The sequence below is a fragment of the Benincasa hispida genome, chromosome 2, assembly GCF_027475165.1.
Source record: "Benincasa hispida cultivar pf3 chromosome 2, pf3_genome.v1.1, whole genome shotgun sequence".
Classification (NCBI taxonomy): Eukaryota; Viridiplantae; Streptophyta; class Magnoliopsida; order Cucurbitales; family Cucurbitaceae; genus Benincasa; species Benincasa hispida.
Window position 1 is genome coordinate 54,714,969 of NC_143479.1, and position 71,848 is coordinate 54,786,816.

The following is a 71,848-nucleotide window of genomic DNA, read 5'->3' on the forward strand; positions in this document are numbered from 1 at the left end:
CCGCATATTGATGACCCACACGATTTGGGTGAAGGCACCTCTGCCCAACCCCAAAACGATGCTGGTGAGACATCGTAGGTATAACCTTCCATCCCCTTCTTGGCTGCAGAGTTAGCTGAAATGCGGTCCCTCTTCTCCTAACAACAACAACTTTTCGCTTAACAACAAGCCTTCTTCAAGCCTTCTTCACCAGAGGTTTGATGTGGTAATGGAGCAAATCGATGATATACAGTGTAGTGCTACTACGTCAAGGGAAACGTTGATCAATACTCAGCGCAATATTTATAAAGTCCATTGCCACCAAAGATAGATTGCGGAGCGCAACCATGAGTACTTTAATTTTCTCAAGCTTATCTTCATGGTCCCATGATGCCTCCGCATCTCAGGCAGCAATTGAATTTTGAAGAAGCTCCTACAGTACCCCCTCAAAATCCTCCTCCAGACCCTCCTGCTCCTCAACGATAATCTTTACATTTTTTTTTGCTGCCATTCTATATTTTTATTCAATTCATTATTTTTCTAAGTTAATGATATTCTTTGATTCTTTGTATAGGAAACAATTCTTGTATTGCGTTAATTTTTAATTATTTGTATACTTTGTTAATATTCAATACAAATGAGTAAATATTCTCTTCTTTTTGCCTGTGCCTTTTTCTTTATCATCCTTTGTCAATATTTGCGATGTTCTGATCTTTTACTTTTGCGTTATTCATTGTGCTACCATGATGTAATATGTGTTTATACTTAGAAACATTTCCCATACTTTGTAAATTCTAACCAACACTTAGTTAATTCTTAGTTAGTAGTACTTTACCTTTCATCTTTCAAAGTTCTACTCAAACCTTCTTTTTGAAATTTTTATTCTAAGTGTTTGTCTAGTCTATCCAAACAACGCAATGAGGACCTTGCTTATCTTTAAATTTGGGGGTGGGGAAGGTCTGAGCAGATAAGATCAAGAATATGCGATCTTCAAGAAAATGCGTTCATATTTCATTTCCAAAAAAAGAAAAAAGAAAATTATGCCAAACTCCAATGTCAGCGCAAGGGAAAACTTCAAAAATGTCCCAACCTGATAAGAGTTTAGTTGTGAAAGAAGTCTGCTCGTAGTTGGATCACCCGTAGAAGCAAGCCAAAACGAAGGTGAGTTTCCAAGAACAACGCAATATGAGAAAAAAAACAAAAGATTGTAAGAGACAACTCCTCTAAATATCATGCGTTAAAGTTGAAATTGGCACACAACCGTAGTTGGATGTTCGCATGACACTCGTGGGAACAAACCAAAACGAAGAGTGTAACCATGATCAACAGTCTCTAATAAATAACACAAAGTTTGACCACCGCATATATCAAGTTGTTTTGACAAAAAAGAGATAAACATTCTATTTTAAAAACTAGAAAAGCACCTTTGAGCATAATTTTGTTATATAGAAGAATAAAGTAGGGCTTTGTTAAGAATTAGCAAGGATAGAAGGAAATTGCGTTGTTAAGAAATGTGTCTAAGTGTAACATTCAGAGTAGCCAATCGATGCAAAAATATAGGAAAGGAATTTAGCTTTATTGCCTTAGTAGAAGATATGCTTGAGGACAAGCATATATCTAAACTTGGGGGTGTGATAACTTGAAGAAATACAAGTTATTTATGCTACCTTATTTAGATATTGCGGCCAAAAGAGAAGGAATATGCATCGATTGTATGAAAAGTAGCTCATAAATACAATAATTATGAATTATCGCAATTACACCCACAAGATGGTAGAAGAGGATATTTGTACTCTGTTTTGCAGGAAACCAAGTCACCGCTTGCGATCAAGGCTTAACGAGAAACTGAACAACGCATTTCTGTCACGTTGCGCCCATCAATCAACAATGAAGAGACGATTAACGCAGTGATGGCGCAATGTGACAGTCGATCCAGAGCTGAATTTCAACCGCATGCGGTAATAAAAACAACACCGCATGCGAGCAACTGATCGAAAGATACAGATGAGCAACGCAAGCGTGGAGGATTGTGACACGTATACAACTAACCGTTGTGCAGATTTGACGGTCTGATTGCATAACAAAAGGAATATTTATTCCTCCATCTTCGAAATTTCCATAACAAGAAGTGGGGTCCACAAACCAAAAGTCAAAGCTTTTCACCTATAAATACCCCTATAGAATTCAGAGAAGATATACTTGATACGGGTATAATTGATACGAGGGCTAATTAATGTTGGATTATTGAGAGAAAGGCTGAGCTGAGTACTGATTGGAAGAAATCCGGGAAGAGAAGAGACAAGGCCGAGAGGTGAGTCTATTTCATCGACCCCGTCGTGAAGCTCTGTACTTAGATCCCTGCTACCAGTTGAGCAAGCCTGAGAGGGAAGCTCATCCATCCGTTCACTTCATCCACACTGGCAAGCAAATCTCCATCCAGATAGGCGCTAAGACATTGGCGCTTATTTGTATTTGTTTCTAACTCTATTTCATTAAGTGTATTTCATCTTCTCAATCTCTTCATTTGCAAATCATGTATCAGATGCTAAATAGTTTTATTGAATGTCTCGATCACTTTCATTACCACTTTTCTGTCTACTTCCGTTCCTTCATTAATCGTTTTCTCCATGAAATTTTCTTAATACCTTGGTAATTAATATAGATTAAACGAGTAACTTAATCAGTGCTAAAGAGATAAATGCGTTTAGCTAAGGCATGCTAGACGACATCTTCACCTGTGAGAGCAGAAGTGAAGATGTGATTCTAATATATCGAGAGAAGGTTAGAAGAATGCATTAATTAAAGTGAGTAGTACTTCCAGAGATGGAAGCAACCTTGCATTCATTATGTTCATTCCTGTTTCACCACAGAGATGTAGGAACGTGGCCGATCATCGAGAGGTGTACGCCAAGGAAAAAGTGGAACAGTACTTATATCTTTAACGCAATTAAGGAACTTGCACTGTTTATATTAGTTATCTTTTTTGTTTCTGCTTCGTACATAAGACTTGTCACCGCATTACACGATCTTTGCATAATCTTCACAGCCACCCTTGACCTCAGTATCTTGTATCACGAAACCTGTATCTTGTATCATCTTAGCTTAGATTTACTTTATCGCAATTTACTTTAACGCAATTTATGTTATTATCGCATTTTTACCGCTTTACTTTACTTTATCGCATGTTTAATTTATTGTACACAAATTCTTTTATAAACTGAAAATCCCTTGTCGCGTATATCACAAACATAACGCAATAACCTAAAACAATCTCCGTGTTCGATCTCGGATCACACCGAGAAACTTGCGGTGAAATTATACTTGGTTTCAACGCAAGGAAACTTGTGATGAAATTATACTTGGTTTCAACGCAAGGAAACTTGTGACAACGCACAACATACTACAAGAACATTTGTTAATAACGCATATCTAGAAGTAGCATCACATATCATCGCATAAAATCTATGTCAACAAGTTTATGGCATGGACTTGCATCATAGTATATCACTTGCGTTACAAGCATGATGTGGCTATGATCAAGTATACACGTGTCGATTGCACATGTATCAAGTGACCATGCATCCGAGTATCGAGGATCGTGTGATGAGCCAGCGAAGATCGAGTGACGAGTAATCGAGGATCGAGTTCCTTAGTAGGCTCAAGCGCGCGTGATGCATCTTAGGGGTGAAGCGGTAAAATCACATGTGGATGACGTAAGCAAAATACCACTTTCTATTACTTTTTCTACATGTGGCCAATTTTTCATTTGGGTTTTCCAAATGAGGCCACCCGTAAAAAAAAAAAAAAACCAATAATTGCAATTTTCTTATTTATTATTATTATTTTTAAGAATCATGTTTTTATGACTCCAAAATTCCAAATTACACGGGTAATTGGGGATTTCGAATGAATAATTTCATATCGTTCTTATCGATCATCATCACTCTTCCATGAGCTGAAGAGTCAAGTTTCCACTGCCACAATTTCGTCCATCACTCTCCATCGAATCCTATAAAACCGTTCTTCTCTTCCGCTCATTCTCCTGTTTATCTAACCCAACAGTTTTCCAATGGCGGATCACTCTTGTGTCAAGTCCACCGCCATGATTTCTCCAGATGAAGCTCTAAAAATTGTGCTGGAAGTCGCTCAACGCCTCCCCCCCATTTCCGTCTCTCTTCACTGTGCTCTTGGGAAGGTCTTGGCTCGAGACATTCGCGCTTCTGACCCTTTGCCCCCTTATCCAGCCTCCATTAAGGTACTTTCATACCATACTGAGCTTAATTTTTGTTCAGGATTGGTTGTTTTCTTAGTTGACCGGATGAAATTTGATTGCTCCATTTGGAGCTAGTGGAATTTTCTTCGTGGGTTTTCCTTGTTCTTTGGTTTTTGATTGGAAGAAATGAAATGATGTCGGAATTCAGATTACTTGGTTCTGGCTTCCAGGGGAGCTGATAGATTACGTCTGCTTTGGGAATTTCTTAGTTGACCGGAAGAAATTTTGATTGCTCCATGTGCAGCTGGTGGACTTTTCTTTGTGGGTTTTCCTTGTTCTTTGGTTGTTGATCGGAAGAAATGAAATGATGTCAGAATTCAGATTACTTGGTTCTTGCTTCCAGTGGGGCTGATAGATTTTGTTTCAGTGGACTTTCTCTCTTGCTTTACTTTCTGACTGGAAGAAATTATGTTATTTTGATGTCTGCTTGGCAAAATTCTTTTGAAGTGTGATGGCTAGATTCATGACACTTGGGAATCTTTCTTTGTAGGATGGTTATGCAGTGGTTGCTTCAGATGGACCCGGGGAGTATCCAGTGATTACAGAATCTAGAGCTGGGAATGATGGAGTTGGCGTGGTAGTTACTCCAGGAACCGTTGCCTACATAACCACTGGAGGTGCTTTTCTGATCATATATTGAATCATCCCCAAATTTCCATTTTGTAGTTAGAATGTGGTAAATAAGACTTCATGCTAAGAGCATTTTTTTCTGTTAGATTACATCACATATCTGCTCAATATAATTTGTCAAAGATTTGGTATTCACATTCTATAGAACATCTAGTGGTTAAGTAGTGTAGTTAATCAGCTTTTCTTGATGAAAGTTTCAAAATGAGTTATTGTTGATGTACTGATAGTATCACTAATGGAGAAAATTTGATATTTCACCAACTTAATGAGGTAGTTTGTTTTCTAAGCTTTTCTTCACTGAAGTATTCGTCAAGGTCTACCTTGGAGGGAGTTGATAATGATGGTAGTTAGCACTTTGTTAGCTGGAACAAAGTTGTTTCCTCGACTGAATTTTGTGGTCTAGCTTTGGGAGGAGTTGCTAAAATTAAAAAGAACATAGCCCTTTTACTCAAATGGCTGTTGAGCTTCTCTGCAGAGGAAATTAGCTTTTTGGATAAACTGATGGTTATTTTTTAGGAAGAAACTTGGATATTTTTTCACCATCCATCACCACTTCGCAAGTTGGAGCCATGGGAGTGAACTTTTAGTCTGTGGAAAAGAACAAACATGACTTCATTTGGTATGATGTTTGGTCTTTAGGTCTTGTGTCAAGCAATGAGGTCAGGATTTGATCCAAAATTTTCAAGCTCATCATGATTAGACTTGGAGCGATGAGGAAACTTGGAAGGGCCATAGCCCCAAGAAGATCAAATTCTTTATCTGGACAGCAGTTTAACTGCCCAAATACCTCCCACAAAGTGTAGAGAAGAAATCCAAAGTTTTTACACTCTCCCCAAATCTGCCCCGAGTGTTTCAAGATGAAGGGACCCCTAACCATCTCTTTATCCACTGCAGTTTTGCCTTATCCTCTATCCTTGCGAGGGTGGAATTTTATCTGGGAACCATTTGAGTTTTTCGTGCCCCTGGAAGTGGAAGATGACCTTTCTAAATGGTTTTCTAGCTGATGGCTTAAGGATAAGATCAGGTTTTCTTGGTTGGATGTGGTTATGGCCCTCCATGGCTTCTTTCAGTAGAAAGAAACTCTTGAATATCTTTAGGTAAGTATGATTCTTTTGTTCATTTCTACGACTGTGTATAGTGTTTGACCTCCAATTTGAGCGCTCCTCACAAATCTTTGTAATATTCCTATAATTTTCATGTTTAACTCCTTTTTTTGGTGTAGAGTCATCTTGTCTTTATGGCCTCTAGGTTGTTTTTTTTTTTAATTTGAATTAAGATTGATCCTATAATTTTTTTTTGAGCAAATTGCAAAAACCACATCTAAAGTATGGTGGTGGTAGTTACAATTATACCCTCAAACTTTCAATCGTAAAAATTGAGTCCTCAAACTTATACAAGTGTTAAAATTGGACCCTCAAATTTGGATAATTGTAGAAATTGTAACAATTGTATAAGTTTGAGGATTCAATTTTTATCATTTGAAGATTCAATTTCTACAACTATTGTAAGTTTGAGGGTTTAATTTTACCACTGAAGTTTGGGGGTTCAATTTTACTATAAAAAGTTTGAGGGTAAATTGCAACTACCACCATACTTCAGGGATGGTTTTTGCAATTTGCCATTTTTTCGAAAAAGATGGTCATTGTGTTTTTAACTGTTTTCTTCTTTTTTCTTACTGTGTTGGCTTTTTCTTCCCTTTTTGAAATTTCAATTCATTCTTCTTGTTACATTTTTAAGGACCAATACCTGATGGTGCTGATGCGGTAGTTCAAGTTGAGGACACTGAAAAAATTGAATCCAAGCGTGTTAAAATAAAAGTGAAAGCCAGGAAGGGTGCTGATATCCGCCCAGTGGTATTAGTTCATTACTTTTTTTCTTTTGAAATAAATAACAAATAAAGCACTATCTCATTGAAAGGTTCTATCACAATGACAATTATTTTGTTAGGGAAGAAAATTTTTCTTCAGAGAATATCAACACAAATAATTCCAGCGGACAATAAGTATTGTAAGCACAAAGGGCAACAAAAAAAAAAAAAGGTAGTAATGCATGCAATTGTTTCTAGATGTGAAAGAATTTCCATTAACAACTAAAGAATACAATAGAGAATGGCAGATATGGTGTGGTCTTTTCAGCAATAAGGCTTGAGGGGTGATGGGTGAACTCTCTTTGGTGCAGCCTTTCTTCAACTTCTTGTAAAATAGTTCCTTTGCAGTCTTCAGTAGATACTGATTAGCAAGTTCTCTTTTATGCTTTACTCATTAGAAAGTTCTTTTTTATGCTTGGTTAGTTATCTTTTCCTATTATTTTGCACGTTCAACTTTCTATTGAAAAGCAATGCTTTCTTTTCAATAATTTATTCACAATTGCATAAACTCTGAACACCAGAATTATTATGGAAAGGAAATGAATTTCTCTTCCATTTCCCACTAAAAGGGTGGAAATATCCTCCATCATCATTTTCAATGGAAGCTATATTTTTAAGTATTTCTTTTGATGGAAATACTATGGAGGAAAAGTTAGTTTACAGAAATGGAGAAGGAGCCATTTGTTCTCTGGTTAGTTTTTCTCCTATCTCCCATTGAAAGGGTGGAAATATCTTCCATTATCATTTTCAGTGGAGGCTTTATCTCTAAGTATCGCTTTTGATGGAAGATACAATGGGGGAAACGTTAGTTTACAGAAAAGGAGAAGGAACCGTTATTTCTCTGTTTTTATTGAGTTTGTTGATTGTTTGAGGAGTCTGCAGTTAAGCCAAAGGGGTAACAAATTCATTAGACAATTCCTGATTGACGAATATCATTTATTGGTGATATCATTTTGTTGAATCTACTTCTCTTTTAGCTAGTTTTTAGAGGAAGTTGCCTCTTCCTTTTTATGTCTAACTACTATTACTATTCAATGAAAATGCTTTTTGTAATTTTTACCGGATAGGAACTTCTTTTGCATCCCACTTCATACTATCAATAAATGGTTATTGTTTCCTATAAAAAAAAATAAAATAAAATTATGGGTGAAGTCTTTAACAAGCGTGGATATGTCCTTGAAGTTTGTAAATTGAAACCTCAACTTTGTCATTGGCATCAACGTTTTACTCCTTCAATGAAGCCTGTATGCAGTTTTCTCATAAGAAGAGAGAAGGAAGCATTTAAGAAGGGAGTAGTTATGAATCACTTACATGAAGGAAGGTTCCTCAATGGGGATCGATAACAAAATGAATGAAAGAACATCGACCTGTGCACAATATTGAAGGAGATTGGATTGAATGCTTACTTAATCGACTTGCATGATTTACACGTATCCAACACATACCAAGTTCCATCTTTTGACAAAAATATTTTCCTTCCAGCTGAATTCCAGATTTCCACCTGAACTTCAGCTGGAAGGTTAACGAATCTGATTAATAGATGTTTTGGACCCAACTCAATAATGGATTGGATTGTACTATTTAATCCACATAACCTTTAGGTCCCTTTGGGTACATCTAATAATTCATATAACCTTTAGTTTGATGATGGATCCAACCTCATAGGATGTGTCACGGGATTATCTTGAGGGTCTAACAGGATGCCTCTATGGTATTTGGGTTGGGTTGGTTTGAATTATTTTAATCTCCCTTTTTATTTTTTTGTTTAAATTTGAGAAACGAAATGTGAAACTACTTGAAAGATCTATTCATATATTTTCACACATTGAATAATAATAGAGTTCAATGTCATCGTGCACGTTATGAAAGATTAAACTTCAAGTATTTGAGCCAATTATGTTCCAAGAATTATTGGAGAGAAATAATGTCAATGAGTGGAATGAAATTAGAAAAATAAAATGCATTAGTAATTTTATTATCCTAATACGAACAAACTATATTTTTTTATATCTCTAAATTTGGGTTAGTTTGGTTTACCCAACCCAAATGATTATTTATAGGGATAAAGTTACCAACATGGACTGCATTGCTACTCTTGATAATTAAACAAATAAATGTTCCATCTATAGGAAGATGCTTTTTTGTTCATCCAATTCAAGTTGGAAAATATTAGGTCCCTTGTCCGCTTTTATGTTTCTTTGTGGGCTTCGGTTTTGAAGACTTTTTGTAAGAATAGGAGTTATGTTACATGGTTGAAGTCCCTTCTTGTAGGGGGAGGTGTTTTTGTGGGCTGTTTTTTTTTGTATACCCATGTATTCTTTCATATTTTCCTCAATCAAAACCATTGATTTTATCTTAATGAAAAAGAAATTCAAGTTGGAAAGTATTTAAAAGAATTTCTTAAGAAGAAAAATATTGAAGTACTTCAACCAGATTCTACACTTTCTTTTTTGACCTATAATGGCTATCATGTGATTGGCTCTTTATAAAGCTTATGAACAGATGCCAGCAAGATTTTCAATCACACTTTGGTTTATGAAGTCAATTGTTTATTTGTCTGTCTGTTTATCTTTTTCTTTTTTTTCCCGGCTATGATATGTTGGTTGGTGAACACTGATCTAGGTCAATATGTTATCAGGCCGCATTTTTGGACAGGTTATTGTTTGGACATGAAGTTTTGTTCTTGTTAAAATCTTAATATAGTGAGAACTACGTTCCATGAGGACTGTAAATTGAAGCTTAGATGCAATTTATTCAGTATGGGAGATTTGGTGTATCTGGATTCTCTGTTATTTTTTATTACCTCACACATCCTATACTATTTAGAGAAATTTAAACAATAGTTATTTCTTTCCTATTTTTTCACTTTTTGTTAGGCTCAGGCCATACTGCAGCAAATATCTTTACTAAAAAGCGATATTTTATATTCATGTCTTGTGGGCATGGCTTATGTATTACTAGACTTGGTTATTAGAATTGTGGCTTTTTTACCAATTGAACTTGAGTAGCTGATGGTGCTGCTTTCCCAGGGATGCGATATCGAGAAGGATGCTCTTGTATTAAAAGCTGGCGATAAAATAGGTGCTTCAGAAATTGGCCTGCTTGCTACTGTGGGTGTTATGACAGTGAAGGTATTATAATGCCCGATGTATTTTGTTTATAGTCATATATTCTCTCATCCATCTCCTTTCTGATTTACCTTTTATATTGTCTCATAGGTATATCCTACTCCAGTAGTTGCTGTTCTTTCTACAGGGGATGAACTTGTAGAGCCACAGACTGAACGTCTGGGTCGTGGGCAGGTATTATGGAACATTGCTTTGCTGTGAACTCTTGTATATTTGGCATGTGTATGCTCAGCTTTCATACCAGTCTTGTTACTTTTTCAAGAGTGACGTTTTACCTGATAAAAGAACTCCATAATATACATTGTGAGGTATTTAGTTATATACTCTCTCATCATTCACTACTTCTCATTTGATGAGTTAATTTACGTTATTTAGTTTTATGAAGTTTTTATTTGATAAAATAAATTGTGCAGATTAGGGATTCAAACCGTGCTATGTTACTTGCTGCTGCTGTTCAACACCAATGCAAAGTTATCGACTTTGGTATTGCTAGAGATGATGAAAGCGAGCTTGAGAAAGTCTTGGAAAATGTCTTTTCTGCTGGAGTCAACATCCTTCTAACTTCTGGTGGTGTTTCAATGGGAGATAGGGATTATGTCAAGCCATTACTTGCTAAGAAAGGGGTTGTATATTTTAATGCGGTATGCAGATGGTTCTAGAAACGCTTTCACTCGGTTGTTCCCGTTCTTTGTAGTTTTTTCATGGAATTGAGAATGTCTTTTCAGGTCTTCATGAGGCCGGGGAAACCTGTGACTTTTGCAGATATCAAACCAGATACCGCAGAAAAGAAGGAATTGAATCAGATCCTTGCATTTGGGTTACCTGGAAATCCTGTGAGCTCTTTAGTTTGTTTCCAACTATTTGTAGTCCCTGCCATCCGCCAACTTGGTGGATGGGAAAACCCTCATCTTCTTAGGTAGCTGAAAAATCAAATTGTTGTCCTTCTCTTTCTTTCTTACCATTCCCCTCATAATTTTTTATACTTTACCTGTTTTTCTCTATAAAATGCAGAGTGCAAGTACGTCTTCCAGAGCCAATAAAGTCAGATCCTATTCGACCACTTTTTCATTGCGCAATTGTCAAGTGGAAAGATAATGATGGGTCAGGAACTCCTGGGTAAGTTGTTGGGTAAATCTGATTCTTTGTTCTACACTCAGTAGGACCGTTGCAACTTGTCACTCTCTCTGTTGCATTTTAACTTTCTTGAATATCCTTTATATGTTATTCATTTGACATTACTGTTTTTTGGATCAGTTTCTCTGCGGAAAGTACTGGTCAACAGGTGAGCAGCAGACTTTTGAATTTGAAATCTGCCAATGCTTTGTTGGAATTGCCACCAACAGGAAATTCCATACCTGCTGGAACTTCTGTATCGGCTATTGTTATTTCCGATATAAGCAATATTGCTGGCTGTGCCAACTCCTTTTCATCTAATTCAGTAGTCTCTCTGAAAAGTAATATATCCAAAGAAATTAGCACCAGTCAGGTTCAAGATAGTGGGTCTAAAGTAGCTATTCTTACTGTGAGCGATACTGTTGCATCTGGGGCTGGTCCTGATCGAAGGTATGGCATTTAACAATCTTTTTTCCTCCTTCTTGTGCATTTCTTTTGCTTGGTGATCTATATTGGTTCTTTTGCTAGAGGGATTGGGGGTACTCTTTTGGTAGAACCTTGGATGGTATAGGTCGTGACAACAAGCACTACCATTGAGATTCTCTTGTTCTTAAAAATCATATACTTTCAATCTAAAAAGCCTACGAGAAAGTTGTCAAAGAACTCTTCAAAACTAAGAAGCAAAAGCATGGACATGACAGGACACGACAATACATCAATTTCTATAAAACTAGGATACAGACACGTTGGGGATAATGCTTCTTTAGGATATATGTAAATTTAACATATAAATCGCGGTGGCTGCTGCTATTTTCAAACTCTTCTTTGTGAATCCCATATAGAAGGGAAGGGAAGGTGAGTTGGGGTTTTTATTTTTCAACTTTTAACTTATGTTGTATTCGTTTTTCCTTTGGTCTAAAAATTAATACGAGATGGGACTTAAAAATTGGTCTCAAAATGAATGGGTTGAGCCTTTCTTAGTTACTATTTATTATTATCAAAATTTATGCCAACATATCCATTTATCCCCGCATTTTTTTTAATATTAGACTTAATTCGGCATGCCAGTTTGGAGCATGTCCTTGTCCGACATGTATCTAACTCAGACACTCTGCCTAACATAAGGGTCCGTATCCGCGCTTCATAGCCTCAAAAGAATTTTAGTTTTACTATAAGGTGCCAACTGAAAAAGAACCGAGGTTTATGTGAGAGTATGATATTCCCAAAATATCCTATTAGAACTAATGTGAGAGTACTCCCGCAGTTTCCTATGTAGAAATTCCATACATTTAGTAATATTGCCCTAATTCTTCTATCAGCTAAATCTTTTTTAAGATAGAAGAGTAATGATATTTGTGTTCCCTCATTCAATTTTGTATATATGGTAATTGTTCTGCAACGATATTAAGCTCTTACATATGGAAAAAGGTATCATGTAATTATTTGACAGAGTTGGTGAGAATGTCTGATTTTTTTGCTTAGGAAATCCAGTGTCTTTAAGTAATTTTGCATCTGGATACTCCTCTTTGAATGTTTGTTTCTTAGAGGCCACTATATTGATGCTAAATAAAAAGGAGCGAAGGCGTTGATATATTTTTTCCCCTTGAAAAGGAAAAGGGAAAATATTAAATGCTTTGCAACAACATTTACAAAATAATCTAGGATTTCAATTCTTGGACAAATGGATTTCCATATTCTTATTCTTGAAATTTTTACCTATATTTTGGTCTTGTTTCGTTAGATTATTACTGGGGGAAATATTGGGAATGCTATTAGGATATTAGTAGTGGCATAACTGTAATTACTTGGCAGTTTGTTTAGGTGAGTTTGTTATTAATAGAGGGAGTTAGAGAGGACAAGGATAGGCATGCATTATTTTGAAATGTCACTCTACATTGGATTATGCAAGAAGAGAGCCCTCTCAGAAGGCTATAATCATTCACTTTTAAAGATGCATTTATATGTATCATTTGTATAACATTGAAACTGGTTCTTCGGAGCCAAAGTGAGCTTAGTTTAACAATAATTTATGGCATTCCCTGCTGTTATTGTACTAAAAAAAACCTGGTGCTTTGGAAAATACGATTCTATTAAGCATAAAACCTTGAAATTCATATTGATCAAACTAATCGAAATAGATGATGGGCTCTCTATATTTCTAATTTTTTATAGCAACTATTTAGTTTAGTTGGCTTGTTGGTTTTCCCCCCTTTAACTTACAAGACAAGATCCATGCAGAGTCCTCATTATCCAAGTCATATGGATCGTTTGGGCTCTGCTCGTCTTCTAGATTCTTCTTTGCTTGTATTTGAACGCTTTTATTTTCTCCGTTCAAGTTTTGTATCGTTTGTATTATCTCAATACTCTTCGTTGCTTTTTGATATCGTGTATTTTTTTTAGTATTAGTCTCTTTTCATTCTATCAATGAAAAGTCTGGTTTTGTTTTAAAAAATATATAGTCCTCATTGCACTAGTGCTTGGTGACCGAGATGTGATTAGATTGGATCCTTTGGTACAATTTTCTATTTTTTAAAATGTCTTTTTTTCTTTTTTGGAATGAAGTGGTTGTCGAGGCCATTGAAGAGTAAGGACTTTCTCCCTTTCTACCAACAAGGAAACGAATGCAGCAGTTTTCCTTGTTGGACAATTGGTGTTTGTTTCCCACCCTCTTGCCACGATGGAGAGGATTCTTTTGGAGAGTTTGACTTGGTAGGTTTATGAACTGGTGCTTCCTACGTGTGGGGGATACTTCAAGAGAAGATCTCCTACTGACTAGCCTTTGGACTGTAGGAGGTTTACTTGGCCAAGTCTCTCTTTGAGAGCGCTTCTTTTTTACTCGAAGGGTTTGGGAGTAGACGACCACAGATGGGCCGTGTCGTTGTGGTACCATAGATATCAAAACACGTGCATACACACACACAGATGGGTTATGTCATCGATATTATCAAATTAAAGTTTTTCAGGTCTGTCAAGAAATATGTAAGGCCCCTACTTATGGTTATATTATGATTATTAGTATGTTTATGAACAAGGACATATTAGTAAGTAGCTAAAGAGTTTATGAGGATTTTTAGTTATTAATAGGAGGGAGTGGGTTGGGAGCAAGGTATAAAGATTTTAGTAGAAAGTGTGGGAATTTTGGGACAGATTAGCCCTCTCGAAAGACTATGTTATATTGTAACTTCTTTTGATATTGCAATATAAATTTCTATCTTTTAATGTGTTTTGTGTTCTTTATTGTTATCGAGTTTTCTTGTTAGGTGGTAACCTAACAAAATATTACTATTATTGTTTTACAAAACAATAAACACTTAGGGCATGTTTGGTTCAAGTAGTAGGAGTTGGGAGAATGGAGACCACTCCTTGTTTCACCCAAGGACTTCATGGGCCCATTACTAAAAAACATCAACTTCATGACTTATCAACTCCTTACACTATCGGGTCCATGACTAAACACCTTTTCAGACTTAACAACTCCACTCCTTGCCTCAAATGAAGTTCTCAAAATTTATGTGTTTTCACCATTGGGCATGAAGGCCTTGACAAAATATTCCTTTCTTTCATATAGTGGACCAAGGGCTGTTTCTATTGTCCAAGCCTCATCAGAAAAATTAGGAGGGGTCAGTATTGTTGCAACAGCCGTTGTCTCAGACGATGTCAGTAAAATTCAGGATGTTCTTGTGAAATGGTGTGACATTGACAAAGTCGATCTTATTCTCACACTTGGTAATACTTCACTAAATTCAATCTTCTCCCGCTTGGGAGGTGCAATTTTTGTCCAGTTCCCTTTATTTTCTCTTTTTGTTAAAAATTAATTTTCTTCTAGGTGGAACTGGATTTTCCCCAAGAGATGTGACGCCTGAAGCAACCAAACCATTATTGCATAAGGAGACCCCTGGTCTACTATATGTTATGATGCAAGAGAGCCTTAAGGTAAATATTCAGATGTCTGCTGCATATTGTTGTCTGATGGTTCTGCTATCATACCTTTATTCTGCACAGCAATTTTGATTGCTCCTAAGCTAATCCGAACCTTCTGTGATAGGTAACGCCATTTGCTGTGCTTTCACGTTCTGCAGCTGGGATTAGAGGATCAACCCTGGTAATGCCATCAATTTTCTTTCCAAATTTCTGTTTAGTTTTTTTCCAGATGAAATGACCATGAGGAGAAACTGAAACTTTTCATTGAAGCAGCGATAATTTGTACTCCAATTGGCGTTAGTAAGTATAGAATCATAGTTACATAAAAGAGAAGAAAGAGTAGACCAATATAAGCCCAAAAGATCCTATAATATATCCCAATCAATATACTTTTTTTTTTCCTTTTTCTTTTTCCCCTTGAAAAACCTGGTTTCTTTCCAACCAAACACCCGAAAGAACAACCATGACACACGGCAGTACAAGACTGGTGCTTTAGGATGGAAGGAAGGAATCCCAATAGGTCACCATAATGCGGTGTAGCCAGACCTCTGTTCCAGACCTATCTGCTCTAGAGATGATTCTCTAGTTCCTTTTCAACCAAATATTCTGCAGTCTGATGAAAATTACAGCTTGCTAAACAGCTTTTTATCTCGAAATGGAGGTGGCAAACAATATTTGTCAACAATCTGAAGGGAATCAGCCACCTTTACTCAAACCAATATTTGCTACCGTCTTTCCAGAGGGAGTTGTCGCCCTGAGAGAAATGCCAAGCCCATTTGGAAGATCAAACCACAATTTTGTTGTTGATATAACCGAATTTGAGAACTGATTAGAATAGGGAAACTAGAGAATAAGGGTCTAACAATTTAGTTTTCTTGTTTTTTTAAGATAAGAAACATTTCATTGATAAAATGAAATAAGCACCTATACATGATTACAATAGAGATTTTCAATTGAAAACAGTAAGAGAGACTAAAGTGTTTAAAAGGGTGCCTATTTTTGCACCATAAAAGAGTTGTAGGCAGAACCGAGTCCTTAAAACTCTATCAAACACTGAAAGAATCCCTAAAAGAGGTTTATCAAGTTTTGTTGTGAGATTTATGGGTTCTTCACGTTCTTGGCCTTTATTTTGGTATTTTGTTTTCATTGTATTTCGCTTATTGTCCTCTTTTCCTTGGCGGAGTTTTTTTATTTTTGAGCATTAGTTTCTTTTTTTATATATTAATGAATCATTGCATTTTTCTGTTTTTTTTAAAAAAATGATATATCCGAATTCGAGACCTCTTTTCCTCTCAAGTCTTAATTACAAATAGAGATCTTTCGAATTGATTTTCACCATCTTTCCACTTCATTTGGCTCATAAAAAGTTCCTAAAACTCTTTTCTTCATCTTTTAAAGCTTTTCATTCTGCAAGCCTTTCTTCTACCACCATCTCCTCGTAAACAACTCTACAATTCAACAATTCATTCAAAATTATATCAACATAAAATTTGCACTTCCTCTAACAGAAAAATTCTAGATCTGCTACTAGTTATCTTGAGTGCATGACGTTGGAACTTACTCTCATGTTATCTCTGTTCAGATTATCAACATGCCCGGAAATCCTAATGCTGCAGCGGAGTGCATGGACGCCTTATTGCCGAGCCTTAAACATGCATTGAAGCAAATGAAAGGAGACAAGAGAGAAAAACATCCTCGTCATGTTCCTCATGCTGAAGCAACACCAATAAATATTTGGGAGCAGAGTTATAAGCTGGCTTCTGAAGGTGTAAGTGAAACTGGGTGCTCTTGTTCTCATTAAATAAAATACAACGTTCTGCAATAATAATCACTGAAACTTGCAACTTTTTGTCCAATAATCTATCATTTCTTTTCAACTTTTCAATATGAACATGATCCTTTCGAATGTTTTATAGAGTCATCTCAGCCTTCTGATGTTTGGATGCTTAGGAGAGCCTTCTGTTTCAGCTAATGTATGTAACCTATGTTGCTGAGTATACAGTCTATAAACAGACAAGGCCATGTCTATAATCTGATGATGTACGTTAAATTATAAGTTTAGTTTCTAAGGCATTGTTTGGTAACTATTTTATTTTTTGTTTTTGAAAATTAAGTTTATTTACTCTCAATTTCTTACAATTATTTGCATTTTTTTCCGTACAAGAGTTGTGTTCTTAGACAAATTAAAAAAAAAAAAGGGTTTTTAAAAGTACTTTTTTAGTTATATATTAAAAAAGTATTTATTTTAGTTTTCAAAGTTTGGCTTGATTTTTTAAAACATTGGTAAAAAGTTAGATAGAAAGAAGAAATTTAGAGATGGAATAAGTGCTTATAGGGTTAATTTTAAAAAATAAAAAACCAAATAGTTATTAAACGTGGCTAAACTTTCACGTTTGTGTTGATTTGATCTTTGAATTTTCAAAAATATCTAATAAGTCTTTAGATTTTTGGATCTTTGTCTATTTGGTTTATTAACTTTAAAAAATGTCTAGTAGATTAATGAATTTTCAATTTTTCGTAACTAGTTGACTTATCTATTTGACAAAATTGTTAGTTCAAGGACCTATTAAATGTAGATATTTCATAAGTTTAGAGCATTTGGATACATAATTAAGAATTGTTAAAATCTATTGAGCACGTCTTAGGACGAAAGATTTTTTAGACTCAAAACTTTAAAGTTCATAAATGAAATATTTTTTCTAGTCAATATATATTTTAAATTGTTTAATGTCGAGTCAGCTTTCTCTTGTTAAGTTTGGATATTTGAAGGGAGTTTTCAAATATCTCAAAGTTGAAAGTTTATTAGATAATTTTTATTTATTATTATTTTAATCTCAATTTATGTTGGAGTTGGTGTTGGGTGCATGAAGTCTAGTGAAGAAATGGGATATGATCCAATCCCTTCAATGGACCAAAAATTAAAACTCTAGCAGAGTAAATTAAAAATAAAATAAGAATTTAGCAACAACTATGAAAATGAATATTTATTTATAAATATAGTAAAATATCATTATTTATCTGTGATAGATTGCGATAGACTACGATAGATATCTATCATTGTTAGTAATAGATGTCTATTGCGGTCTATCATGATCTATCACTTATAGATAGTAATATTTTATTTTAGTTGAAAATATTTTCAACAATTTTACCATTTAAAATAATTATTCAGATATTTATTAATCTTAGAATAAAAATGTCTTGTTATGAATTTGAAACCTATTATTGATATTAATTCGATCAAATAATCCCATGGATTCATTGGTCTAAGCAGACAGAATATATCTCATCTAATGGATTTTATATTCTATTGCATCATTTAATTAAAAAATTACTACACTATTGAATAAAAGTGCAATACTTTGGTTAATGACTATAGATAACATGATTAGTACTTTAAAAGTAAAACTGTTTGGTCGTTTTGAACCTAATTAAGTGGATAATGCATCGATTACTATTTTAAACATTAATATTTCAATCTACATTACCAATAGCTGAGCTTAAGAAAGAGGGAAAAAAAAAGAAGTAAAAAAGGTTGGTGAATTGGCAGAAAGAATGACTTCTAAGGCTTGAGACTTGAGAGAATGAAATGTTAGCTATATCTTGGTGACCAACTACTACTTGCTCCACCAACTTTGTGGCTTATATTTCCAATGATCAAAGAATTATTATTATTACTAGCGAAATTTTGAGAAATAGAGAAATAAAGAAACATTCACACGAAATAGTAAAATTTAGTCATTTTAGATTTTTATTAGTTTCCATCACTAATAGACATTGATATACTTCTATCCGCCTTTATCAATAAAGTTTCTATCACTGATAGAGGCTGATAGAAGTCTATCAACGTGTTTTTTTTGCTATTTCTATAAACAAAATTAAGCTTTGTACAAATAATTTTGATCACTGTGCAAATTATTTGTTAATAACTTTGTCAAAACCCAACAAGAAAAAGGAAATCAATGTCATTTTTACTTAAAATCTTATTGTAATGTATATATGTGTTATAGTTCATTCAACATAAATAGAGAGTACCTTATGACAAATTCTCAAATAAAAAAATAAAAAAAATTAATGAGAGGGTAAAGCTTGTCAACTTTTTCATGTTTAAGGGTAAAGATTTAAATTTGGATACAATTTGATGAAGTTTAGAGCTTAGGTATAAATTTGATATGTTTTCCAACTTTTTGGGTTTATCAACTGCACATCTTGCCCAATTTTGATTTCTCAAACCCATGTTTTTTCTCCCAAATAAGAAGAAAGAACAAAACTAAACAAATGGCAAAAACCAAAAAGTGCCCCATAAATAATGATGGAGTTTGGTTAAAAGGTTAAAATATCATGTTTTAGTTACAATATTTTAAATGTTAAAATAAACTTTAAAAGAAAAAAAAAAGTAAGGTTAACTCGATGGTAATTGATCTAATTTTCATTTTAAAGGTTTGAGGTTTGATCTATCGTCTTTATAGTTGTTGTAATATAAAGATTCACTTGAAATGGATTAAACCACTAGCGAAGCCACGTACAATTATTGACCATAGTAACAGTCTTAAAATATGGAGATCCATTCAGAAAGGACAAAACAGTAATCACCATTGTGATCCACTCACAAATTATTGATTGAAATAAAAGGTCGCAAGGTAATGAGATAATTTAAGCTATGTTTGATAATCATTTAATTTTTTTAATTAAAAATTTCATTTTTTCCTCTCAATTTCTTCATAGTTTTCATTTCTTATTAGGTATTTGATTTCTAAGCTAATTTTCAAAAATAAAAACAAGTCTTTGACTCTTTTTAGTTTTCAAATTTTGGGTTTACTTTTGAGAACCCTCCTAAAATATAGACGATAAAACCTAGAAAATAATAGTTTGAGTGAGTGCTTATAGACTTAATTTTAAAACATAAAACTAAAGTCTCGTTTGGTAATCATTTGATTTTTGTTTTTATTTTTTAAAATTAAGTTTATAAACACTTCTTTCACGTCTAAACTTCTTGTTTTGTTATCTACCTCTTCCAATGTTTTCAAAAATCAAGTCAACTTTTGAAAACTAAAAAATGTAATATTTAAAAATTTGTTTTTGTTTTTAGAATTTGATTAAGAACTCAACTCTTGTAATTAAGAAAAATGCAAATAATAAGAAATTGAGAGGAAAAAAACTAATTTTCAAAAACCAAAACAAAAAAATGGAATGGTTACCCAACAGAACCTAAAATCAAGGCCCAATGACCATTTTTTTTTTAAAGATTAAGTCTATTTCCTCTTAATTTTCTTACAATTGATTGCATCTTTCTTAAGTAAACGAGTTGAATTCTTAATTTGATTATAAAAATGGTTTAAATCCTATTTTAGTCCCTGAATTTTGAATCATGTTCTATTTTAGTTCATAAACTTTAAAAAACGTTTGTTTTAATCCCTAAACTTTAAAAAGTGTTTATTTTAGTCCTTATTATTAAAATTATGTTAACTTTCAATAGATGTGAAGGAGCCTATAATTTTGGATGTCTAGACTCTAGATGTATTGAACAAAATGAAGGTGCAAAATTTTGAACTAAAAATGTTTTTTAAATTCTTCCACTTTGTCACTTCATTCAAAATTGAAACTCTAGATATTTGTTAGAGTAATTAACTTATTTGATAGCCTAATCATTAAAAAGTACAAGTCATCTTGCCATTTTGTTAAAGAGTTAACAAAATCTTAATATATCAGGGACCAAAATAAGCATTTTTAAAAGTTTAAGGATTAAAACGAACATTTTAAAAAGTTTAGAGATCAAAATAAATCAATATTCAAAATTCAGAAACTAAAACAAATATTTTTAAAAGTTTAGAAATCAAAATAGAATATTATTCGAGAGATAAAAATAAAATTTAAACCTTCAACAATAGAAAGAAGTTTTCAAAGCTTACTTGGTTAGTTTTTAAAATTTAGTATGATTTTTAAAAATATTGGTAAAAAGTATATAAATAACCTAAGAAATGAAGGTTCGTTATTTAAATTTCAACTGAGAAGAAATAAATATTTATAGATTTAAATTTAAAAAAATTAAAATTAAAAACAAAATCATTACTCAAATGGTTATTAAACAAACTTAAATAATTTCTATATTTTGAGCCTTTTTAAGTATTTATTATTATTAAACAAAATTAGAACTCATGGCTGTAAAAGAAAAATGAAGGTAATGGAAGGAAGAACACATGGATCATTTGACACAAACGACTGTGAAACCCGGCCTGGATTTTGGATCTAGCGGGTGGGTTTGGTGGTGATGTGAGAGAGAGAGAGAGAAAAAAATGAGGTTCTCAAATCCAAAGGGTGGGTTCGTTTTTGGTGGAGATGTGAGAGAATGAGAAAAATCCGAGTATAAATGACCCAACTTCCACTGAAATCACTTGAGCCCTTTGCAATATCATCGTCTTCTTCCTCATCATCCTCCATCTTTGCACTGAGAAGAGGAGCAATTGCCCCATTTTCATATCTCCTTTTCTCCTCCATCCACCATCTTCCTTCCCTTCGCTTATCAATTCGCACTACTTCCACTGTTGTCAGGTATTTCTCTCACTCTCTGATGCGTTTCTGTGTTGTGGAGTCTTTTGGGGTTGTTTTTTGCATCGTTTTGTGATCTGGGTATGGATTATATAGGCTATTTTTGTGGTTGATTCTTTGTAATTAAGCTTTAAATCATCTAATGGAATTGTGGGGCTTTTGTGAAATGGTCGTAGCTGATTTGTAATAGATGAACATGAAGGCAAGGACTTTTCGTTTCGTTTTCTCTATGTTCTTTCTTAGAGTCTTGGAGTTCGAGGAGCTCTGTAGTTTATTTTCCTTTTCTTTTTCTTTTGTTCCCTAAGTTGTGTTAGATGATATGATTTTAAATTTGTCTACACCCATCCGCACAAAGTTTTGGGTTAATGGTGATTTAAGATGGTATCTAGAGCTCTTGTTAAAAAAAAACCCTGTAAGACTATAATATTATTTCTTCTCCAATTAATATAGATTTTCACTTGTCTTCTTGATATTTCAACCCACGAGAAGAGTATTAGATGATATGATATTAAATTTATCTTCATCTATCAATTTAAGCTTTTGGATCAATAAGTGATTTAAGAATTTGGCTACACTTGATTAGGTGGATGAGGTTTTTCCTTTTTTATTTATTTATTTATTTTTTTTTTTTGCTCTAGTGCCGTTTTGATTGTTCTGTTGTGGCATTTTTGTACTGATGATACAAGCTCCACAAGATTTGAACTAATGAGGCTTTCTACATTTATGATTGGTTCTTCTTCATATTAAAATTCTACATGTTGATTGCTGATTCTGTGAATTATGTGTGCCATCTTTCTGAAATGAAATGAAGCCATTAATACTATTTTCAGAAAAATTAGTTCGTAATAATGGTGTGTCAATTTTGATAATGGTATTCTTTCATGTATACATAAAATGAAAATTTTTGTTGTTCTTAGTAGTTAATAACATAGCTTAACAGCAAACAAGTGGGTCTGTTCACAACATAATAACTTAAAATTCTAAACATCATGGGTTGTCACAGTGGTCAATAAAGGGCTATGTGTAGGGTGAGATGGTTGTTTCGTGAGAATAGTCGAGTGCAAGCTAGTTTGGATGCTCATGGATTAAGAAGCTTAAAATTCTTAGTCTTCTGAAGTTGGCTTTGGTTGGGCAAAGCCTCCTTGAAATTAGTGAGGTGGGCTGTGAACAAGGAGTGGGTCCTCAGTATCTCCATTATCAAAAGAAAATTTATCTTATATTAGAGGAATCTGGGAAATTGTTATTGAAAATGATCGTTGAGTTCTAATGAAAATTTCATTTTTATATATATTTTCTTGTTATTATGTAACAGAGCAATGGCCTCTCACATTGTTGGTTATCCCCGCATTGGTCCGAAGAGAGAACTTAAATTTGCCTTGGAGTCTTTCTGGGATGGGAAAAGCAGTGCTGATGACTTGCAGAAAGTGGCTGCTGATCTCAGATCATCTATTTGGAAGCAGATGGCCGACGCTGGAATCAAGTTTATCCCAAGCAACACTTTTTCGTATTATGATCAAGTACTCGACACAGCGACTATGCTTGGTGCCGTTCCTTCAAGATATGGATGGAACGGTGGTGAGATTGGATTTGACATCTACTTCTCCATGGCTAGAGGGAATGCTTCGGTTCCTGCCATGGAAATGACGAAGTGGTTTGATACCAACTAGTATGTGAAAAACTATATGCATTTCCTTACATTTTTATGATAGTTTTGTTTGTAAGACTTCTATTAGTCAATGATTTGAGGAATGTTAATAAAGTGTGTATTTTATTACAGCCATTACATTGTCCCAGAGCTGAGTCCAGAAGATAAATTCACCTATGCATCTCACAAAGCAGTAAACGAGTACAAGGAAGCTAAAGCTGTAAGATTTCTTATAAAAAATGAGAAAGAAAAAACACTTAAAAGGAACTTATTTGCTGATTTTGGCAAATGGTGGTAGGTTCAAGTCTCATGTGAATTAGATGAATTCAAGGAAGGATGTACCTAACTCGTTTGCACTTGTATTTTTTTTTTTTTTTTTTTTAATCGTCCACCGAGAAAAAGTTTAAAAATTTTCTTAGCCTATTAACAGAAGTACAAGTTGACTTTGAAGTATTTCATCTATCCTAAAACATCTCAACAACTGTTGTATCCTTTTCCAGTTTGATTAATCTTTTTCTTTCCTTCTCGTCGTCTGTTGGTTCTTCTAATTCAGTGTTTTATTTTATTTTATTAACTTTTTTAAATCATTTGACCTATCCTACTGATGCATACTACTTTTTTACACTCCATCTTATATAATATTGTATTTCTTATATCTAAAGAGGCATCTTGCTTTTATCATGTCATAGGACCTTCTTTTTTAGCCATTCATATTTAAAACATGCGAGATGCCTTATATGGAATACCATGCCTTTTACTTTAAGACTTGTTTCAAGTGAAGAATATTTGAATAAATGACTGGATGGAAAACAATGATATTTGAAGTTCCGTCATGAAATTTCAATATAAGCATATTAAGCATTTTTGTTTTTTTTCCCATATACTCCCACTTTTCTATGCAGCTTGGAGTCGAGACCGTCCCAGTTCTTGTAGGCCCTGTATCCTTCTTGTTGCTTTCGAAACCAGCCAAGGGAGTTGAGAAATCCTTTTCACTTCTCTCTCTAGTTGACAAAATTCTTCCTGTTTATAAGTCAGTACTTCTTTTCCTCTTTTTAGATGTTCGTCTTATTCATGTATTCACCATGTCATTTCAGTTCCATTGTCTTCTTATTTTATTAACTGTTATTTGTGCCTGCAGAGAAGTTGTTTCAGAGCTGAAAGCTGCTGGTGCCACCTGGATTCAATTTGATGAGCCTACACTTGTGAAAGATCTTGATGCACACCAGTTACAAGCATTTGCTCATGCCTACTCAGAGCTGGAATCCGTCTTATCTGGTTTAAATGTTCTGATTGAGACATATTTTGCTGATGTTCCTGCTGAGGCATACAAGACTCTCACCTCTTTGAAGGGTGTCTCTGGTTATGGATTCGATCTAGTTCGTGGAACACAGACACTTGATCTGATCAAAGGTGGATTTCCTTCGGGCAAATATCTGTTTGCCGGAGTGGTTGATGGAAGAAACATATGGTCAAATGACCTTCAAGCTTCCATAACTACCTTAGAGGCATTAGAAAAAGTTGTTGGGAAAGGTGCTTGTTTCTTACTTGCTAGCACATTTTATATTAACGTGGATTCATTTTCAGACTATAAGCAGTGGTAATATACGCTGTTCTTGTATCCTCTACAGAAAAGATTGTCGTCTCCACTTCATGCTCTCTTCTTCACACTGCTGTTGATCTGGTGAACGAAACAAAATTAGATGATGAAATTAAGTCCTGGCTTGCTTTTGCTGCGCAGAAAGTTGTTGAAGTTAATGCCTTGGCTAAGGCACTCGCTGGACATAAAGATGAGGTACGTTATTTGTCTGATTTCATCTTGCAATAGGAACTTAGGGGCAGGATGTTGTACCGTAAATAAAATGATGTAACCTTAGGTTAGTTGCATAATCTGGGTTGAATACCCAGGGTACAAATGAAACAACATATATATATAAAATAAACAACCCTTAACTTATTTGACATGAAATGGAGATCTATAGTTGCATAGGAACTGAAGATGTTAAAATTTGAGCTTATAATTATTTTCCTTTTTGAAAAAAAATTGAGCTTATAACTGTCACTTCTTCCAGGCATATTTTTCTGCCAATGCTGCAGCCCAAGCTTCAAGGAAATCATCCCCAAGAGTGACAAATGAGGCTGTCCAAAAAGCTGTAAGGAATTATTTGAAGTATATTAAATATCATTTTGTAAGATCTTTCTATATTCTTGCAGATTATGTGCTTGACCTGATTTCTGTTTCGACTTGCTTAGGCTGCTGCTCTGAAGGGCTCTGACCACCGCCGGGCAACAAATGTAAGTGTCAGGTTGGATGCTCAGCAGAAGAAGTTGAACCTTCCAATTCTACCAACTACAACAATTGGATCCTTCCCTCAAACTATGGATCTTAGAAGAGTGCGACGCGAATTTAAAGCAAAAAAGTAAGCCTTTTTGTCTTTGGATATAGTTGTTCGTCTTAAAAAAAGTATAGTGCTATTAATTTTCTAGTACTGTTGCATCCTATTCCTTTAGAATCTCTGAGGAAGACTATGTCAGCTCCATCAAGGAGGAAATCAATAAAGTTGTTCAGCTGCAGGAAGAGCTCGACATCGATGTCTTGGTGCACGGAGAGCCCGAGGTAAGCATTTGTCTTGAAAGAATACTGAAGTACATTTAAATGACCATATATTGTCTAGGTTTGAACTGTGGTGTGTGGCATCTGAATTTTTGTTAATGCCTCAGAGAAATGATATGGTTGAGTACTTTGGAGAGCAACTGTCTGGCTTCGCCTTCACTGTCAATGGTTGGGTCCAATCCTACGGATCCCGTTGTGTTAAGCCGCCTATCATCTATGGTGATGTCAGTCGTCCAAAACCTATGACTGTCTTTTGGTCGACAATGGCTCAGAGCATGACCAAGCGACCTATGAAGGGAATGCTTACCGGTCCAGTTACAATCTTGAACTGGTCCTTTGTTAGAAATGACCAACCAAGGTATGAAAATTTAATGAATCTCAGTTGCTGTTTCTTGGTCCTCTGTTTTACTGAGGGCAGTTCGCGGTAGTTAACTCAATATAACCCTGGTTTTTCATAGGTTTGAGACATGTTACCAAATCGCCTTAGCGATCAAGGACGAGGTTGAGGATCTCGAGAAAGCTGGTATTACTGTCATCCAGATTGATGAAGCAGCACTGAGAGAAGGTTTGCCTCTCCGAAAGTCCGAGGAAAATTTCTACTTGAATTGGGCTGTTCATTCGTTCCGAATCACCAACTGTGGTGTTCAAGATACCACCCAGGTTCTTTTCTCCTCCCTTTTCTTATAAGCCGATGATCTCTCATAAAATCGATGTATTTGTGTTGTTTCGTGTTTTTTGCATCGAGTTGTAAAACGGTTTTGTCAGTGACATGGTGAAATTTATGATTTTGATGACTGCAGATCCACACCCACATGTGCTACTCGAACTTCAACGACATCATCCATTCGATAATCGACATGGATGCTGATGTGATCACCATTGAGAATTCCAGGTCAGATGAGAAGCTTCTGTCTGTCTTCCGTGAGGGAGTAAAGTACGGTGCTGGAATCGGACCTGGAGTCTACGACATCCATTCGCCTCGTATTCCCTCAACCGATGAAATCGCTGACAGGATCAACAAGATGCTTGCTGTTCTCGAAAGCAACATCCTCTGGGTGAACCCCGACTGCGGTCTCAAAACCCGAAAGTACACTGAAGTCAAGCCCGCCCTCCTCAACATGGTTGCTGCTGCTAAGCTCCTTCGCTCACAACTGGCCAGTGCCAAGTGAGTTCGAGAATACTGTGGCTTTTACCTTAGGAAAAGAAAACTTAAATTTTCAATAAGATTTTGGCCTTCTGGTGAATTGATCTTGTTCTCTTTCTTGGAATGTCCTCATTTTCTTAGGGAAGGAATGGACAATGTAATCAAATTCCCATTGTGGCTTTTGTTTAAAGAAATTAAAATTTTTTGTTTTTTCTCAGCTTTTCTCATTAAAGCCATTCATTGTGCAAATTAGTTCAGATGAGGTATCAATGATATTAGAGTAATGATTAGCTACCCCTAATCTTATACTAACATTTTTTCACACGAAAGAAAAATTAAAAAAATTCATAATTTTTAATTATCAAACTGCTACGTGGCAGTTTTTTATTGAGAAGTTTCATGGAATGCATAGAGATAGGTGTAGTGCACAAATACTTCTAATTGTTTGTAGAATCGATATCAGATACAGATATGATATGAATACGTCCAAATGTGTATGTGGTAGATACGTGTGATACGTGATTTGAAGTATTTGATTTTTTTATTTTTATTTTTAATTTTCAGATATGCGTATCTACTTCAGATACGTGGGTCAATTTTTTTTTTTTTTCAAATTTAAGCCTAACCGCTTAAAAAAACCCAACCCACAACCCATTTATTTTAGTAGGAGAGATTTTAAAATCATAAAAATCACTCAAAGACACACTTTTAATTACTCAAAATTAATTTTGTTTTCAATTTTACACTTTTAAATACAATTTTTATATCATCAAAATTAGTTTTGAAGAATTAAACATGTTTCATAGTGATTTTGAAAATGACAAAAGTGATTTCAACCATTTTAAAATCACTTCCAAACGTAAAAGTATACTTAAATTGAGCAATCCAAAACAAAATAAATTAAAAATGATAAAAACATAATAATTTTTTTTTAAAAAAACCTGAAACATAATTAAATCTTCATTCTTCCATTCTCTTTCACTATTTAAATCATGATTCACATCCCCTTCATCCACAACTTCATTCTTCAATCTTCATATTCTACTTTTCTCCTACCGTCTACTCTAATTGCTCAACAATCACTCGATATTACTAGATTTTTTTTTCAAGTTTTCACTTTCCTCTTGAATCTATTTTAATCTAACTTAAAATAAGTATTATAACAATTAACTAGACATTATATATATATATATATATATATACACACGTATCTTCGACGTATCCGTATCTTAATTTTTTTATAAATTAACATATCGTATCTGTATCTGTGTCTGTATTTCTCCAAGAGCACCTAAGTATTTTCCATGATATTATAGTCTTGAGTCAATGTATTTGTTAAACTTAGAATAATAATTAGATGGTTACTTAAGTTATATTATATAGAGAGATGAATTTCTGAACTTTTGACAGACATGTTTTTAAGTTGTGTTTAAATTGACATTAAAGAAAAGAGAGAAAAAACAACAGCAAGTTCGAATAGTAATTGTAAATATAACAATTTTATTTCCATTCTCTCGAATGAACTCTTTCACATATTTCATTATTCACTCATAAACTTGAAGTTTGTTCATACCTTCCTCACAACTCTTCCTCCACATGACCTTTCTTTGTAAGATTCAGATACACAATCACAAAAACAGCAACCCCCAAAACCAAAGTCACCATATTGGTCCTCAATTCCTTCACCACCTCATCAATAATCTGTTTGTAGCCTTGTCTTCTTCTAAACCTTCCACTCTCTTCCACCATTTCCTCACTCCTCCTCTTCCTCCTCCTCCTCCTCCTCTCTTCTGCAACTCCACCTTCCTTCTCCTCCCCCATTTTTGAACCACCTCCTTCTTTCCCCTCCCCCATTTTTGACCCAACTTCTTCTTTCCCTTCTTCCTCTCTTGTCTTCTCCAAAGCATCCTGCAGTGTTGTATGTGCTTTTGCCTTCTCCTCTGTTTCTTTCTCTGTTCTGTTCTTCAAAGCTAAGTCTTGAACTGGCTGTCCGCTGCCCATGGAGGGTGTCTCGGCGGGTTTTGGGGTCCTCGCCGGTGCTGCAATTGCCTCCTGTGGCTTTGGAGGAGTGGGGATTTGTTTCCCACTTGCCTGTGATTGAGGCCTCTCGTTTTGGGTCTTTGGGGCATTTGGTCGAACAGTTGGCGGGTCGACTGTGGGTTTTGCGGCAGCGGGCTTCCGAGGCTCGGCTTTCTCGTTTTGGCTCTTTGGGGCATTTGGTCGAACAGTTGGTGAGTCGACTGTAGGTTTCGCGGCGGCAGGCTTCGGAGGCTCGGGTTTGGGTTTTGTGACGGCGGGCGGCCGTTTGGATTCAGCCGTGGGCTTGGGTTGCTGCTGATCCGGTAGGTTGATGGAAGAGACGGCGGAGGGTTTCTTGGGCTGTTTCACGTAGAGGATACCTTCCTCCAATTTGGCAGAGATCTTGTCGGCGTCGGCGTCGGCGGGGATATCGATTTCCTTTTGGAATCGAAGCCACTTGCCGCTGCCGAGCCTCCGTTCGCCGGAGACCCTCAACTTTCCGGTGGATGTCACCTGAACTTTCAGTTGGTTGCTTCTAAAACCTGTATAGAATTAGAATGAGATTAAAATAATATTTTGTTCCTCTGTCGTGAGAGCATTCAATTTTAGTCTTGATAAATCTTAAAATTAGTCCAATGACTATTTAATGTTATTTTTTATTAAAAAATTATCATCTATTAGATTTTTTCTAATACAACGAATGAGAGTTTAAACCTCCGATCTCATAGGTCAAAGTGCATGACAATTTCAAAATTTATTTATATATTATATTTTCTTATTATTATTTAATTAGAATTGGACATTTTAAATTATAATGATGGAAATTGAACTACAAAATTCAAGACATTTGAAAAAATCTTCATAAATAATCTCTATGGTAGAGAGCAAAGACTAATTATGAATTAAACCATAAACATTATTTAGGAGGTTTTATTAAATCATAAAAATTAAACTTAACTTTTAAAATTATAGGAACTTAATTCTAATTTTCTTCAAAACCATAGAGTCAAAGCATTTCATCAAAATTTATACAAATTTCACATTATGTTATTTCTCCTCAATAAAAATTATAGTCCTCATAATAGATTTTTTCTCAAAACATGGTTTTGCAATATTTATAAAGAGTCAAGAATAATATTTTAATTTTTTCGAGAGTAAAGATAAGTAAAGGCATATATTATATTTCTATTAACATTTTCAAATTTCAATTACTTCGTTACAAACCATTAAAAAACAAGCTCTAAAATATCACTAAAATGAATATAATATAGATAGACAAACATTTTAAAAATCATAAAACATTTATTTATCAAAATATTTTTTTTGAAATTTTCCTCAAAACATTACATTTTATCTATATTCTTAAGTTGAGAACTTAACATTTAAGGTTAAGGTCCCGATAACAATTTATTTTTTAGTTTTCTAGGTTTTTACTCTTGAAAATTAAAGATATGAATATCCAACCATCTCTAAAATTTATCTATTATTTTATTATCTATTTTGCTTCAATATTTTAAAAAACTAAACTAAAATTTGAAAAAAAAAAACAGTTCTTAAAATTTTGCTGGTTGTATTTTGTAGCATGGCTAAGAATTAATCTCTTAATTTAACTTTTAAGTATTTAATTTTAAAAATGAGTTATTTTAGAAAAAAAAAATAAAAATAGTCTTTTAAACATGTGTTTTTTGAATGGCTTTTATTAAAAGAGTTTAATAAAAACAATTTTTTTATAAAAAGATTTTTTGTCTAATCAATCTAAACCGATCATAAATCATGAAAAATGAAAATATGGTAAGAAAATGATTGAAAATACGTTTAAGAAAAAAAAAAACAAAATGATTACTCGACTTAAATGACAAAATTGAGAGATATTTTGTGTAATTTAGCCCTTTATTTTCAGAATAAAAGAAAAAAAAGGGAAACTGCAAAAGGCAGAAAAGAAGGCGGAAAAATGTAAAACCTAAGAGGTGGACGATAAGAACATGAGAATCGGGCTGATGAACCCAATCAAATCGAGGATCGAACTCCTGGAAAATTTTCGACGAAGAAAAAGGATCCATTGGCGTTGCGTTTCGATTTTCCTCTCAGGTAATTGTAATTCTGATTTCTTCTCAACGTCTTCTGTTTCAGGCATTTCTTTACGACATCTTTATATATATCCAATTGGATTTTTTCGTTTCGATGTTGATTCGAAATCTGGAACTTGAAATCGCCAAATAGGAATTTCTTTCGGATTAGTAATTCCTTCGTTTGAAGCTTTCTTTGTGCTTCGGCCATGGCGGTTGCTTGCAGATTTGCTCATTTCCTCACTTCCTCCTTTGGTAAAGTGAAGATTCTTTGTTTATTTCTCAACACTCTTTTCCTGACCCTATTGATTTAAGTTTTTAGGATGAATTTGGAGGCTAATAGTTTTGAGTGGAGAGATTTTTGTTAAATTACAACTTTGGATCAATCAACTAAATTATTTGTTTTACCAATCCTCTTAAACTTTGATTGCATTTTAAAACTAGTCATGGAGTGAAAATTGAGACCTAAAATGGTCTATAATGAATTAAAATGGAAATTTGAATCGTCACATATTTTAGGTCACCAACTCATCGTTTCAAGTCAGGATTTCCGTACTGTATTAGAGTTTTGAAACAAGACCAAGGGTAATTTTGTCACTTTTGAACGTATGAGGGAGTGTTTGGACCCCGAATTGAATTGAATGGAGTTGACTATTATATCTTGTGTTTGAACTTATTGAAGATGACATTTATTTTAACCTACACTTAGCTATATAAAGACGTAAATCGTCTTTACCATGAACACTATTATTTGGAGACCTTCTTCAACTACACAATGTATCCAATTACACAATATATTTTTCATGGTGGATACTTTGTGTAATTTTTGTTTGGTTTTTATATCTTCAAGTATATAGAAATATGTTGACATAGTTTTGAATGGTTTTTCTATTTTCATTTAAATATAAAATAATATAGAATCACTAAATTACGAAATAATGTTTTTTTAAATTATAGAATAAAAAAATTGAAAAAGTTTCTAACTTTAACCTTTTTTTTTTTTTTTTTAAGTATAGTTATAAAAAAATGTAGTATAAAAAATGTTTTGAAATTACTTTCTTAACTTAAAGTTAACAATATAATTAAAAAACGACTTTGGTTGTAAAATTGAAGAGTACAACAGAGCACAATAGGAATATAGATATAGAGAAAATATAATATAATAATAAAATAAAATAAAATAACTAAACAATTAAAATAAAATAAAGAAATTTATAGAAAATGGGGAAAAAATATGGAAATTTAAAAATTCTAAATTTTTCAATCACTTCTTTTCTTTTCTTCACCAATCACATCTATATGCAAACCCACCTAATACCATTATTTATAGCCAATTTGGCAAGTTGGTGGTAGACTTATTTGGATTATTTGGACACTGATAATGTGTAATTACAAAACACATGGATAAAATGCAGCAAATATGGAACAATGGAGGATGAAGCATTTATTCTTGGAATAGGCCATTTGTTTTTAGGACACTAATGATGGACATCTATTTTTATTATAATATTTATAATATTCCCTCTCAGATGTCTATTATATATATATATATATATATGAAATATGTCTCGTTAAAACCTTACTAGGAAAAAAATTTAGTGGGAAAAAATCTTAGTAAAGGAAAAATATTACATATTTCATATATTCTAATACTTCTACAAAAATACAATATATTTGCTCCCTTTAATGGAAATATCACTTGAGATCTCTAATTCGTCGCATTTCAATGCTGTACATCAATTTTTTAAAGGTTGCAGCAGTTAATGACTTTGTAAATAAGTCTGCTAGGTTATCTTTCGAATAAATTTATTATATAGTGATGTTGCCATTTTCTTCAAGATCATGTGTAGAAAAACTTCGGTAAAATATGTTTTGATCTATCTCCTTTAATACATCATCATTTGATTTGGGTTATGCATGTTGTACTATTTTTGTATAATATCGTTTGAAGATTTTTACTAGAAGACAAGTCGCATGTTTCACGAATGTGCTAAGTGATTGATCTTAGCCATACACATTCTCTACTAACCACATGAATTGCAAGAATTTCAACATGATTTGAGGAAGTGGTTGTTATGGTTTGTTTCATTGATCACCATGATAAAGCGGTTTCTCCACATGTGAATAGATAACCTATTTGATATTTAGTTTTGTGTGGATCAGATAAATATCCAAAATCTGCATAACCAACTATATTAAAATTTGATTTATTTTAATAAAATGAATTGGCAGCTCTCAAAAAGAGCTATTATTCCTAGCTTAATTCGGGCCCGTTACTGGATTTTATGTCTTTATTTTTCTTACTTTGTAGGTATCGGTCAACGAAGAGGTAGAATTGGCGATTTGGAGCCGACCAGAGTTTAATTTAAAGCAATTTGGAGTTGATTTGAGCATCCGGGCTTCAAAGGAGTTGGAATTGCCAAATTGCCATCGAGTTCCTTCGAGTATTCTATATTTTTATTAATGGCATCAAGTATAAGTGAATATAATCAACCATTGAGTAATTGAGTAAATTGCCATCGAGTATCATCGAGTAAAAGGTTGTCGAGTATAATTGAGTAAACGAACGTCGAGCATCGAGTAAAGGACCATCGTGCATTGAGGATCGAGTTTTTGATAGAATGTTCAGTGTTGCACCATTTTCCCTGATGCTTGTGACCCTCTTCTATCTCCAACACTGCGAAGATTTTTATAAATACCTCCTTTCGTCTTTAGGTCAAAATATGCTGAATTTTGAAGGCCAAACCGATGGAGGTCAAAGTTGAACTTCAATCTTCTTCCTTTCCCTTTAGAATTTAGTATCTTTAGGTTAGTTTTTCTTTTCATTTTGGTTGTAATCAACGGATTGGATGTATATCTTGAATTTGTCTATGAATTAAGAGTAACTCCTATCTAATTTCTTTTGAGCAAAAGCACAATGTTTAATTTCTGGAAGGTTTCCTAATTAATTTAACTGAATTGTTGTGGATCCTTTGGGTGGATTTGATTTATTCTTAATGGAATTTTTATAAATTGATTTAACAAATTAGTTTATTGAAATTATTGTTTGCAAAATCGTCATAGCCTATGCAATATTGATTGATTAAGTTGCACGTATTAGGATCGCATGGACAAAGTCTAGACTTTTTCTGATATAATCTTTTCCAAATAAATCATGCTATAAGATATGACTTTGTTGTAAATTGAATTAAGGCTAATTTAGTTTAATATCGAATTTGGCTGATTGGGCTATTAGATGTTTTAATAGGTTGAGGGGTTAACAAATTCAGTGTAATTAATTGATGCCTAATGAAAAAAATTGTATAGGAAACTTTTTGCTCTAGAAATTAGATAGACATCTATTCTAGATTACATTTACTTTTTTATTTTAATTTCACACATATATCTCTTCCACACAAAAACCCCATTTACCGCTCTAGTTAGACAATTAACTTAACAAAACAAATCACGTTTCCTTGCGGATCGACTCGGACTTACCACTGTTGCTACGTCTTTATAGTGATAGAAGTAGTTCGGTATTTACAAATTTTCTTTTGTTTCGGTTTGGAGTCGAATCAACGACATCGATTCTTGAGTCGAACAAAAATGACGTCGTTGCTGAGGAAGTTATTGACGTTTCGTTAGTTAAATTTCTAGTTAGAGTATTCTTTTGCTTTTGATTTGTTTTCCTTTTTGTGTCAGTATTTTAAGCATAGATAAATATCATCAACAAGGATGAGGACAATCGAGTGGAGCATCATGACTTAGTGACAAGGTTTTTGACCTTCGAGGTCAACTTGCTGAGTTAACTTCTTTGGTTAGTCATTTGGTTGCAGGTAACCTGCAATAGGTGCAAGCATGTAGGACTGATCACTCTGAGCAAGCATGTCCAAGTTCGCAATGGAGCTCTATGCCACGAGATTACTCCATGAAGGGTATCCTAGTTATATGAATGACAATTTTCATCAACTTAGATGGGGGGAGTCTTATGGCTATGGAAACCTAGGATGGGACCATTTCCACTATGATTCACACCCTACAACATCCGACATGACGATGCATGCTCACATCGACGACTCAGGTATGTCATTAGAAGATGTGATTAGACAACTTGCTATTAACAATATAACTTTTTAGTAGGAGATCCACGACCTCCATGAGAGTTTTAGGTTTCAAATTGAGGTTGGAGCTGATCTTCAGAGTTTGGGAGACCCAGTCACTCAATCTTCTGACTCAGTTGAAAGAGGATATGAACCCCTGTTACACACATCTTAGGACATCGCTGAGGCGTGTAGCGATGAGGTAATCTATGTCGACATTGAGGATGAGTTAGAGGATAGCATGCCATGTTTAGAACCAGTTTGTGAGGACTATGGAGAATTTGAGCCTAAACTCGTCGATTCCCGGGTGATGGAGTTAGAGGTTGAGAAATCCCGCGCTGTTCTGCCGTCTGGTATATCGTATATTTTTTAGTTTTGTTCTTCTTGTTCTTAAGAGTCAGTTGAGTCAGAGTCTTTATTTTCAGTTGAGTCAGTCCTTGAGTCTTTTGATTTTTCTTTTTCCTTTTTTTCAAACAAAATTAAAAATACAAAATGTGACCTGTCTGGTTCTCTTCAAAAGATGAAGAGCTTTATAATCTTACCGGACTATATCGACTCATCTAAGAAGATACTAGAGAAATACGAGAATTTCTTTGTGCCTTGACAGAGGACAGGTCACGTCGAGCAATCGACGTTAAAAATGAATATTCTTTCTATATAATATCGTTGCTAGAGAGACTTATATTTCACTAGGATGACCATAGATGACGTGACCTTAATCCTGAGTGAGTTGTGAACTCCTATTTATGAGGGCAATTCTTTGATTTGTATGAGTGAGAGTGGCCTTATTAGTTTACTCAATAAGCCTACCATTTTGGGAATTTGTTCGAGTAGGGAGCTAGGAACACAACTACACAAGATGAAATTTACTCATTTCCTGACCTTAAGGAAAGTAGATAAATTGCTCCCTTAATAGCGGATTCCGAGTCTTGAAAATTGAGGCATCAACCTTTCATTGGCCTGAGAGGTGTTAGTTTATAGTTGAACTATAAACTATTTGTTCATTAGAGGGATCAGTGGTATTTAAGGAGTTATATGTAACTACAGAGGTAAAACGATATTTTGACATAGCTATAGTTATGAGCAATTTGTGATAAATATTGTTGATTAATTCTATATTGAATATGATTTAATATAGTCATTTAATTGATTAATTAATGGTTAATTAATTTTTGAGAAGTAAAGATAAATAAACATGTGATGTTTATTTATTTATTTATTAATTAATTATATATATTAAATTGAATTTAATATATATGATTATTTAATTATTGGAATTGGACTAATTAATTAAATAAAAGTTATTTAATTAAGTTAGAACTAAAGTAGGAATAGGAAAAACTAGGAGAATGGGGTCACCTCTTCTTGAAGGAAATCAGACATGAGGATTTCCATGAGCATCGGAATGATCGTTCCAAATTCCATTTGTATTTGAACATACACAATTACAATCAAGAAATAGAAAATTATAAGCTACGCACAATATGAAATTACAACATGCTTTTAAGATGATCAAGGGAAAGATTAAACATACCTTTGAAGACTCATCTTCAAACTCCCTCGATCACGAACGCTCGTTGAAACTTTAAGCCAGCAACACACAAACGCTCGAACACAGCACGATCAACAACGAACTCAAACATAGCGATCTCCAAGATCATGAACACAGCGAACGACCTCTAAAAACCTCGACGACGGTCGAGTTGAGTACGACACGACCACAATGTCTACCTCGGTATTCTCGGTGTGAGAATTCAGAAGTGTGTGCTCTGTATGGACTTGGTTAGAGGAAGAGACCGGAGGAGCAACAATCCTGTAAACGATTGAGCAAATGGGAGATGACAAAGGTCTATCGTATAAATGAATGCCCAATTGTTTAACAAATGCTTCACGATCGTTTAGCTAATTGTTAGCTGAGTAAACTATCGTGTAGTGTCACTCCACGATCGTTTAGTCTCTCTTTAACTATCGTTTAGTGAATCTTATTCACTTACAGCATTTCCGCGAATAAGTTCGAGAATGGAAACTCTCACAACCACTTCTAAAATTAGGAAAACATTTTTTCTTTTATCCCACGGTTACCATGAAACCACCAATAACCTCCCACTCAATTGGTTATTAGAGAAAAAGATATAATTATCCAATAATTAATATTATTATAAATATATATGATAACCAACTTATCATAGTATATTTATGACCTATAATTTTAATATTTCATCTCATGAAACATATAAACCATAGTTCTTTTTCTATTTCATGGTACTTAATGTAAATCTCATTTATAATCCTCCACGTGATGTATCTCATATACCACTCCGATCATATCATATATAATCGAATTTTCTCTTGCCAATTTGAACATTTCAAATAAACACCAAGAACTGATTCTCAACTTGAATCCATTGAGCTACCAAAGGGACCTTATGGACTTATAGCTTGAACCTCCAATGATACGTGAATAACTGACTAAACTCTTTAGTCACGGGATCCAACATCTGTTAATTTTTAGGCACTCCACTAAAGACCGACAGCTGAACTCTCCTTACTACAGATATATTATGTGTCCATATCAACCAATCAACAGTGCGATAACCCTTCACAGATTGCTCGTAAGTACAGTTGGGTCAATAACTGTTATGCCCCTGTAGTTACATCTAACTCCTTAAGTACCACTGATCCCTCTAATGCACATAAGTTAGAGTTCTACTATGATTGAGTCATCTCTTCCAAAGAGAAGTTGTGGCCACTATGTTCAAGACCTAGAATCAGCCCTTAAGGGAGTAATCTATCTACTTACCCCTCCTTTGGGGAATGAGTGAATTCCATCTTGTGTAACTGAGTTCTGATAACGGGCAGAAATGCACGTTATCATAGTGCTAAGTTCTTAAACAATGTTGGATTGCGTTGATGAAATATATTATTTTGTGTCCATTAAGCATCAATTTAGTAATATTGCGGTCGCGTGCGTTTAGTGCATTAGAACGGTTGATTTTTGTATTTTTGTGCAGAATATGCATTAACATAATGCAAAGATTGCGATCATAAGAATTCATTGGTCAAGCGCAACTTCACCGCAAGACTTTGCTTGATCGTGCTCGTAAACATCCACCCGAGAAGGAACGGCGCAACTTGGTCAGCGCAACATGATGAGCTCATTTGGGTGAAAGGCCAATTAAGAGTGATGGGACAGAAAGCTGATGACAGTTGAATCCAAATTAAGTTGACAGCAGATAATGGTCACAAAGTACATTAAGCTTTATCAGTGCTAATTATTCAGCGCGTCAATTAGGAATTAAAGCTGCCCCATCTGTACAACCGGGAGAGAGAAGCCGTCTTTCACCATGGATGCTCTATAAATACCAAGTGCATTCTTCAGAGAAGGGGTTTACCACTTTTACGATCTTTTGTTCCACGAGTTCACGCCTATGTCCATAGTTTTCTTTCATTTTAAGGCGGATGCGAGGGAGAAAGTTGTGCTGGTAGATCGTTCCGATAAGCTTGGGAGAGCGTCGGAAGCTCCAAAGATAGAGAGAGGGCCAACCCCTGCGAAAGCGGGAACATCTTTAGATCAGAATAGAGATTTCAGTGTAAAAAACCTCGGTCAGCAAGGAATTGTTACTAGGCTCTCTACCTTTAACTTCTATTGTCATTTTGTACTCAACTCATTTATAAGAATGGAATTTCTTTCTCTATATCTGTTCACTCTCTGTGATTCACGCATGAGTAGCTAAATCAGTTGAATAGGTTGAGAAGCATTTAGCTAGCACAACTAGGGAATCTCTATTCTTTGCGATTATCTTGTTTATGTATGCTTCATTCGTCCATTAGAGATACTTGGGAGGGTAGTCTAAGGATAGGATCTAGACTTGGGAAGGTCAGGTTAGAATCTAGGTTTGGAAGAACCAGATTAGAATGCATAAACAAGAGATAGGCGCTTAGGAATGAGCACTATTTGTTATCAACGCATCGCAGACATCCTAGAGATAGGATATGATTGTATGCGATCACTTTGCTTTCATGCATCTTGCATCAACGCATAGGACAAGAGCAGAGACTTAAGGATGAGCTCTATGGACATTTTGCATTCAACACACGCGTCCTATATTTAGGAGCATCACATTTACATTGGAAAATGACTTGTTGTGCATGGTAGTAACATGATCGCATAGTCTGACGCATTCCCGAGCAACGCTAGCTAAAGATCTTCTCAACCCGTTCATCGCATACTCATTGCATCTATCAACACAACTTTTGTTTCACAAATCCGCCGCATTTATTTATTTCTTTTTCATCAACGCAAACAAAAAACCAAACACTTTATTTATTTACCCGGTTACCGAAAAGTTTTCATCAAAATTACCAACGCAATCTATTTTCACAAGTCCCTGTGTTCGACCCTAGACTTACCAGGAAACTCAGAGGAATTTACACTTGAATTTCGCTGGGGAAACTTGAGTGCACAACACAAATCCAACAACACATATCATCCATACTTCCACTACATAAATACGAGCATCAGTTTCCAACTCCCAAATCAGACAAATCCCTAAAAAAGTAGGCATGTTGAGTTGGCAATCTGCCCACTCTCACCCATACTAATCAAAGAACTGCCCTCAAAGGCAGGAGCTCCCAAAACGCTCAGGATTGAGGTCATGTCACCTATGGTTGTTTAGGTGAGATGTAAGTTTCAAGTATCGATGACATTATATACAGAAACTAATCATCTCGTGGTCCGGTCTTATACAAACTCTTTGTATAGGACACCTCCACTCGCATGTCTCCATATGAATGATCAGGATCTACCATCTGTAGCAGTTCACAACACTTGCAAACCTCTACAAAGCGGATCGTATCCATAGTGTCACCAGGATCAGGTATCCCTCCTTAATCCTTATACTATAGACCTTTTTAGGTTATCACTTAAGGCATAATCCACTTGTATATCTCATATACATGCTTAAGTTTACATATAATAACCATGGAGCTTTGTGTATTGGATATGAGTAAATGCAAGATAAAATAACTCTTATTTTATTCATAACAATGTGTATAGTTTACAAACTACGAGATTCCAAGAGAACGAGGACACCAATCCCAACACTTCTCTCTATAAACATGTCTCCATGGCTCATGTTTGTGACACAGTTGAATTGGAAATTCTGAATCCTGGTCTCCTACTATTTCTCTCAAAATCTCTCTTCTTTTCTCTACTACTTCTTCTTCCTCTTCCAAGTCTTGGAGACCATACAACCAATTCTTGGGATCTTATAGAATAACAAGGTCTCACTTAGGTGGTGTCCTTTGATCATTGAACAGACGTTCTAGAGAAGACGTGGAGAGAATCATGAAGACTTTGGGAATCTACAAAGGTAAGGTTTAGCTCTTCCCTCTTTTCTACTCTTAAATTCATGCTAATCTTGATTTTTTATCCATTATTTTATTATTTTTATATCGTATTTTGTTTATGTAAAATTAAAAACAAAATTACAAGGCGATCACATACTTTCGTTTGGGATTCAATCCTTTCAATTATACCCAAGGTGAGGGACTCGACTATGAGAAGACTTTCTCACCTGTTGCCATGTTGAAGTCTATCTGGATACTCCTGTCATTGCCTCATATTTTGACTATGATATTTGGCAAATGGACGTCAAGACTGCTTTTCTTAATGGGAATCTTGAGAAGACCATATATATGAAGCAGCCTAAGGGATTCATAACACAAGGTCAAGAGCAAAAAGTTTACAAGCTTAATCGGTCCATTTATGGATTGAAATAAGCTTATCGATCTTGGAATATAAGATTTTATATTGCGATCAAATCTTATGGCTTTGATTAGAATGTTGATGAGCCTTGTGTTTATAAGAGAATTATCAATAGTTTAATAACTTTCCTTGTGTTGTATATAGACGATATCCTACTCATTGGGAATGATGTAAGTTTACTAACTGAAATTGAAGATTGACTAGGGACCCAATTCTAAATGAAATATTTGGGAGAGACGCAATTTGTTTTAGGCATTCAGATCTTTAGAGATCGAAGGAATAAAATATAGGATATATCAGCATGTAGTGGAAGCAATCAAGGATCACTAAGTATTCTAATTCATTAATTATGGCTATAAATGAAGCATGCTCATACAATAATTAGAGGGTTTCAAGTCATACCTTTGTAGAACCTCTTGAATCTCGAATTCAGCTGCAAATCTTCTCCAAATCTTCTTGTGAACCACCTCAAGGTCTTCCCTACTATTCTCTTGGAGCATTAGATTGAGTTGTGGGACTCAAAATAAGCTTGAATGAAGGGAATTTGGAGAAGAAGCTCACTACAGAAACTTATAGAATACTTCTTCAACCGAGCTCTTCATTTTAAACTGCCTTTTATACAAAAGGCTGCATGATCAGATATCTCCTTAAGGTAACATCTAGTGCACTAAGCTCACTTATGGCCTCTAATTAGGTCACTTAGCCCATTAATTGGGTGATTAAGCAGGGTGCTTAAGCATTTCACCAACGCATAGGCTTGCATCCATATAAGTCTTCTTTCTAGCCAATGCATTCTCAAACAATGCTTCATTTCCTTGGTCACCGCATCACTAGTCAGCACATACACTTGCTTGTCTTAGACGCTCATGCTTAGGCCTACTGCTCATCAATGCCTTCATTAACCTCTACATGTGAGTGCTTATTGCCATCGCATAGCCCTTGGACAGCCACACGCTTAAGACTGTAAGACTTATGATCATCGCACACCTTATGGCCTCCTAACCCTTGCCTTGGGCCAAGCCTATTAATCTTCTTAGCATCGCTTAGCACCTAACATGCGCTCACCTAGGCAAACTTAGCTACTCTCATTCTGTCTATCTTGGCCTTTGCTAATCCCCCAAAATGACCATCGACGCATGCCTCTTGTTAGACTTAACCTATTTTCCTTCCTTGGACCCTTAACCGTATAGTAATACATGCCTTCATTGCATCTAGTCCTCTAATTTCCATCCAAGTGTTCGTTCTCTTATCTCACCCGAGAGCTCAACTACTCATACTTAGGAAATTTTCTGCCCTCTTTCAACTTGGCCACATGCCTAACTTTCTATTGCTTTAAGCTTTCAAGTTTTCTAAGTACTGACCGCCCTTTACAACTTGAGAGCACACCTTCCTAACACTTAGGAAATTTTCCTCTTTTAAACATTATACACAATCATAACATACTTTACATAACATTAAACTAAATAAACACCATTAACTCATAATCATAGAAACTTAAACATAATTAATTAGTAAAATAAGTTTAGGGGTTTACAATATGGAACAATGAACTTGAAGTTCTTGAATCCAGACATATTTAAAATTTGGCGTAACCAATTAGGTCATTCAGGGTCTATAATGATTAGAAGAATTATTGAAAATTCACATGGACATCCATTGAAGATCTAAAAGATTCTTCAATCCATTGAATTATCATGTGATACTTACTCTCAAGGCAAATTAATAATTAGACCATCACCAACTAAAGTGGGAATTGAATCACCTGCAATTTTAGAATGAATTCTTGGTGATATATGTGGACCTATTAACCCACTAAGTGGACCATTTAGATCTTTTATGGTATTAATAGATGCATCCAGTAAATGGTCACACGTGTGCCTACTATCAAGTCGAAATTTTACATTTGCAAGATTACTTGCTCAAATAATAAAGTTAATAATATAATTTCTTGATTATACAATTAAGACCATTCATCTTAATAATGCTAGTGAATTTACATCTCAAACTTTTGATAATTATTGTATGTCAATTGGGATGAGCATTGAACATCTTGTAGCTCATGTTCATACATAAAATGGTTTAGCAGAATCATTCATAAAACATTCATAATTAATTGCTAGACCATTGCTTATGAGAGCTAAATTTCCTACATCTATATGGGGTCGTGCTATTTTACATGTCGCGTCTGAAGGAAATCGTGCATGAGGATTTCCATGAGTAGGGGAAAGATCATTCCAAATTACAATCATATATGAACTTTACAATTACAGTCATAAACACAAATAAATGGTTATGCATTCATTACAGAAATTACAACATGATAATACAAATAATCAAGGAGAACGCTACACACATTTGTAGACTCATCGCCAAGCTTCTTAATCACGAACGTTCGAACACAACAACACAGCAACCTCAAACGCTCGTCCAATGCAACCATTACACTGCACAAACACCATGCACTCGAACTCAGCGATTGCCTCGGTCACGAACACCCCAACAGCATGAACAGCCTCCACAGAACCTCGACAGTGTCGAGTTGAGTATGACACTACCAAGAAGGCTACCTTGGTATTCTTAGTGTGAGAATCCAGAGGGTGGGCTCTGTGTGGACTTGGTTTGAGGCAAAAGACAGAGGAAACAACAATCGTATAAACGATAAAACAAGTGGGAGAAGGCTGAACCTGTTGTATAGGTTGATGCCTAATCATCTAGCAAAAGCTAAGCGATCGTCTAGCAATAGCTAAACGATCGTCTAGCAATAACTAAGTGATCATTTAGCTTATTGCTTAGCTGCGTGTCTATCACCTACAAACACTACACGATCGTTTAGCTCACTTCAAGTGTCGTTTGGTAAATCTTATTTACTTGGCAACTTCCGTGAGATCCAAAATTTACATTACTCAAATTAGGAAAACAATTTTCCTTTTATCTCACGATTATCATGAAACCACCAATAACCTCCCACTTAATTGGTTATTAGAGAAAAATATTTAATTACCCAATAAATAATATTATTATAAATATAAATGATAACCAACTTATCATACTATATTTATAACCTATAGTTTTAATATTTCATCTCATGAAACATATAAACCATAGCTCTTTTTCTATTCCATGGTACTTAATGTAAATCTCATTTACATTAATCCTCCACTAGATGTATCTCATACATCAAACCGATCGTATCATATATAATCAAATTACCTCTTGTGAATTTGAACATTTGAAATCAACACAAAGAACTGGTCCTCAACTGAATCCATTGAGCTATCAATGGGACCTTATGAACCTGTAACTTGAAGCTCTAATGGTACATGAATAACTGACTAAACTCTTTAGTCACGGGATCCACCATCCGTTAACTACCAGGCACTCCACTAAAGATCGACAGCTGAACTCTCCTTACCACAGATGTATTATGTGTCCATCTTAACCAATCAGCAGTGCGACAACCCTTCATAGATTGCTCGTAAGTATAACTCGGCCAATAACCGTTATGCCCCTGTAGTTGCATCTGACTCCTTAAGTACCACTGATCCCTCTAATGAACATAAGTCATAGTCCTACTATGATTGAGTCCTCTTTTCCAAAGAGAAGTTGTAGCCACTATGTTCAAGCCCCGGAATTTGCCCTTAAGGGAGAAATCTCTCTACTTATCCTTGTTTCAGGAAAGGAGTGAATTCCAACGTGTGGATTGAGTTCCCAGCTCCCAGATTAGACAAGTTCCCAAAAAGTAGGCATGTTGAGTTAACAATCTAGTCACTCTCACCCATACTAATCAAAGAACCGCCCTCAAAGGCAAGAGTTCCCAAAACACTCAGGATTGAGGTCGTGTCACCTATGGTCGTTTAGGTGAGATGTAAGTCTCTAGTATTAACGGCGTTATATATTGAGTCTGTCATCTTGTGGTCCAGTCTTATACAAACTCTTTGTATAGGATACCCCCGCTCGTACGTCTTCACATGAATGGTCAGGATCTACTATCTGTGTAGTTTACAACACTTGCAAATCTCTACAAAGCGGGCTGTATCCGTAGTGTCACCAGGATCAGGTATCCCACCTTAATCCTTATACTATAGGCCTATTTATGTTATCACTTAAGTCATGATTCACTTGTATATCACATATACATGCTTAAGTTTACATAAGATAACCAAGGAGCTTTGTTTATTGGATATGAGTAAATGCCAGAATGAAATAACAGTTATTTTATTCATCAAACAATATGTATCATTACAAACAACGAGACTCTGGGAGATTAGGACACCAATCCCAACAACCTCTCACTTTTCCTAATGCCTCGAGAGACTAATGTACAATGAAATATGAACTATGTACAATATACAATAAACTAAGGCATACCCCAGTATCATCTCCCACTTGCCCTAGACAAGATGTCACATGTCCCGCAGACCTAGACTCTCCAGGTGACCTAACACTTTAGCCGTGAGGGCCTTTGTAAAGGGATCAACAACGTTGTGCGCTGATGCGATCTTCGTGACTATTACATCACCGCGATGCACAATCTCCTTGATCAGATGATATTTTCATTCGATGTGCTTACCTTGATGATGACTTCGAGGCTCCTTCGAACTTGTCACTGGCCCGCTGTTATCACAATACAGAGTGATAGGCAAATCCATATTTGGAACAACTTTCAAATCTAAAAGGAATTTCCTCAACCAAAAAGCCTTCTTAGCTGTTATGGAATCCGCGATGCATTCTTGCTTGATGCTTCGTCACACTATAACCCCTCCATTCAGAGTGAAAACGGACCCCGATGTCGATTTACGAGAATCTCTATTGGTCTGAAAGTCAGAGCCTGTGTGTTCTGTAAGGATCAGATCCTTATCTCCATACACGAGCATGTAATCCCTCATTCTCCGAAGATACTTGAGGATCGTCTTGACCACCGTTCAGTGATCAAATCCTAGATTGGACTGATACCGACTGACAATCCCTACTACATAGCAAATGTCGGGTCTGGTACACAACGTTGCATACATCAAGCTTCCTACAGAAGAAGCATAGGGAATCCGTCTCATCTTCTCAACCTCCTGAGGTTTCTTAGGACATTGATCCTAGAAAAAACGATTCCATGCCTGAAGGGTAATAAACCCCTCTTTGAATCCTGCATCCTGTATCTGATCAACATTTGATCAATGTATGATGCTTGAGATAGGGCTAACCGTCTGTTCTTACAATCCCAAATGATCTGGATCCCTAGAACATACTATACCTCACCCAAATCTTTCATTAGAAACTGGGCAACTAGCCATTTCTTAATGTCAGTTAGATACCCTACATCATTCCCAATGAGTAGGATATCATCCACATACAGTACCAGGAAAACTACTGAGCTGTTGATGATCTTTTTATAAACACAAGGCTCATCAATGTTCTGATCAAAGCCAAATGACTTGACAGCGGTGTCAATTTTGATGTTCCAAGATCTAGATGTTTGTTTCAACCCATAAATGGACCTATTAAGCTTGCAAACTCTTGGCTCTTAATCTAGAACTATGAACCCCTCTGGTTGAGTCATATAGATGGTCTCCTCAAGATTACCATTAAGAAAGGCAGTCTTGACGTCTACTTGCCATATTTCATAATCATAAAATGTGGCTATAGATAAGAGAATCTGGATAGACTTGAGCATGACAACAGGTGAGAAAGTTTCCTCATAGTCAACTCCTTCAACCTGGGTATAACCTTTTGCCACGAGTCTAGCCTTAAAGGTTTGCACCTTTCAATCTACACCTCTTTTTCGCTTATAGATCCACTTACACCTAATAAGTCTTACCCTATCAGGTGGATCAACAAGCTCTCGAATGTTATTGAAGTACATAGACTTCATGTCTTGGTTCATGGCTTTAACCCATTCATCTTTGTCAATATCCTCCATTGCTTTCTTGAAAGACAATGGATTCTCGACCCCATCATTCGTAATGACGTTTTGGGCTTTAGTCAAACCCATGTAGCGATCCGGTGGGTTCATAACTCTCTCACTACGTCGAGGAAGTCTCAAATCTTGAGCTAGTTGACTAGATGTTTCGACCTCAATAACTCTTGTCTGTTGGCCTGTTCAACAACTCTTGTTGGACCCTCATCAGTCTCAGTCTCACTAGAGATCTCATGCAAAATGAGCTTACTTCGTGGCTTATAATACCTCATGTGGTCTTCTTCCAAGAAGATAGCATTTGTAGAAACAAACACTTCGTTCTCACTCGGATCATAGAAGTATCCACCTCTCGTTTACTTGGGGTAGCCTACAAAGAGGCAAACCTTCAAACACTTCGTTTTTGTTTACTTGGGGTAACCTACAAAGAGGCACATGTGTCGGACAGTCCCAAATCCTCAAGTGGCGTAAACTACTTTTACAGCCTCTCCACAACTCAAAAGGTATTTCAGAAATATTTTTTTAGGGAACGTTGTTCAAGATATAATACGCAGTCTCCACCGAAAAACCCCAAAACGAGTTTGGAAGATGAACATAACTCATCATAGACCGAACCATTTCCAACAAGGTTTTGTTTCTCTTTTCTGATACACCATTTTGCTGAGGTGTACCAGGGGCCGAGAGTTGGGACGCAATCCTATGTTCTATCATATAGTTCTGGAATTGGAGGTCTATATACTCTCCACCACGATCAGATCATAGTGTTTTTATCTTCTTACCTAACAAGTTTTCAACTTCAGCCTTATACTCCTTGAACTTGTCAAGGGCTTCAAACTTACGTTGTATTAGGTAGAGATACCTGAACCTTGAATAATCATCTATGAAAGAGATGAAATATTCATACCCACTCTGAGTTCTAACATTCATCGGACCACAGAGGTCTGAATGTATAAGCTCCAAGGCTTCCTTGGCTCTGTAACCTTTTCCAGTAAAAGGTTGTTTGGTCATTTTGTCTTCGAGGCATGATTCGCATGCCAGCAATGAGTTTTCTTCTAAACTCTTTAGAAGTCCACTTTTCACCAACTTCTCAATCTTATTGAGGTTGATGTGACCTAACCTTAGATACTAAAGATGGGCATTTTCCTTAGGAGAAATCTTTGGTCTTTTAGTTGTTGTTGTCGTACTGAACATTTTAGTGTTAAACAAGGCTTTTATGACTAGAACCATAACCAATTTCCATTCTATTCTTGAAAATAAACACTTTATTCTCAGAAAAGGAGACGGTATACCCTTGTTCAATGAGACAAGAAATCAAGATTAAGTTCCTCTTAATATAAGGAACTACAAAAACATTATCTTGTAATAGATAACGTTTCTTGTCGACAAATAACTTCAGCCCGCCTACAGCAACAACTGAAACAACCTCACCAGTACCGACTCGTAGAGTCATCTCTCCCTGTGGCAACGTTTTCCAGGAACTGAATCCTTGGTAAGAGGAACTGAAATAATTGGTAGCACTTGAATTAAGGGTCCAAGCAGAATCATCATTCTCTACCAAACACGTCTCCAAGACCAATAAATCATATTTACTGTCTTGTCTCCTCTTTTGGAGAGTAGTGAGATCAGCGTCAGAAAAACCGATACTGATGGTTTTGTCATCCATCCCTTTATGCTTGAAAAGTAAGAACTGACGTTCATATAAATCTTGCAATGAGTCCATGATCTCGCGTGCAATGATCATGCTTTCAACCCTTTTGACCAAAACATCAAGTATGTTAGCCAAAATGTGAAGTCGGGCCAACGAATTAGCCTTCATCCATACCTCTATGCATTGCAAACACTTCGTGGTGCATCAAGGGTCGAGTCTTGAGGACACTCCTCAACCATGACAAATACGAGGTCGTTTTCCATGATATACGTTTCACACGATTCTTTCCACTGTATGTAGCCGGTCATATTAAAAGCACTAAACAGAGATATTAACGAGTTGCTAGAAAGAAAAACACATTGACCTACGTTAGGTTTTTAGCAAATACTTGTTGTAAAAACTAAACAACATCCAATAAGGTTTTAGCAAAACTAATATGAAACCTCATGTGACATCTAGTTTTTCAATGACGCTTCAAAGGTTTAGGACAAAAGCTGCCGAAGGGAGGTCAATTATTCCTCCTCTGAATTGAGAAGTTCTCAACCAGTCATTAATTCCAAAACAACTCTTACTCCTATAATGACTATCCATCATTGATTGAGAACTTTGCATTTATGATGGATATGATGGATAGTCTGCCAAGAGATCATTAACTTTGTAATGACCCGACACCTAGGACTTAAGTTAGGTCGTTACTAAATACATGCATGTATGGAACTTAAAACGATACTCTGTTATAGTGAAAGAAATGCTAATTAAATAAGGTAAATTTAAGAGACTTTACATTTAATTTGAAATATTAAAAACAACGGTAGGGTACCCATAAATCATAAATGATAATAAATAAATTTGGAAGTGATTCTTAATAGTAAGTTTTAAACATCAACACTGAAAGCTAAGAAAAATATGAAAAAAAGTTTAAATCTCATGAGCGGAAGCATAAAACTGGTCCTACTAGCTCGTTTACGAATTCTGCTTGTCATTCGCCGGCACGTCCCTACTCTTACCTGAAACATAAACATAAGAAATGGTGAGTATAAAATACTCAGTAAGTAACCCCACTACTGGGGTCAGGCTAGGCATCTATGTCCTCTAGATGCCTACCTCTAGCGGAACATATAAACTGCTCTAGTCCTCATGGGACACATACATACATGAAAAACTTATTTCTATCCTACTGTAGTTAAGTATGCCCACTACCTCTAGTAAGTTCCGTAGGATACACAACCTCTGGTGAATCCCGAAGGAAACACAATCTCTTACATACGCATGGTTATGCATACACCTCTTTTGTATACACATAACCCACTTAATGTACCTCTTTCGTACACATGATTACGTATACACATAACCAACTTAATGTGTACCTTTTTCGTACACCTGGTTAAGTATATACCTCTTTCGTATATACATAACCCACTGAGTATGTAACTCTTTCGTACACCCGAGATCCTCTCTATAAATGTAGGGATGCGTGCCTCTTTAATACACATGGTTATGTATACACTTCTTTCGTATACACATAACCCACTGAGTATGTACCTCTTTCGTACACCCCAGTACCCTCTAGGTATTTATCACTTTCATACAAGCCAGCCCTAGTACATCTCTTTCATGTACTAGCACCCTTGGACGTGCATCACTTTCATGTAGTCACATAGTTTGGAAAAGAAAATATATTGCATCTAACTTCATATTACATATAACGTTCACATAATCATGAATTCTCTAAAATCTCCTGATCAAGGTCTTGATCATGTTAATTAACCTCAACATACGTAATTAATATAGTATTAATGGATCCACTTTAGTACATCACTTTCATGTACTAACTCATGTAAATAATCAAACTTTGAAATTTCATAATACATCATATAGCTTACACACGTTCATAATAAATCACATAAATAAACACATCAACAAAATGCTCCAACTTTCACCTAACTTTAAGATATTCTCGTAGTAGTGTCGCTTAACTCATAATTTAGGGTCATGCTCGATCGTCCTTTTAATATATCTCATAAAATCCTAAATCATGCTCATACATTAACATGCTTCAGACATATTATCACATGCTCATATATCTTTTCTAAACAGTCCATTAAATCTCAGAACAGTCAAAATTATTCTGGTAACTAGTCTTACAATCCCCAACATAAATCATAAATTTATCGGCACAAAGGCGATTCCAGTAGTAAGATTACTTACCTCAGAGTTTGAGCTCAATTGAAACAAATTTATTCCCTTCCTTGCTTAAAGAATCTTGAATCGAACTCTATAGTGAAAATCAAAATTAAACTCCAATCCAATTGCTCACAATCCTTGCTTGACAGTGACTCGGAACGACCCAATCTCTAATCCAAACTCCGATCAAACACTAACTCCAAAGTTCTGACATCATTGACTACTAGAAAACTCGATGACTGCAAAACTCGAGGCTGGGCGTCGATGGCTTCACGGTGGCTGAGGACTCGAGTTCGCTGCCGCCGATCTAAGCGGCGACGACCCACGGGCGAACGAGCGGCACTCCGACAGCGACGACGAGCGACTGGGGAGAGACCTTGTGCGTATGGCTCAGACCATCGACGCGAGGAGGTAGGGACAATGACTAACCTAGAGGTGGGTCTTTGGGTGGCAGACGGAGAATGGAGATCGGTGTGCGACGAGGTGGGTCTTCGGGCGGCTGGGCAGATTTGCAGCGTGCGACTGGCGATCTGGTCAGGCGGAGTACGGCGGGCGGCTGGGATTCAACGGCGGCTAGGGTTTTCTCAAAGAGGAGGGGGGGAGTTGGAGGGGCGCATGGTGAGAAAGAAAAAGAAGAAGAAAAGTTTGTTTTTATAAAAAATAATAATAAATAATAATAATAAGACTTAAAATTTAAAAAGGAAATAAAATAAACTTTATTTTATTCCTTTCCTTATTCCACTTTATTTTTTTAACTTCTTTCTTTCCCAAAAAGTGAAATTAATTCATGCCATTAATTTCTAAATTGAATAATTTTGTAAGGTCAAAAATTAAATTCCCGCACTTGCACTTGAACTCCAAAATTTCAAAAATGCCCTCCATTAACAAAATTACTGAAATTATCTCAATACTAAAGAAAAAATACGGGGTGTTACAAACTTACTTAACAATCTATTGTAAGTGTTACCCACCATTTTAGGCCCTAGAGATCCACTCCAAAAATCCAATCCGAAGAGAAAAAAATCTGATTGGGGCAAAACCTAAAGCGACCCTATCCATTTCTGGAGTTCACCTTGATCTTGACCAACTGCACAGAACCCATCCGAAGGGGGACGCTCCCAGGGCGCCACGAGGAAGTATAGAATGATCTCACAGTGTGAACCAATGACAGAGACCATAGCACATGTTGACACAAACCCTTCACCCACTTATTATAGACACTCTCTCCATCCACCTTGATATTGACTCATGCAAACATCATCCGAAGAGGGATGCTCCCAGGACACCACGAGGCCAAACATGAATCTCATGGTGTAAACATATAGGGAGAAACGTGGGTGAAATTATAGACATATCAGATATGTCTCTTCCTCCCACTGAGTATTTTATAACCTAGGGTTTAGCTTACTTAGAAAAAACACGGTCAAGGATTTTAACTAAGTGACTTTTAGGTTTGCCCAAGAGTAACTTTTACCTTGAATAGTTAAACAACTTTTGATCATCATATATTAAACTCTTTAACGGATCTTTAACCAAATTGTCGCATGCTTATTGAAAATCTATCTAATTCACCTTTCCAGGTAGGTTCCCAGGTAGGGGTGTTACGTTTCCGTCAACTTAAGAACCCCAACCTAGCCAGAACCTGCCTTAGACAGAGGTCCTTTATAGATAGATTTACATCAAATTTAATCTTTTATGCCAACCAATTTAATCATATTAAACCAATTTTAAAAGATTAATCTAGGTTACTAAACTCTTTAGAACCACTTGAACTTAGGTTTAGCTCAATGCAATTTTAAAACCCTTTTTAAAAAACTTGAGTTCACCCTAAGTCCGCATGCAACTCTTTCTTATTGATTTTAGGTCTAATTGCCTTTATAACACTTATAAACGGAAATCATAACCACAATGCTAAGCTAACACATGCAAGACTTTCATAACGCTTATAAACAGCCTAAGTGTCATGCTCAATGCATTGTCCATTCATTGCTACTTCTTTTATATAGCACTTATACAAAACAACAATGAAACAAGCAAAACATGCTTCCATTCACCCTTAGACTATAACATATATAACAAAAGGATGATGCATGATAATTCTCACTGCATGCAAAATATAACTCTTATATTTCATGATGCATGTGCATGCTTTCAAGTAATTTCTTCATGTTCGATTATAACATTTATAATACATGTGCATGAATAATTGCACAACCTAAGGTGGGTTTTAAACTATATGTCAAACACTTTGGCATGTAAGCACCATATATCACATGTATAAAAATAAATGTTAATGAACCAGGTAAAATTGCCTTAAAAACACAAATTGCCTTAAAAACCAGGTGAATCAAGTCTTGAATCGTCCAGGTGAAGCAACGCGTCTCCAACCATCGTGTACTAAACTCCCCGCGATTGTCTACACGATAAAACATATGCTTTGTTCTATCTCTTACCAATGCTCCCAGAGTTAAACGATCATTTAGCAAATACTACACGATCGTGTACCTTTTACTAAGTGATAAAGCTTAAGGTATGCGATCGCTTAGCGCGCCCCGCACAAGGCACACCTTTTGCGATCGTTTAAATGACTTCGATACAGCAAATCACCATCGCCTAAACGATCGCTTAGCTAGTACCTTCGTAACGTATACGTGCAATTGTGTAGGTAGTAACTAAGTGATGAGGCTTGTTAACTACACAATCGTCTAGCGTGCGCCTTTTACTAAACGATGAGCATCACATGCTCCCACTACGATTGTCTACCTCCCGTGCCTACGCGATTGGGCAACCAATGCTACGCGATAGAGTAAACGATTTACCCCATCGCTTAGCATTAGCTAAACGATTGTTTAGTAAATACTAGACGATCGTATAGAAAAATCTACACGATCGCTTAGATAAATTCCAACGATCGTTTACCTTAGGCTACACGATACGACCAACGCTTGGTCTTCTACCTCGTTGAAAACCGCATCTCCATACTTCGAAACTTCATCCGAACGACTCGACTAACTCAAACTCTTTGAATTACATAATCAATTGCAAGTTAATTATGCCCAAAACACAGGGGCCCTTACAAATTAACACTTTTTAATTTAAGAAAGATTTAACTAATAAAAATTAAACCCGAAATATTCATCAACTCCATCTACAAATGCACTTAACAATTAAACATAAATGCAGAAACAGACTAAGACTGTAAAATGAAATTCAAAACAGACTTGTAATTTGGAATATCAGAACAACCTGATTCTGATACTAATTGAAGAAAATCGTGCACGAGGATTTCCATGAGCAGCGGAAAGTTCATTCCAAATTACAATCATATATGAACTTTACAATTACAGTCATAAACACAAACAAATGGTTATGAATTACAAAAATTATAGCATGATAATACAAATAATCAAGGAGAACGCTACACACATTTGTAGACTCATCGCCAAGCTCCTTGATCACGAACGCTCGAACACAGCAACACAACAACCTCGAACGCTCGTCCAATGCGACTGCTGCACTGCATGAACATCGCGCACTCGAACTCAGTGATTTCCTCGGTCATGAACACCCCAACAGCAAGAACAACCTTCACAGGATCTCGAACGTGTCAAGTTGAGTATGAAACCGCCAAGAAGGCTACTTTGGTATTCTCGGTGTGAGAATCAAGAAGGTGGGCTCTAGACTTGGTTTGAGGTAGAAGACAGAGGAAACAACAAACATGTAAACGATTGAGCAAGTAGGAGAAGACTGAACCTATCGTATAGGTCGATGTCAATCGTCTAGCAAAAGCTAAGCGATCGTTTAGCTTTTCACTTAGTTGCGTGTCTTTTGCCTACAAACACTATACGATCATTTAGCTTGCTCCAAGTTATCGCTTAGTAAATCTTATTTACTTGACAACTTCCGTGAGATCCCGAGAGAGAAAAATCTCAAATTTTACATTACTCAAATTAGGAAAACATTTTTCCTTTTATCTCACGGTTATCATGAAACCACCAATAACCTCCCACTCAATTGGTTATTAAAGAAAAAGATAAGATTTAATTATCCAATAATTAATATTATTATAAATATAAATGATAACCAATTTATCATACTATATTTATAATCTATAGTTTTAATATTTCATCTCATGAAACATATAAACCATAGATTTTTTTCTATTCCATGGTACTTAATGTAAATCTCATTTACATTAATTATATTAATCCTCCACTAGATGTATCTCATACATCAAACCGATCATATAATATATAATTGAATTATCTCTTGTCAATTTGAACATTTCAAATTAACACCAAGAACTAATCCTCAACTAAACTCATTGAGCTACCAATGGGACCTTATGGACCTCTAACTCGAAGCTCCAACGGTACGTGAATAACTGAATAAACTCTTTAGTCACGGGATCCACCATCCGTTAACTGTCAGGCACTCCACTAAAGACCGACAACTGAACTCTCTTTACCACAAATATATTATGTGTCCATCTTAACCAATAAGTAGTGCGATAACCCTTCACAGATTGCTCGTAAGTACAACTCGGCCAATAACTGTTATGCCCCTGTAGTTACATCTAACTCCTTAAGTACTACTGATCCCTCTAATGAATATAAGTCATAGTCCTACTATGACTGAGTTCTCTCTTCCAAAGAGAAGTTGTGGCTACTATGTTCAAGCCCCAGAATCAGCCCTTAAGGGAGTAATCTCTCTACATATCTCTGCTTCGGGAAAGAAGTGAATTTCATTTTGTGGATTGAGTTCCCAGCTCCCAAATCAGACAAGTCCCCAAAAAGGTAGGCATGTTGAGTTGACAATCTAGCCACTCTCACTCATACTAATCAAAGGACCGCCTTCAAAGGCAAGAGTTTCCAGAACACTCAGGATTGAGGTCGTGTCACCTATGGTCGTTTAGGTGAGATGTAAGTCTCTAGTATCAACGGCGTTATATACAGAGTCTAGTCATTTCATGGTCCAGTCCTATACAAACTCTTTGTATAGGACACCCCCGCTTGCACGTCTCCACATGAATGGTCCAGATCTACCATCTGTAGTAGTTTAAAACACTTGCAAACCTCTACAAAGCGGGTCGTATCCGTAGTGTCACCAGGATCAGGTATCCCATCTTAATCCTTACATTGTAAACCTATTTAGGTTATCACTTATGTCATGATCCACTTGTATATCACATATACATGCTTAAGTTTACATAAAATAACCAAGGAGCTTTGTTTATTGGATATGAGTAAATGCCAGAATGAAATAACAATTATTTTATTCATTAAACAATGTGTATCATTACAAACAACGAGACTCTGGGAGAATTAGGACACCAATCACAACATTGTACGTATTAGGCCAGTAGCTTATCATAAGTATTCATTAATACAATTAGCTTATGACCATGAGAAAAATATTTCTCATATGAGAACTTTGGGATGTGCAATATATGTTCCAATTCTCCACCACAACATACTAAGATGAGTCTTCAAAGGAGGTTAGGAATATATGTTGGATATGATTCCCCATCAATTATTAAATATCTTGAACCCTTAATGAGTGATATATTTACTGCACGGTTTGTTGATTGTCATTTTAATGAGACAAATTTTCCAACATTAGGGGGAGAAATTAAGAAGTTGAGAAAAGAAATTACATGAAATACATCGTTATTATCTCATTTAGATCTTTGTACAGATGAATGTGAATTTGAAGTTCAGAAAATAATTCATTTGCATAATATAACAAATCAGTTACCAGATGCATTTATCGATGTAAAGAAAGTAACTAAGGCAAATGTTCCATCGAAAATTGATATCCCAACACAACAAGTTGTCACTAATGAGTTTGGACACGCTAGAAGCGTTGTAGACTAGTGGGTCTAAAAGATAAAAATCTTAAAAAAGAAAATTAGTCAATAGTAGAAAAAGGCTTGATTGAGGATATAAATACCCATAAAAAAAAATCTTTGACATGACTAATGAAGAAGGTGAAATATCTAAAGATAATAATGAAATTTCAATAAACTATGTCATAACAGGAAATAGACTGAACCGAACTAATGTAGCTATTGACAACATTTTTGCGTATAATGTTGCTCTTGATATCATATCAAGAAGCGAGGATTTTGAACCAAAATTAGTTGAAGAATGTTGACATAGAAATTGGCTTCAGTGGGAGGAAGCAATCGGGATAGAATTAAACTACTTTCAAAATATCAGGTTTTTGGACCAGTAGTCCGAGCATCAGAAGTGTTGAGCCTGTGAGATAAAAATAGGTATTTTTTTAGAAAAAGAAATAAAAATAATGTGGTCACAAGATATAAAGCAAGACTAGTTGCACAAGGTTTTTCACAAAAACCTGACATTGATTATGAGGAGACATATTCTCCGGTGGTGGATGCAATTACACTAAGATATTTACTTGGTCTGACTGTGTATGAAAGTCTGAACATGCATCTTATGGATGTAGTCACAATATATTTATATGGATCTCTTGATAATGACAGTTATATGAAAATCCCAGAAGGATTTAAGATACCTAAAATATATAAATCAAGTTACATAAGTCACTATATGGATTGAAACAATCAAGACGAATGTGATACAATCGCCTGAGTAGATATTTGTTGAAAGAATGATATCAAAATAATCCAATATATCCGTGTTTTTTAATAAATAAATCACAGTCAAAATTTGCTGTTATAACTATATATGTTGATGATTTAAATATAATTGGAACTCCCAAAGAGCTTTTAAAGGCAATAGAATATCTTAAGAAATAATTTAAACTCAAAAACTCAAAAAAACAAAATTTCGCTTTGGCTTGCAAATTGAGCATTTAGCAGATGAGATATTTGTTCATCAGTCAACTTATACAGGAAAAGTTTTGAAAAGTATCTATATGGACAAAACACATCCATTGAACATTCTAATGGATGTTCGTTCACTAGATGTAAAGAAAAATATATTTTGACCTTGAGATGATAATGAAAAGATTCTTAGTCCTAAAATACCATATCTTAATGCAATTGATGCACTTATGTATCTTACTAATAATACAAAACCAGATATTGCATTTTCAATAAATTTATTAGCTAGATACAGTTATTCTCCAACGAAAAGGCGTAGGAATGGAATTAAGCATATATATATATATATATATTTATCTCTGAGGATCGATTGATATGAGTTTATTTTATTCAAATATATTAAAATTTGATTTATTGCTTATGCAGATTCTGGATATTTATCTAATCCACACAATGCTAGATCTCAAATAGGTTATCTATTCACACATGGAAGAACTGTTATATCATGACGATCAGTGAGACCATAACAACTACTTCCTCAAATTATGTTAAAATTCTTGTAATTCACAAGGCAAGTCAAGAATGTGTATGGCTAAGATCAATGAATCAACACATTCATGGAACATGTGGTTTGTCTTCTAGTAAAAATCTTCCAACAATATTATACGAAGACAACATAACATACATAGTCCAAATCAAAGGAAATATTAAAAGAGATAGAACAAATCATATTTCACTATACTCATGATCTTGAAGAAAATGGCGATATCACTGTATAACAAATTTGTTCGAAGAATAACCTGAGAGACTTATTTACAAAATCATTATCAACTGCAACTTTTAAAAAATCGGTGCATAACATTAGAACGTAGCGACTCAGAGATCTTAAGTGATGTTTTCATTAATGGAAGCAAATATATTGTATTCTTTTAGGAGTATAAATTATATGAAAATGTACTTTTTTCCTTCACTAGGGTTTTCTTTCCATTAAGTTTTTCCTAGTAAAGTTTTAATGAGGCATATTTCATATATATAATGGACATCTATACAAATATCATAAAATATGTGTAAATTAGATGTTCATGCTTAGTGTCCAAATACCAAGTGTCACTTCTCAATTACCCCATGTGTTAACCATGTGTCATACAACAACCCATGCTTAGTGTCCAAGTGTGTCACATCCTACTTGCCAAAATCCCATAAATAAGTGGTTATTTGTGGATTTTGTCGACACATACATTTGTGAGAAAATCCACTTTAAATTTTCAATTTCCATATTTTCTATTTAAATAATTTCTTATACTTTGCTAAATTTTATTTATTTATTATTACTATATTATATTTTCTCCATATTCAAGTTCTTATTATGCTCCTCAATTTTACAATAGTATTGTATTTTGGAAAAATGCATCTATTGTCCTTAGATTTTTTTGTCCAGTTTTTATTTGGTCCTAGATTTGAAATGTTACATTTTGAATCCTTAAACTTTGAGTTTGATTTCAATTGTGTCCCTAGGTTTCAAAATGTTACAATTTTACCATTTGATATTTAAGATTTTTTTTTTTTAATTTGGTCCCTAAATTTTAAGATTTATACTTTTAACCTTGATTTTTCACTAAATACTTACTTTCGCTCTTTAATGTTAATGTCTATTAATTAATTTTAAGAATTAAAATAATCATAGTTAATTAAGTTTTACTATTTTTTCATCACTTTTAAAAGTGATTTTAAAATTTTACATCAGAATTATTTTAAATTAATTAATAGACGTTAACGCCAAAGACTAAAGTGAGTATTTAGTGAAAAAAAATTGAGATTAAATGTGTAAATCTTGAAACCTTTGAACTAAAACTCAAAGGCAAAATTGTAACATTTCGAAATCCAGAGAAATTGAATCAAACTCAAAATTTAATAACTAAAGTTCAACATGTTAAAATCTAGAGACCAAATGAAAGACTCAAAATCTAAGGACTAAAAATGTATGTTTTTTCCATCTATATGAGCTTAATTCTATGATAATTAATACGACATTTTTCTCTAAAGATCATGGAGATTTGATCTTCTATTACCACCGTTGTTGTTGAACTAAAAATAATAATTTTCTTATAATTAAAGATAGTGTATTTTAAAAGTATTTGAAGAAAAATGGTACTTTTAACAGGCGACCAATTTCACGTGGTCTAATATTTTAATTCAAAACAGATCTTCTACGTGCAACTTGCAAGACGCGATTTGATTTTGATTTGATATGATCCGTTTTTTCCCCATTTTTTTTTAGTTTAATAATGGTGACAGGGTGGAATTTGAACCTTTTTGTATTCTATCTTAAAACTAACTCGAAAAAAACTTAGTGCAGCTATCTTGTCCACGTTGCACGAATAAAAAATTGACACGTATTAATTTTTATTTTAATATTAAAAAAGATTTACAAATATTTTTTATGTAAAAAAGGAGTATAATATTTAGGTGTATCTTAAGTATTGTTTAAACTAATTAACAACAGGTTCATCAAAGTTATAAACTATGTGAGATCGCTATGTTTCTCTAATGTGGAATTATCAGCACTAATTTCTTTTTCCTTTTAAGAGAGAGTATAATAACTTAACCAAAATGACTAAAAAAAGAAAAAAAAAAGTTTCAAGTTGTCAACGTGAACTTAGCTCAATTTTAATTACTTCATTTTTCTGTTTATTTCATTTTTAGGGATCAAAATGATTACTCTTTTACATTACATGAATTAAATGGATATTTGATATGAATATTTTGAAAATATAAATACCAAAATAACTTTAATTCAAAGTACTTTGGTTCAAGGTTTCAAATGTCAATCTCAATGAAAATAACCAAGTTTCAGTTTTATGGAAATTCGAAAAAGTTATAAGTGTATCAATTTACAACATTTATTATATCTTGTTTGGATAAACATCGTGTGAAACTTATAACTTTATCAATTAAACCCCTAAACTTATAAACATGTCAATTTGGACTCTTGGGGTAAGATTTCATTTTAAAACCATAAATTCTAATAGTTTATTTTGTTAATTCGGCATTTGAAGAAATCAACACACACATGTAAGAATCGATACATTGACAGTTTTTAAAAGCAACCTTAATAAACCGGTCTAGATTGATTTACTTATACAATTTAGGAGTTTAATTGAATCAGTTATAAATTCCACACTATATTTTTCAAACGAAAAATGAATGGTATAAATTAATATAGTTAATCATTTGATACAACAAAATATTTAAAGTACAAATTGAAACTTCAAATTCTCATCTTGCATACTCATAAAAAAAAAGAATTAAAATATTTTAGAACAGAAATAAAAAGAGTTTATTAGTGACAAATTTTGGACAATTTAGTAGAATTTCAAATGTAGCTCAAGCAATATTTGGGTGCCGCAATTAGAATGGAAAAAAAAATATTTAAAAAAATCATTTAAAAGAAAATTGTTTTTATTTTCCTTGTACTTATGTTACATCTTTCAAACTTCTTTTTTACTATAAAAGGAAAATGTCAATTTAGCCTTTTTGTAAGATTCAAACTTATGAACATGACGAAAATTTTATATATATATAAATAATTTCATGCAGGTGAAAAGCTTCGGCCATGAACGTTCTGAAAATCTCTTCTGCTCCACTTCACTTCACTACCAAAGTGAACAAATCCCAATTTCCGAAGCAATGTTTGCAGATTCCTCTATTCTCCTCATCGTTTTCTTCATCGGTTAACAGACGCAATCGAAGATTCAAGCTCTGTGCAAGCAAATCAACCACCATTTCAACAGAAGAATCTGCGAATCCGTTTGAAGTGGAGGCCGAGAGTGAACAGCGAGAGGAGAGATTTGATTGGTATGCGCAATGGTACCCGATCTTGCCGATTTGTGACCTCGATAAGAAGGTGCCGCATGGGAAAACGGTAATGGGGATTGATTTGGTGGTGTGGTGGGATAAGAACGAGAGTGCGTGGAAAGTGTTTGATGATTTGTGTCCGCATAGATTGGCTCCGTTGTCTGAAGGAAGGATTGATCGGTGGGGGAGATTGCAATGTGTTTATCATGGTTGGTGCTTTAATGGCTCTGGTGATTGTAAGTTCATCCCTCAGGCGCCCCCGGACGGCCCTCCGGTACTGATTCTAACCATCTTCCAACTGTCTTTGTTGACGATTGAACTTTGTGGCTGTTTTTGTTTAATCTTGAATTTTTATAGAGCTTTGAATACATCCTAGAATTTGGATTGTGATTCCATTTTGTGTCTGACGGTGACCTTACGTGACTATTGAACAAACATTAGTAGAAAATCTGCTTATTTAGAATCATCATTTCCTTAAATGAAAATTAGAAGAATATAACTTTTCTCAATGGATCCATTTCGTATTGGATATTACTGTAATCACACACAATTTTCTTGAATGCTGAAAGTTGTATGCATAATGATCTTAGACTGTCAATCGATTGGTGGGGAAAGGTCGACTGGAACATCCGAAAGTGAGTGGGTGGGGGTGGGGTGTGGTTGGGGGGAAATTGGTGGTGGGGAGGAAGATTTGAGGGAGGAGTTACCGGTGGAGGTTGATGAGTTGATGAGATTTGTCGGTAAAAAAACAGGGGTTTTAGCCTTGAGGGACTATGATGTTGAAGAAATTCCAGAACTGGTGGATGTTGCAGATGTCGGCGGTTGCTCCGTTGGCGAGGAAGGTGGCAAAGAGGCACTTGGTGGCTAGGATACGATATAGCAAAGCAGAGTACAGAGAGAAAATGAGAGAATATGGAAAAGCTTTTTTGAAAACTTACTACATGACTTAGATTCGAAACTTACATTCTAATTCTGTCCTCAGTGCATATGATTCTATTGATGAACATTTTTCAGAATCTGTTGACATATTGCGATTGAAAGTGCCATTGTGTTCATAAGCTACCTATATAGTCATATTCTAAGATAGTTAAAAGACTTGGTATTATGGTTATATTAGCCCAATTTTAAATATTTCCCATTTGGACAAGGTTTTCTATTTTTCTTCCTGTGGTATATTGCAGGTTCACACATCCAAAAGGGCATGTGTTTCTGTTTATCCTAGCATTGTGCAGAATGACATGTTATGGTTTTGGCCAAATAGTGATCCCCAATATAAAGATATTATGGTGACGAAAAAACCCCCTTACATCCCCGAATTGGACGATCCGTCATATACTAAGTTAATCATTAACAGAGATCTTCCGTATGGGTATGGAGTGACAATTTGTCAGTTTTTAGTTTCTGCATTCTATTTAATCTTCGTTAATATAGTTGTAGAGTTATGAAGGCAGTTATGTTGGATGTGGATAAACTTGGCGTGTGGATCTGAGTGGTGTAGAAAAAATGTGCTGTTTTTCCCCTTTTTCCTTTTTCCAGTTGAAGAAGACTGAATCCTATTGAACAGAAAGATCATGACCTTATTCTTCCAAGAACGGTCTAAAACTAGACGGCTCAGCTACTTAACTGAACATTCACAATTAAATACTGTTACTGTTAGGTAGACCTCATTGTAAAATATTGAACCAAAGAGAGTGAATTCTATATGTTAACAATAACATTGATGACATGAAAGAAGGAGATCGAGTGCATAGAGAAGACCTCTCTGTCTACTGAACTACTCTGTCTTTTTGCACTTTCAGGTATGAGGTTTTGATTGAGAATCTTATGGACCCTGCACATGTCCCATATGCTCATTATGGGATAATAGGAAGACAACAGACCAAGAACAGTTGAGTATTTTTGGGTGGAAAAAAAACTATTTAATATTTTTTTTACCCCATCTTTAATTGGATCTGATGGCTAATATCTATGGAATTCACAGGGAAAGCAGATAGAGAAGGAGGAAAACCAATTGAAATAGTTGTGAGAGACTTCGATGTACATGGTTTCATCAGTAATCAGGAAGTGGGAAATAGCAAGTTTGTTGCACCTTGTGTACTCTACACTTCTTTTAATCTACCTTCTAAGGAAAGAAATTCAAGACATCAAGACAATGGAACTCTCTTATTGGCTGAAAACAATCCGGTATGAAATCTAGAAACTCCTTTGCAAGTTTGCATACATCTTTTGGCGATGAAAAGTTTGATACTCTTTCGCATTATCTAGATTTATTTCTCTCCTCTTTTGGGTATTATTTGTATTTCTTCTTTGGTTGTATCAGGTGACCCCAAGCACATCTCAGAGGAAGACGATGGTAGTATTTATGTGTATTCCCATTAGTCCGGGTAAAAGCAGAGTAATATTTATACCTCTGAGAAATTTTGCCATATGGGTTAACCGAATTATTCCAAGGTGGATGTTCCATTTGGGACAAAACCTCGTCTTAGATTCAGATTCGTATCTTCTTCATGTGGAGGTAATGACTATCATATTTTCAGCACATTGTTTCAAGTTCTTCGAAGGACATATCAAAACTTTTCACAATAGTTGGTAGAAACTGGATAACAAAACAAATGAACTTATAGATGGAAGTAGAGTTTATAAACTTCAATTTCAAAAATCAAATAGTTGTGAAATGGGGCCTTAGGGAATTACTATCTGTATATGATGAAATGAACCTCAAAGCTTACCCTAATTATATGTGATGGCGATCGCATTATTGTACATGAAGGAAAAGATACGTTATGAATGAACCCTTAATTTGTTTTCATTGTTTCTCTTTCCTCCATTTTACATTCTTGTTCTGCTGTTGGAGGAACTTTGTCATCACCATTGCTCTCTTCTGGGATGAACTTTTCACGGAATTGTTCTTGTACAGCACCTAATGAGCACTCCTTGTTAAGCTTAAATGATTACTACATTAAATTGCGAGAAAAAAAAACAGAAAATATGAGGTTTTATGAATTCATATTCATCATATAATTATTTTGAGTACGTTTTTATAGGAGAGGAAGATATTGGATGTTGGCCCTTCGAATTGGCAGAAAGCTTGTTTTCTACCAACCAAGTCAGACGCCAAAGTGGTTGCCTTGAGAAGGTGGTTGAACAAATATTCTGATGGCCATGTTGACTGGAGAGGCAAGTTCAGTGGCATTCTTCCCCCATCGCCTCCAAAAAAAAAGCTGATGGACAGGTAACTCATTCATGGCTTCGGTATGTTACAATTTACATGCACACTCATGCATTCATTTCATTGTACGAGTTAGATACTCCAATATTTAGGAGATCGTGGTTCAAATATGGTGGCCACGAATTGCCTATCTTAGGTATAATAATAATAATGATGATGATGATGATGACGACGACATACGAGAGTCTTATTTTCAAATACGTTTGTCTCGTAAGTTTAGTCAAAATACAGATAAATTAGGTCTCACAATCCAACATATATTCATTTCTACTAGAGTCCCATTTTGCAAAAAGTCTTGGAACTTATTTGAAGTGCTTTGTTTTCAAGCCCTTAGAAAGTAATTCCAAACAAACTCTTCATAACTTGACTTGTTGTGAATAACATTACAAGAGTTGACCGGCTTCTTTTAGCTCCGATCAGAGACATGAAGACCTCTTTGCTTTCCGTTATCCTTATTCTTTGTTAACTGGTGTGGTTGAAGTGCTGTTTGGGGTATTTTGAAAAGCCGTTTTTCAACTTCTAAAATAATAACTCAGTAAATAGAACACAAGGCAGTTAATTTTTCACGCACATGATGGGCAATACCTGAGTGCATCTTGAACCACACTCATTTTTTGCAGCCTATTCTAATCACACAGCAGAAAAGGCTAAAAAAATATTTAAGAAAAAGAAGAAAGAAGAATTTGCACGTGGCAAACTGTAATTGAACCAACTTGGTGGGCTGCAAAAGGATAGGTGCAATTCATGATGCATCTAGGTTCTTTTCATATATAATCTACCAAGTCTTTAGAAGTATCGGAGTCTATACAATTATCTTTTCATTCTCACTCTTTTAGAGAACAACTATGAAACAAAACAATCCCTTAACTAACTATTTTTCTAAGTTCAAGGTCGTTACCGAGAATCCTTCATACACATCCTATCATCTCCACCAAGTTCCCTTCCTATTATGTTTTTTTCTCTTTATTTCATTTATGTTAATCGATATTTTCATACACGAACAAACCGAAATTTGAAGCGGGAGGATGTTTTCAGGTACTGGTCTCATGTGGTGAACTGCAGCAGTTGCAAGGTGGCATATAAGGTCCTCAATGCACTAGAAGTTGTATTGCAGGTTATGTCCATTGCTTCACTTGGAATTTTGGCAGCAACAAAGCAAAGTTTGGCATCAGGAGCTGCTAGAGTTTTGATGGTGTCTATGGCTATACTCTTCTTTGCTGCTTCAAGGTGGCTTTCTCATTTCATTTACAAAAACTTCCATTTCCATGATTACAATCATGCCCTTCGGTGAAACTACCATAGTGCCCTTTGTTGGGATTACCACAAGCTTGAAATATTTATAGAATACATGCTCTCTTCCTGTCTCCCTCTCATACACACACATAGTAATTGTATAGAAGCTGATATATGTATTTGTGATAATAGGGAAATTTCAATATACATTCCTAAAGTTCGAGAGTTGTATCAATTTAAATTCCAACTAATAATTGTAAGTGTATCTATTTACACATTCCTCCAATTTAGTTTGAAAAATATTGTACTAGACATTTAATTTTTTCAATTAAAATTTCAAATCATTATATGTGAATAGATTAAAAACGTTTATTATGATTATATTTAAAAACCACCATTGCATTAATTCTTATATATGTGTAGATTTCTTGAATGTTGATTTAATAAAATGGACAATTATAATCTGAATGGACGATTTTCAATGAAATTTTAATTGAGAATCTGCTTATATAAGTTTAAATATTTAATTGATAAAACTATAAGTTACACACAATGTTTTTCTAAATAAAACATAATGGAAGATTTAAATCGATAAACTTACGAAAGAGTTTAAATTGATACACTTAGGATAAAGTTTAAATTAATACAATCTTCAAAATTGATGTTTGCTCAATAATATTTTTAAGATAAATTGTTTTAAATGGGTTGAGGAATTTAATTATTTTAGAGAAAATATTAATTTACACCACTTAAATTTGGGATTGTATGAATTTAAATCCTAAATTATTGTAAGTGTATCAATTCACCCCTCTCATTACCTTTTTTTTTTTTTTTTTTTTAAATATCGTGTGAAACTTATAATTTTATCCATTAAATTCATAAAGTTTCATAAATGAATCAATTTAGACTCTCAATTATTTTTTTTAATTTTTCCATGCATCAATTCTAATTGTCTATTATTTTTTGTAACGACCCGACTTTCTAAGACCGCTAACATAGTCATTACTACATGCATGCATTAATTTCGAAACAAAACCCTTTAGCAAATTTAACTAAAACCAAATAAGTTTCGTAAAATTAATAACTTTAATAAAATAAATATTCAAATAACTCAAAACTTTAATCTGGGTCCTCCTAAAATATAACCTTACTATCAAGGTCAGGCTACCACATTTCCCTATATCCCTTACGAGGTCACCCAAAATAAGATTACTCCAAGCCAAACATGCTTAACTTTGAAGTTCTTACGATTGAGTCATCGAAAAAGAAAGTGTACCTTGTTGGTATAGGTAGCTCATTTCAATTCTTTTAAGCCTTTTTCAACCATATTTTCACAGTTTCAAATCCCTCATACGAATGTGATCTTGGTTTATTCATGTCCCCCAATTCGAGGTATAATAGTTTTATTAATCCGATAATTGAAGAAGTCTTCACGTGTAAGAATTGAATGCATTGACGATTTTCAAATATAATCTTAATAAATGGATTACATTGATTCACTTATAAACAATTTAGAAGTTAAATTGAAATAATATGTAGCATACTATATTTTTCGAACTAAGACTGAAGAATTGTGTTAATTGATACACTTTCAAATGTTCAATATTTAAATTGGTAATATTATTAATTTATGGTTTAAATTGATACAACCACAAAATTTAGGTGTATAATGTAAATTGATACACTTTCAAAATTTCAATATTTAAATTGGTATAATGAAAATATTAAGTTCCTTTTATTTTAAAGTTGTCAATCCTCAAGTCCATCCGATGGTTGATCCATTTTTTTTTTTTTTTTTTTTTGAAATTTGCCTACTTTTTGAAATTGAGGTATTTTGACCATTTGCTAATATCGTGTTCAGGTGAAATTACCAAAACATAACATTGTGAGTACAATTTGTGCCTCTCACTCTTGCATTGCAACACAAAACAGACAAGATTAACCCATGAAGAAGAAGACACAAAGCCATGAAGAAGAAAACCCATGGGGTAGACGAGGGAGAGAAAGGAAGTAAAGAAATTGAGAAGAGAAAGGAGGAGAGAAAAATCGAGACGAGGAGGGAGACGGGAAGATTGACAAGGAAGAAAAAGGAAAAAATCGAGAAGAGAAAGGAGGAGAGAAAATGAAAGTAAAGGGCTGGTTGTCCCACCAAACTTATTAAGTTGGTATAAACAACTCAACTTCAATAGTAAACATCATTAAACTGCACATTTATCGAGTAACTTCATTTTTTAAAATATTTTTCACATTTACTAAAAAACTCCATCTTCCCTTTTGTCTCTACTTTTCACATTTATCAAGTAACTTACTTCATCGTACTTTTCTCAATTGACGATGAATTCAATTTTACAACTCTATACCCAAATACAAACTTACTAACTCCATCTTATCTTTAAAAAAATTTACTAACTCCAACGTACAAAGACATGACTTATCATCTTCACTCAATGGACCAAACGTCACGTAAAGGTAAATTTGTAAATTTAGGTAAGTAGAGGGCAAAATTCTTAAATTTAGAAAAAAGGGCAAAATTCTCTCAAATCCATGTGTGCAAATTGCAAGGTGAAATTTCTTTTAATCTTCAATAATGCTGGACATGTTCATGACCACAAAAAATTTTGAAAATCTACACTCATCATCTTCTTCTTTCTAGAAACCATGCGATTAATTCTAACAGCCCTGCACTTCCCATATCCGACTTCCTCCATTCGGAGTTCAAGCTTCGGCCATGGACGTTCTCAAACTCTCTTCTTCTCCATTTCACTTCACTGCCATACTGAACAAACCCCAATTTCCGAATCAATGTTTGCAGATTCCTCTTTTCTCCTCATCGTCTTCTTCATCGATCAACAAACACAGTCGAAGATTCAAGCTTTGTGCTATCACATCATCCGCCATTTCAACCGAAGAATCTGCCAATCCTTTTGAGGTGGAGGCTGAGAGTGAACGGCGAGAGGAGAGATTCGATTGGTATGCGCAATGGTACCCGATTATGCCGATTTGTGACCTCGATAAGAGGGTACCACATGGGAAAACGGTAATGGGGATTGATGTAGTGGTGTGGTGGGATAAGAACGAAAGTGCATGGAAAGTGTTTGATGATTTGTGTCCGCATAGATTGGCTCCGTTGTCTGAAGGAAGGATTGATCAATGGGGGAGATTGCAATGTGTTTATCATGGCTGGTGTTTTAATGGCTCCGGTGATTGTAAGTTCATCCCTCAGGCGCCCCCCGATGGCCCTCCGGTAATGAGCTGATTCTAACCGTCTTCTCCTTGTGAACTGACGTTTATGCCTTTGTTGCTTAAATTAGAGATTGAACTTTGTGGCTGTTTCTGTTTAATCTTCAATTTTCTAGTGTTTTGATTAATCTTTGAATTTGTATTTTATCTCTGATCTTGACCTGACATGACCATTGGACTAACATTAGTTGTTTTGAAGGAACTATAAAGCTGAACATAATTGAGTGATGCTTGCAAAAGAGATTCCATATGCTGCTTGCTCCAGATTATTTTGTTCAATTGAGATGCCTGTCCAGTAAACATTTCATGTCATCATTTAAATTTAGTTAACAATGTTGGTCTTAATGGTAGAGATTGCATGAAAGAAATCAGACACTTTAAAGTTAGGAAACTTTTGAAGTTAGATATTACACTTAAATTTAAATTTATCCATTATTTACTTTCGGTGATATATTGCAGGTTCACACATCCAAAAGGGCATGTGTTGCTGTTTATCCCAGTATTGTGCAGAATGAAATGTTATGGTTTTGGCCCAATAGTGATCCTCAGTACAAAGATATTTTGGTGAAGAAAAAACCCCCTTACATCCCCGAATTGGATGATCCGTCATTTACCAAGTTAATCAGTAACAGAGATCTTCCGTATGGGTATGATGAGACAAATTGTCACTATTTAGTTTTCTGTATTCTATTTACTCTTATTTAGTCTAGTTGTAGAGGAATATCGAGGAAGTTATGTTGTATGTGGATGAATTTGGTGTGGAAATGTGTGGATCCAAGTGGCATAGGAAAAATGTGGTTTTGTTTAATTTTTTTTTCACCGAAAGAAGATTGATTGTAAGCTGAGGAGATCTATTTAACAGAAAGATCACGATCTTATTCTTCCAAGAACGGTCTAATAGGGTCAGCTATATAACTTATCTTCATTGAACCAAAGAAGTTGAACTGTATAAGTTAACAATAACATTGATGAATTGAAAGAAGGAGATCAAGTGCATAGAGAAGACCTTTGTTTACTCAACTACTCTGTCTTTCTGCACTTTCAGGTATGAGGTTTTGACTGAGAATCTTATGGACCCAGCACATGTCCCATATGCTCATTATGGGATAATGGGAAGGCAACAGCCCAAGAACAGATGAGTATTTTGGGATGGAAAAAGAACTATTTATGATTTTCTCTATCTTTAATTGGATCTCATGGCTAATATCTATGGAATTCACAGAGAAAGCAGATAGAGAAGGAGGAAAACCAATTGACATAGTTGTGAGAGACTTAGATGTAAATGGTTTCATCACTAACCAGGAACTGGGAACTAGCCAGTTTTTTGCACCTTGTGTTTTTTACACTTCTTTTAGTCTACCTTCTAAGAAAAGAGATTCAAATCGTCAAGACAATGGAGCTCTCTTATCGAGTGAAAACAATACGGTATAAATCTAGAAACCTCCTTTGCAAGTTTGCATACATTTTTGGGCGATAAAAAGTTTCACTCTTTCGCATTATCTAGATTTATTTCTCTCCACTTTTGGGTATTATTGTGTATCCTCTTTGGTTGTATTAGGTGGCCCCAAACACATCTCAGAGAAAAGCGATGCTAATATTTATGTGTATTCCTGTTGGTCCGGGTAAAAGCAGATTAATATTTGTATCTCTAAGAAATTTTGCTGTATGGATTGACCGAATTATTCCAAGATGGGTGTTTCATGTGGGACAAAACCTCATCTTAGATTCAGATTTGTATCTTCTTCATGTGGAGGTAAAGACTATCATATTTTCAGCACATTGCTTAAGTTTCGCAAAGTATAGATCAAAGTTTTACAATGGTTGAGTTGGGTTACTCCCCATCAATATTCAGTATTTCAACTTGCTGATAGTATTTGAGAGTAGATGGTTCAAAAGTTTAGGAAATTACTCTCGGTCTATGATGAAATGAACTTCAAAGCTTACCCTCATTATATGTGATGGTGATAGCATCAGTGTACTTGAAGGAAAAAAAAAATGTTATGAATGAGCCCTTAACTTTTCATTGTTTCTCTTTTCTCCATTTTACATTTCTGTTCTGCTGTTGGAAGAACTTCATCATGACCCTTAAAGAGCTCTCTTCTTTTTCAATGAATTGTTCCTGTACAGAACCTAATGAACACTGCTTGTTAAGCTTAAATGTTGACTGCACTAAATTGCTAAAAAAAAGGAAAATATGAGGTTTATAAGTTCATATTCATCATATAAGCTTTTTGAGTACATTTTTATAGGAGAGGAAGATATTGGATGTTGGCCCTTCAAATTGGCAGAAAGCTTGTTTTGTGCCAACCAAGTCTGACGCCAAAGTTGTTGCCTTCAGAAGGTGGTTGAACAAATATTCTGATGGTCAAGTTGATTGGAGAGGCAAGTTCAGTGGCATTCTTCCTCCATCCCCTCCGAAGGAACAGCTAATGGACAGGTAACTCTCTCACAACTTCGTAATGTTAATTGCACACTTATTCATTTCGATGCATGAGTTAGAACTCCAATATCTAGGAGATCGTGGATCAAATATGGTAGCCATGATTGGCCTATCTTAGATATAATAATAATAATAAAATCATACGAGTTTCTTCTTTTCAAATGTGTTTGTCTGTGGGTTTAGTCAAAATACATATAAGTTCGGCCTTAAAGTCAGAGACATGAGGATCTCTTTGATACCCCTTTCTGTTATCCTTATTCTTTAAAACTTGTGTGATTTAAGGGCTGTTTGGGGGTATTTACTATTTTAAAAGACTGTCTTTTGCTTTTAAAAAAGGAAAAAAAAAAAAATCTCAGTAAAATAATGCTTGGACAATTAGTTTTAACTTCTTTATCTTTATGTTTCCATAGCTTATTCTCACAGGTCATCCACCTCTTAGAGGTATCAAAGTTCGTACAATTATCTTTTTTTCTCTCACACGCCACTCAGAAAGGGACTAAACAAAAAAATCTTTT

General features: G+C 34.9%; 5 protein-coding genes and 2 long non-coding RNA genes across 7 annotated transcripts in view; 5 read left to right on the plus strand and 2 right to left on the minus strand.

Annotated features, from left to right (window-relative positions):
* Positions 1-3,841: 3,841 nt before the first annotated feature.
* B73 (molybdopterin biosynthesis CNX1 protein / molybdenum cofactor biosynthesis enzyme CNX1 (CNX1)) lies at positions 3,842-16,998 on the plus strand. Its single transcript, XM_039023098.2, has 13 exons — positions 3,842-4,234; positions 4,743-4,869; positions 6,620-6,735; positions 9,779-9,880; positions 9,968-10,051; positions 10,291-10,518; positions 10,603-10,793; positions 10,889-10,993; positions 11,132-11,440; positions 14,559-14,716; positions 14,817-14,923; positions 15,036-15,092; positions 16,494-16,998. Exons 1-13 carry the CDS (start codon positions 4,049-4,051, stop codon positions 16,710-16,712), a joined length of 1,989 nt encoding a protein of 662 aa, XP_038879026.1. The 5' UTR covers positions 3,842-4,048; the 3' UTR covers positions 16,713-16,998.
* Positions 16,999-21,049: 4,051 nt separating this feature from the next.
* Positions 21,050-27,074, plus strand: LOC150038009 (5-methyltetrahydropteroyltriglutamate--homocysteine methyltransferase 1-like). The gene is made up of 12 exons (XM_090311328.1): positions 21,050-21,460; positions 22,770-23,123; positions 23,235-23,322; positions 24,005-24,132; positions 24,241-24,632; positions 24,731-24,894; positions 25,172-25,252; positions 25,353-25,519; positions 25,611-25,716; positions 25,821-26,071; positions 26,172-26,373; positions 26,514-27,074. Exons 1-12 carry the CDS (start codon positions 21,279-21,281, stop codon positions 26,880-26,882), a joined length of 2,484 nt encoding a protein of 827 aa, XP_090167454.1. The 5' UTR covers positions 21,050-21,278; the 3' UTR covers positions 26,883-27,074.
* A 1,254-nt stretch (positions 27,075-28,328) lies between these two features.
* Positions 28,329-30,972, minus strand: LOC120071888 (uncharacterized). Its single transcript, XM_039024297.2, has 2 exons — positions 30,837-30,972; positions 28,329-29,418 (listed from the first exon to the last, which is right to left on the minus strand). The coding sequence occupies exons 1-2, from the start codon at positions 30,934-30,936 to the stop codon at positions 28,436-28,438; spliced, it is 1,083 nt and encodes a 360-aa protein (XP_038880225.1). The 5' UTR covers positions 30,937-30,972; the 3' UTR covers positions 28,329-28,435.
* Positions 30,825-33,854, plus strand: LOC120071889 (uncharacterized). Its single transcript, XR_005480364.2, has 2 exons — positions 30,825-30,964; positions 33,254-33,854. It is a non-coding gene; the product is annotated as an uncharacterized LOC120071889 (long non-coding RNA).
* Positions 33,855-49,158: 15,304 nt separating this feature from the next.
* Positions 49,159-51,083, minus strand: LOC150038010 (uncharacterized). Its single transcript, XR_016527921.1, has 2 exons — positions 50,550-51,083; positions 49,159-49,348 (listed from the first exon to the last, which is right to left on the minus strand). It is a non-coding gene; the product is annotated as an uncharacterized LOC150038010 (long non-coding RNA).
* Positions 51,084-60,866: 9,783 nt separating this feature from the next.
* On the plus strand, positions 60,867-65,939 carry LOC120071658 (protochlorophyllide-dependent translocon component 52, chloroplastic-like). The gene is made up of 7 exons (XM_039024027.2): positions 60,867-61,465; positions 62,373-62,560; positions 62,991-63,079; positions 63,173-63,375; positions 63,512-63,706; positions 64,236-64,423; positions 65,456-65,939. Exons 1-7 carry the CDS (start codon positions 60,950-60,952, stop codon positions 65,709-65,711), a joined length of 1,635 nt encoding a protein of 544 aa, XP_038879955.1. The 5' UTR covers positions 60,867-60,949; the 3' UTR covers positions 65,712-65,939.
* Positions 65,940-68,197: 2,258 nt separating this feature from the next.
* LOC120071453 (protochlorophyllide-dependent translocon component 52, chloroplastic-like) overlaps positions 68,198-71,848 on the plus strand; it is a 4,625-nt gene continuing 974 nt past the window's right edge. The window contains 6 exon segments of the mRNA XM_090311329.1: positions 68,198-68,897; positions 69,353-69,540; positions 69,939-70,032; positions 70,118-70,318; positions 70,452-70,646; positions 71,143-71,330. Coding sequence (XP_090167455.1) covers positions 68,382-68,897; positions 69,353-69,540; positions 69,939-70,032; positions 70,118-70,318; positions 70,452-70,646; positions 71,143-71,330 — 1,382 coding nt within the window. The 5' untranslated portion in view covers positions 68,198-68,381.

What these genes read in the sequence shown, in the direction of transcription:
- B73 (XM_039023098.2), top strand. Translation starts at nt 4,049, where the DNA reads ATGGCGGATCACTCTTGTGTCAAGTCCACCGCCATGATTTCTCCAGAT. An exon ending in CTTATCCAGCCTCCATTAAG is followed by an intron (nt 4,235 to 4,742) that starts GTACTTTCATAC and finishes CTTTCTTTGTAG; the next exon opens with GATGGTTATGCAGTGGTTGC. An exon ending in GGGTTGTATATTTTAATGCG is followed by an intron (nt 10,519 to 10,602) that starts GTATGCAGATGG and finishes ATGTCTTTTCAG; the next exon opens with GTCTTCATGAGGCCGGGGAA.
- LOC120071658 (XM_039024027.2), top strand. Translation starts at nt 60,950, where the DNA reads ATGAACGTTCTGAAAATCTCTTCTGCTCCACTTCACTTCACTACCAAA. An exon ending in CGCCCCCGGACGGCCCTCCG is followed by an intron (nt 61,466 to 62,372) that starts GTACTGATTCTA and finishes GGTATATTGCAG; the next exon opens with GTTCACACATCCAAAAGGGC. An exon ending in AAAAAAAAGCTGATGGACAG is followed by an intron (nt 64,424 to 65,455) that starts GTAACTCATTCA and finishes GGATGTTTTCAG; the next exon opens with GTACTGGTCTCATGTGGTGA.
- LOC150038009 (XM_090311328.1), top strand. Translation starts at nt 21,279, where the DNA reads ATGACCCAACTTCCACTGAAATCACTTGAGCCCTTTGCAATATCATCG. An exon ending in AAAATTCTTCCTGTTTATAA is followed by an intron (nt 24,133 to 24,240) that starts GTCAGTACTTCT and finishes TTGTGCCTGCAG; the next exon opens with AGAAGTTGTTTCAGAGCTGA. An exon ending in ATGAGGCTGTCCAAAAAGCT is followed by an intron (nt 25,253 to 25,352) that starts GTAAGGAATTAT and finishes CGACTTGCTTAG; the next exon opens with GCTGCTGCTCTGAAGGGCTC.
- LOC120071888 (XM_039024297.2), bottom strand. Translation starts at nt 30,936, where the DNA reads ATGGATCCTTTTTCTTCGTCGAAAATTTTCCAGGAGTTCGATCCTCGA. An exon ending in TCTTATCGTCCACCTCTTAG is followed by an intron (nt 29,419 to 30,836) that starts GTTTTACATTTT and finishes AATTCTATACAG; the next exon opens with GTTTTAGAAGCAACCAACTG.